The 69,588-nt window shown below is 54.0% G+C and overlaps 1 protein-coding gene and 1 long non-coding RNA gene across 3 annotated transcripts in view; one reads left to right on the top strand and one right to left on the bottom strand.

The window, feature by feature from the left end:
* LOC126509436 (uncharacterized) overlaps positions 1-1,308 on the bottom strand; it is a 16,418-nt gene extending 15,110 nt beyond the window's left edge. For both annotated transcript variants that reach the window (XR_007594150.1, XR_007594149.1), the window contains exon 1: positions 482-1,308. This is a non-coding gene — a long non-coding RNA (uncharacterized lncRNA). The remainder of the gene's footprint in view (positions 1-481) is intronic.
* Positions 1,309-13,757: 12,449 nt separating this feature from the next.
* Positions 13,758-59,943, top strand: Notch1 (notch receptor 1). Its single transcript, XM_050155069.1, has 34 exons — positions 13,758-14,066; positions 15,629-15,707; positions 32,119-32,381; positions 32,928-33,266; positions 35,854-35,976; positions 36,571-36,804; positions 37,378-37,533; positions 37,651-37,836; positions 38,128-38,241; positions 38,979-39,092; positions 39,374-39,607; positions 39,691-39,801; positions 40,320-40,512; positions 40,968-41,113; positions 41,309-41,422; positions 43,205-43,324; positions 43,627-43,779; positions 44,422-44,650; positions 45,174-45,375; positions 46,157-46,310; positions 46,444-46,628; positions 47,052-47,184; positions 47,391-47,648; positions 47,732-47,844; positions 48,689-49,260; positions 49,460-49,861; positions 50,917-51,065; positions 51,948-52,164; positions 52,377-52,464; positions 52,555-52,720; positions 53,843-54,138; positions 55,390-55,537; positions 55,629-55,726; positions 56,871-59,943. Exons 1-34 carry the CDS (start codon positions 14,006-14,008, stop codon positions 58,314-58,316), a joined length of 7,596 nt encoding a protein of 2,531 aa, XP_050011026.1. The 5' UTR covers positions 13,758-14,005; the 3' UTR covers positions 58,317-59,943.
* The last annotated feature ends 9,645 nt before the right edge of the window (positions 59,944-69,588 follow it).

Here is a 69,588-nt window from a genome sequence, read left to right as displayed (position 1 = left end):
AGGCTACCTTTGTGACAGGATAGTTCAACCCCCACCTGGGTCATGGCCTACAGGTTGAGAACCACTGCTCTGAGCTGTGCCAAGGTAGCTGCTGGTTTGTCTCTGTCTTTGTCTCTGTGATGACTCAGTTCCACCACTCTTTTTTTTTTTTTTGAAGACAGGGTCTCACTATGCAGCGCTGGCTGTCCTGGAACTGACTAAGTATACCTGCAGGCCTTGAACTCACAGAGATCCTCCTGCCTCTGCCTCCTATGTGACACTATGCCTGGCTTAATTTTCCCCATTCTTAAAACAAGCCTCACAGGGTGATAATAATGTATCATGAAAAAATAAGAAGCTGCTTTCCTCAATCCAGGGTCTGAAGCCCACCAGTGAATGTAAGCGAAAGTTAATCATGTCTAGCCATGAAAACATCCTAGCCACAAAAACAACAACCCAACTCAGACCCATAATGTGGGGCCAGAACAGGCACTGAACCTACCTCTGGGACAGGCTGCTTGAAATGAAGAATTCCTCCTCTGCCCACCTTGGCTAGGAGAAAGGAGGTGGAAATGGGTGAGCTATCTTGGAGTTGCTCAAGATAGCCATCCAGGCCTGCCAAGCCCTGCTGCCTCTAGCCCAGGCAGTGGTCCCTGGTGTAGTAGTCCCCAGGCTGTGTCTGTGGTTCCTTCAGGCCGCTGGTCTTCAGGTGTTCAGGGCCTTGTCCTCACCTTCCTCATTCCTAGTCTGATTTCCACAGCTATGGGGATACCACCCCACTCCTGGCCACCCCCACCCCACCTTTGGAATCTGCTTGCCTCTACTCTCAGGAACTGTCAGGCTGGCACCTAGACATTTGTATGCCACGTTTCTCAGCTAATACACAGGGAACAGTAGAGTCGGACAAGGAGGGCTAGAGGACTGGGGGATATGTGGGAGCAGTTCAGGGTGTCCCCCCTGCCCCCATCTCCACCGGCTTCCTCCCCCTGAAGCACATCTGCCTCTGCATTCCCCAGGAACTGGGACAAGTCCTAGGGATGTCTCTGCCCAAGGGATGAGGATTGGCTGGTCCAGGTGGTACAGCTCTGCCCTCTGCCCTGCCGCCCACTCACCCCAGCCCACTCAGTGACCCAGAGACAGACCCGGAATTCAGCCAGAGCAGACGGGCTGCAGCTTCCCACCCGAATAGCTGGTGGGTGGTGGCCTCCCTCCTGTGCGTTCAGGCGCAAGCTGGAATGCAGCCTCCATCGCTCTCCTTGGCTGGAGCAACACACAGAGCTCAACTTTCTGCCTGCCTCCATCCTGCCTCTTCTCATCCAAGCCCATGACTGTGAGCGTTTCCCACGCCGTCGGACTTTCCGTGGTTCCCCGGGCGTCACTGGTTACTGTCAGCAGTCCACTGCTTAGCTGGCTGGCGCCGCCCCGCTCCACACATTTGGTCCCCTTCCAGGTCTGGGGTTATAAATAACACCTCCAGGGGTCTCCGCAGCAGCCAGCTTTCTGGCTCCCACGATGCTTCCTGAGGAAGAACTCCCAGAGGTGGAACCCACAGGTCATGGTGTTTGGGCTTCTAATGCCTCTCGCTACCCACGGTCGCTGGAGTGGATCTGGGAACCAGCTGGGTGGAAAACGAAAACTGCCAGGCCCTAGCTGCAGCAGGGACCTCAGCTGCTCAGGACCGACATTCTCCTCCGGCCTTGTACTGTCAGCTTGCACAATTCTGAGGAGTTCTCACGCTATCAGACCCATATGACAGGCTCATATTTTTTTGGTGGACAATTTGAGTCTTCAGGGTCTGAAAATATCCCAGGCAGGGCTTTTTGTTTGTTTAGTGGGGCTGCTGAAAATGTAACTTAGGGCCTTGGTCTTACTAGGCAAGCGCTCTACCGCTGGGCCCCAGCCCTGACCCTCCTGGAGCTATTTTCATCCAGAACAAGCTCTAATCAGAGACAGACAGACATCTACCACCAACCTCAGGGTAACCTTGGTGACCTTCTGCTACTGTGTGGGCCTCAGTTTCCCCACACAACTCTAGTGGAGGGGTGCAGGCTGGGGCAGGCTTGACTAGAGTCCCAGCACATGCTGAAAGATTCATACTGGAGCAGAATCTCCAGTATGTGTGTACTGAGAGGCCAGGCCCCGGAGCCTCAGGGTGCTTGCCAGGGACCCTGGTTTTGTCTGTGTTATTGAGCTGGCCCTGCTCTGCAGCCCAGGCTGTGGACTCCTGAGACAACCACAGCAGAGCTGTGGTGATGGCCTGACAGATGGCACAGCCAGGTAGCGGACAGATCACAGGGAAGTCACTGTTTCCTGCCGACTTCACAGCTCTGTGACGCCTCTGGCCTGCTCCTTCCTTTCTCTCAGGACCTCCAGCCTCTGTGGGGTTTCCTGTTTACTGTGTCTCAGAGGCCAGCCTGGATCTGAATGGTCAGGGCTAGTTGTCGGAGTCCATGATCATCTCACTCCCGGGTCACAGCGCTGCCGGGCATAGGGCTGGCAGAGGTAGGCTCGTCTCTCATCTACTCTACCCTGGACCCTGGCTTAGAGGCCCAGTCCTCTTCAACAACCCAGCCCAGCTTGGCTGCCCCTTCTGTAGGAAGCTATTCCCAAGATTGAGGGAGCTAAGGAGCCATGGGCACTTCCCACCCAAGCCTACATCCTAGCTACCTGTGCAGGTCTCTAAGTAGTGTGACTCCCAGGCTGGTGCTCAGAGCCAGGACCTTAAGCAGGGCCTCGACAGGAAACTGTGAGATCCCCACAATGACACATGCCTCAGACTGTTGGCTCAGTTGCAGGTGTTAAGGAATCAGGGGCTAGGAAGGGGAGGGGACTATCTCCTACCTGTCCCAGGACCGCTCAATACCAAACTAGCAAACTGCAGGTGAGTAGGTGGGGGGCGGGGAGAGGCCACCCAGAGGTCAGGAAAAGGGTTCGGTGAACTAGGAAGGACAAACTGCAATGCCAGCCTTCCTCTGTTAATGACCACCTGTCCAGCTCACATTCAGGCAATGTTTCCCAAGCAGGCATGGTCAGATAACACGACTGAAGTAATCTGAACTTTTCGTAAGGATAACCTCGATTTTTGGATTCTTTTCCCTCTATCTCTCAAGAGCTAGAAGTGCAGGCATGTGCTACCACAGCCTGTTTATAGTTTATACAGCGCTGGGGACGGGGGCCTTTGCACTATGTAGGCAAGCAAGCTCTCCACCCTCTACCCCCTGAGACCCAGCCTATTTGTGTGTTTCCTTCCTTTCTTCCTTCCTTCCTTCTTTTTTTTTTTTCAAGTCAGGGTTTCTCTGTGTAACATCCCTGGCTGTCCTGGAACTAACTCTGTAGACCAGGCTGGCCTCAAACTCACAGAGCTCCACGTGCCTCTGTCTCCCGAGTGCTGAGATTAAAGGCATGCACTACCACCGCCAGGCTTGTTTTGTTTTTCAAGATATGGTTTCTCTGTTTAATGGCCCTGACTGTCCTAGAACTCATTCTGTAGACCAGGCTGGCCTCGAACTCCATCTGCCTCTGTCTCTGCCTCTGAATGCTGGAGCTAAGTGTGTGCTCCACCATGCCAGGCAAACAAATGTATTGTGATTTATATTCTTAACGCACCCATGGGAGAGTGCAGGAGAAAGAAAGGATGTACCCTATTTCCATGGGCGTTTATCGAGTGTCCATAAAGTCTGTCTCCTGGAAGAACAGGCCTGGAACTCAGGCTTCTGTCACTGAGGTGGGGGACAATCTCCAACACTTCCTTTTCCTCTCAGGTTTGCCCTTCTTAACTGAGCCTGGCTCCTGGGAAAAGTCTTCCTTACCACAGCCAAAGGAAACAAGACACTCCTGAAAATAGTGACCCCTCCCTGAGATGGACCAGGACGAGGGGCTGGCAGTTAGAGACCCAAAGGACTTCCCCAGGACTGGCTTGCTGTGTACCCTAGGCAAGTGTGACTGCATTCGCAGAAGCAGGGCATCCTGGAACTCACTGTCCTTAGAATAGCATGACGCTACAGATCGTTAACCTTACAGCCAGTGTGGCGGAACCCCAGGTCACGCTCATTCCCTGCTGGTCACTGTCCACATCTGGATCGGATCCCATCATCTGCCTCCCAGCCTCCATCGAAACAATCCAACTGGGTCTTCCTATTGCCATACTCTGCTCACCTCTCCCCTCATCTGTCACAGGGCCCTGGGACTGTCCCTCTGCTCTGAGCTCTGAACTGATGCTGTCTAAAAGTCTCAGCTAAGCAGGGACAGGTGGTAGAAAGTCACCCCAGGGCAGGCTCTCCCCACGCTCCAGAGGAAGCTTTCTTCTTCTGAGAGCAAACAAAACCTGCAGTCTGGCTGTGGGGCCCCCAGCACCTCTGACCCTATGGTGAGGACTGGAGTCCTCCCAAGCGCCTGTGTGTGCGGAAACACCTGTTGGCCCTAGAACGCTGGCAGCAGACACAACTCGGCACATGGGAGAGCACTGGGTGGCCGTTTCCCTAAGGAGCCACCAACCACAGCCACAACTATAGCTGGTTGGATTGAGGAAGTGGGCAAGGGGCGGGTGGGTAAATGTCTTTAACCGGAGAGGGGGATGCCACTTGGCCAGGTGTTAAGGGGGTGCATGGCCCTGAGGCAGGCATTATGGCAGACCCCGGGACTGGCCTCCGTAGCCTGGCAAGGAAGGGAGTGGACACAATGTTCTTGTGACAGACTTAGGGCCATGCCCCTTCCCACATACACTGACTCGTCAGTGGCTCCGAAAAACAGGCTCTGCGGCCATCCTGGTCCTCATGCTGGCCAGCCTGACCCACTCCTGGACATAGTCTGGATAGAGAGACAGAGAAGGGAGGCATTGTAGGCCCCCCATCTCAGATGTCCACTAAAAATACTGACCGCAGATGTATCAGGGCAGTACACAGAGAGTCCAGTTATCCCACTTACCCCACGGTGCCCAAAGCAGGTCCATTCCATGACGGGGAGCCCGAGGCACAAAGCAGGACTGCGTCTGCTTGCTAGACCCAAGTCTGAGGGCCCGTAGCCAGGACTTGCTTCTAAACCTGAAGCCAGCTCCCCAATTCTTTAGTAAGCACTGGGCTTGTGAAGTGGAGGGAGAACTCAGACTGAATCCTTCTGCCTGTGGTTTTATAAGGGGCTGGGGTTCAAACCCTAAAGCTTCACACATGCTAGGCAAACACTCTACTGAGTTACTTCTCTAGCTCAGAGGTATTTCTTGGGAACAAATCAGCTTTTTGCTCAAAAGTTAATGTAAATTCAAGTTTGTTTTTTGTTTGTTTGGTTTGCTGGGGTTTTTGTTTTGTTTTTTATTGTTTTGTTGTTGGTTTTTTGTTTTGTTTTGCTTTGAGATAGGGAGATAGGGTTTCTCTATGTAACAGCTCTGGCTGTCCTGGAACTCACTCTGTAAACCAGGCTGGCCTTGAACTCAGAGATTTGCTTGCTGCCTCTTGCCTCCTAAGTGCTGGGACACTAGTGTAAATCAGTTTTTTAAAACCCATTATTTTTAATCCCAGCACTCTGGAGGCAGAGGCAGGTGGATCTCTGTGAGTTCGAGGCCAGCCTGGTCTACAAGAGCTAGTTTCAGGACAGGCTCCAAAGCCACAGAGAAACCCTGTCTCGAAAAACCAAACCAAACCAAAACAAAACCATTATTTATGTTTAATTTTTGTTCATATGTTTACCTGCACATGTATGTGTGTGTGTGTGTGTGTGTATGCGCACCATGCTTATAGCATCTATGGAAGCCAATAGAAGATGTAATATCCCATGGAACTGTTGTGAGCCTCCACAGAGGTGCTGGGACCTGAACCTGGGTTCTCTGCAAGAGCAGGAAGTATTCTCAAGTGCTGAGTCAGTTTTGAAAATGTGGGTGCAGAGTCATAGGAGTGGGAACTACTGGGGTGTCAGCTGGGCTTCGTAGAGATGATCTACAGCCCCAAGATCCTGGTCCTGTCCGTATTTTCTGTAGACAAGCTCCCTTGGGAGTCCTCTCTCTGTTTCTAGGATATCTAGCTACCCCAGGAGGTCAAGCAGAGACATTTGTACACACACACACACACACACACACACACACACACACACACACACACGCAACCAGTTAACACAAACTTGTTCCCCCCCATCACCTAAACTGTCTTTGTCTTACAGAGAGGAGAGGTAGAAATGGAGGCCTAAAGGGCCTGGGCCCTTCCTTCTCTGGTTTAGTTCCCACCTTCAAAGCCACCTCAGTATATTTGTGACCTAAACCATTCCTGTCTTGCTGTCTTGTTTCCTTGGGTAAAGTTGGTCAGAGCAAGACAACAACAGTTAAAGATGCAGTCTGCCATTTAGTTCCTTCTGTATCATCAGAAAACCACGGGGCCCAGGGCCCAAGTGCTCTTGCCTTTGGAAAGCCAGGTGTGCTGCCCTGGTGGGTGGGTAACAGACACTAAGACATTACCTAAAGTGAGGCTTCCAGGCCTCAGGTACAGAAGACATAGGTGCCTAGCATCTTTAGGAAGGGCCAGCTCCCTTCCATTGACCCATACTCCTGCCAGCCTTAGACAAAGCTGAGACAGTCAAGAGCTACCCTTGTCAGCATGAAAATGTATCCGCTTCCAGGATAGCAAGTTACCAGGACCTTTGTGGCCTAAAACCATGGAAATGTATGATTTCTCGATTCTGGAGACTATGATATCATTCATTCATTCATCACTCATTTCTTCACTGAGGCAGGGTTCCTTATAGCCGAGCCTGGTCTCCATTTTTCTGTAAAATCAAAGATGAGACTCAACTATTGATTCTCTTGCCTCCATCCCAAGTGCTGGGATTATGGTTGAGCCAATAGCCTTGATGCAGGTGTGGCAGAGCCTCGCCGCCTACAGGGTGCTCCCTGCAGGCTTCGGTGTCCCTCTCCCTTCAGTGTGTATCTTCATTGCTGCTCTCCCTCCTCTCCTACAGTGCCAGCCTCACCAGAGGACGATGCTGATATGTTAAGGACCTTATTTTAATTGATTACATCCACAAATCTTCGAAATAGAGCTACACAGATTCCAGGGGAGCCTAGCAACCTATCTTGGAGGGACATGCTTCCACTCCTAACACTCCATGAGCTACAACAAGGGACAATGCAGGAACTGGGTTCCGGTGGGAAGAACCAAAGCAGAACTAGGGAGGGTGGCCTCGTAAGGTCAAACCGTATGGCCCAGTCTGGCTTGGCTCTAGTTCCTCAAGCACTCATTGCTTTCAGTCCCTTCAAACCTGGAGGTCCATCCCACAGATGCTCAGATGGGTCCAAGACAGCAGAGACTGTTTGCACCCCTTTCCCACACCTTCTTGGTTCTTCACTCGCACATCACTTCTTTAGGGTCTCATACCCCAAATGGTGCCTGGTACTCTACCCCTCCCACCCCCACTCCGACCTGCTGGCCTGTCTGTGGCTCCCATACCTTGTTCTGGTTCCCTAGGCTCTGGGGTTCCCCACAGCGATACAAAATCCAGCAAGCTCTCTCTCTCAGTCCCCTCCCAACCCCCACAAGTTCTTGCAGCTTCACTGGCTCCCACGCTCTGGAGGTGGAATGTAGGGGGTCTCTGTACAGACAGCATTTGCTTTGCATCACTGTTCCCCAGAAGGGGCTCTAGGACTGGCTGTTCTAAGTTTGCGGCAGATGTTGCCGCGACTGAACTCAGGACCCCCAGCTTTGAGGGATGGAGGTCAGATGCTCCCAGGAGTGTGGACTCTGAGGACCAGAGGATTCGATCAGGTCAGACTCTGCAGCAGGCCACCTTCCCGTTGTCCCCAAGTGTCACCCTAGCTTAGGGGAACTTACCAGCCAGCTCGATGTCATCAAGGAATGACTCAAGGACCCCTCCCCCCCCAACACACCGTCCTTTACTAGAAAGGTCCTGGGCTGTCACACACTCCCTTCCCGCCCCCTCATTCTGCTGATGGGAAGCAGCATTCTTTTCATGGGTGAGAACAGAAGAGTGGAAAGACCAATAAATTCTAAGAGGCCCCTGAGACTGCCAGTCCATAGGGAACGCTCAGAAGCGCTGTCAGCACCCAGCTTGGCACAACGGGCGCATGGCACGTGCTCACCAGCCTTAAGTCCTGGCCCCACATGCATAGCCCTGATACCCTGGTTCCCAGGGTTTCCATGTCCCCTGGAAGGACTTGCCTGTCACTGGGAGCCCCTGGGAATACGAGTCCTACTGCAGTCTCTTGGCTCTGCCCCCTCCACCCCGGCGATAATTCCTCTGATTTATATGTGGCAAAGACCTCAGAGCCTCAGCGGTGAACACCGGGAGATGCTGAGAAAGTTCTCCATCCAGCTCCAGGCCACAAGGACGGGTCTGTCTCTACCGATTTTCAGTATTCCACCAGTGAGATAGATGTTCCCGGTGATAAGCAGCTTAAGCTCTTGAGCCCCCTTCCTGGGTCCTGTCCCAGAAGCACCAAGCGTGCTTGCACATTTGACTGGCATCGCCACAGAGGTGCCTGTTTTTATTTAAATGGCCCTGAGCAAGGCTGACTAAACTAACATTCCCACGCCAACCCTCAGCAGTGCCTCTGGTTTGGGGTAATTTTTTTTTTTTCCCTCAGCTGTCAAGGCAAAAATATAGAAGAATTCTGGTATTACTTAAAGATTTGTTGAGTTTTTTTTTTTACCCCTTCTCTCTGGAGACCCAAAAATAGCTCACAGATGTGCTGTACCTGCTATTGTTGGAGCTCTTGTTACTTTACCACCAGAACTCCCAGCCTTCCCTGTAACCCAAACCGTGATTCCCAGGTCCATTTTCTGTTAAAGATGGGGCTGTGGGGGAAGCGAGCCTAGAGGACGGAAGTTCTAAACATGTCTAAATGTGTCTGCAGCAAATTCCAGGAAATGCAGGCCAGTGAGAAGCCAACTTGTGTGTGGGAGGGGGTCTCTAGGATCGTAGCCAGGGCAAGAGTGGGCAGGGAATTGGTTCAGGACCTCACGGATTTCTGCTGGGGCAGGAGACTTGAGTCGGAAATTCACCCGGTCCCAGAAAAACTAAAGTGGACTCTTTTTCTTTTATTATTATTTTTTTTTGAAAAAGCAACTTTCCTGCTATTTTTATCACCAAAAAGGAAGAGAGGAAAGAAGAGGAAGGAAGAAGAGTGAAAGAAAGGGAAGGAAAAAGGAGGGAAAAGAGAAGAAGGAGTTGGCTTTTGCAGTGACTCAGGCTCTAGGCTGAGCTGGTACAGAGCCCGAAGGGTGGAGCTTCACAGTTTCGTCCCCTGGGGCCTTTTCTTTTTGGAGAAAGTTCTGAGCTGGAGTGGGCAAGGGGCCAGGCAGGGTGGAGGCCCCCCTCCTCCCAGCACTGCAGGGGTTCTTGGGCCCCGGGATCCTGAGACTCTAAAGATGTGTGGGCAGACCCTGAGGCCTGGCCGGGCTCCACAACCCTACACAGGATAATCAGGGTAGTATGGTGACAGCTTCCTGTGGGCCCAGCCCCTGCCCAGAGGTACAGTTTCTGGGTTCAGCCTCCCAATCCTGCTGGGATTCCCCCTCCATTAAGCTCCCCTGATTTGAGCAAGCAAATGTCCCAGTGTACCCTAACCCACATGACGCCACAGCCAGGCACTGTTTCCCTGGGGATCTTAGGAAGTAACAGAAGTGACTACTGATCACCAAGGGATCCCATTCTAGGCTTTGTGAACAGCTGAGGGAAACTCAGGGCCTGGGTAAACTTCAGTGAGACACTCCTCAGACTATGCCCACGCCCACCCAACCGCCTCCACCACCCGCTAAATTTCAGGAGTCTATAGGCTGTTCTCTGAACAATTTGGGAACTCCTGGGGACAGGCAAATGGCCTCCATCAGAGGGTAAAGTACAGGTCATCAGGCCTAAGGCTACCTCTGCGATGACAGTGGTAAACCAGCTCGGTAGGCCAGGCCTGCAGTCTGAGTGCACCTCATGTGGGCCTTGGCAGCTCACCTGCTGGGGAGCTACTAGGTACCTGTCTCAGGGACTTGCCCGGGCAGCACACTCTTAGGTCTCCCCACAGTAGTGAAGCAGCAGGACCTGCCTTTGGGGTGCTTTTCCTTCTTCTTAGGCTTTTAGGGCAGCAGGAAGCCATAGGCAGGCTCCCAGGTGCACACAGGAGCCATTGACCTTGTAGATGGGCTCAGGGAGGTACTGGCCCCTTGCCGAAGGTCTGGTCAGTATATCGGTGGTTCTTCAGGATGCCAGACGCACCAAGAGACCGCCGAATCGTCTCTGCTGGCCTCTGTACTCTCCTTTCAGCCTCCCTTAGGGATGGGTCAATTATCAAATGTTTCTGAGCATTTGGTTCTGGGACTTAGCAGGGCTGGGCCCTTCCTCGGAGAGCCAAGCAGAAGACAAGGTATCACAAAGGCTTAGCTGGCAAAGGTAGGGACGGAAGACCCAGAACCTGGAGGGCATCTTCCAAGACAGGGGGCTTAGACTGTGCTTTCCCACTGGTAGCGCAGAGATAACCAATGCCAGTCACAAGGGAGCCAGCCCGGGCCTGCCCATCTGGAACAACAGTTCAGGCCACTGAAAGCATATGGAGAGATGTTCAAGCTTCTAGAAAATGTTCAAAGCCGTGTTTAAGTGCAAAACATAGACAGGAATCTACAGATCACTAAGCAGGGGGAAACCAGAAACCGAGGCCTAGAGGCCTGAGAGACCTACAGTGAGCAGGTCAGTTAGTAGCTCTGATTCAGAATCCAGGGATCTAGTTCAGAGGCTGATAGATATGGCGGGGCCGCAGCCTGGCTGTGGTGGATGCAGAGGTAGCAAGAAGCACCCTCTGGGCTGGGTGCTTCTTGGATCTCTAAGCCCAAGTAATGTAAACAGATGGATTCCAAGGACGGTGATCTGGAATATTCTCATAGCTGCCTGTTCTGCTGGCACTCCACTCGGGACAGGACACTCACCACCACAGACCACCTTTAAGCTCAGCCCTTCCTTCCCCCCCTCCCCATCCTGTCTCCTTTGTCACTTCAACCAGGCTACATCATGAAAACAACATACCGCATGCCCTGAGCTGGCTAGACCTGGAATTATTCCCCTAGGGACATCTCTGAGCCTCTCCTGAGAACTAGAGAGCCTCATTCTGCTGGCACCCACACTGCCAGGTCCTGCAGGGTTCAAGTGCCAAGGTGAGACCCTGCAGGAGGGAAAGGCACCTGAAACCCAGGCTTGATAGGTCTAATCCTGGTGCTCCTGGGCCTCTGCTGCCCATCATACCCTCATGAAGACCTGGTCTCTCCAGGACAACCAGGCCATGCTGGTGTGTATTCTGAAGCAGGTGGTTACAATGTTTCTGGCCTCCAAGCCGCCCAGCACCTGAGGCTACATTACAATGTTCCAAGTCTAGAGTCACACAGCACCTGAGGCCCAACTGTGTGTTGACCAGCTGTGCTTTAGAAGGGTCTAGAGTCTGGCATGGGAACCTTTCTGGTTTACCTACAGACACCCTGCTCCAAGAAATGCTGGCAGTCTTTAGGATGCCCTGCGGTTCTGACACTGCTCAGACAGGCATTCTGAGGAAAGAAGGGGGACAGAGCCAATGCAGGCTTAAGTGGCCTCTCTGGACTGATAGTGTGAGGTGGATCCCAAGAGAAGAGGTGGCTGCTAGCCACTTTGCCTCTCCACTCCTCACTCCAGGCTCTAGCCTTACCTGACTGGGAAAATTACCCTGGCTCCCATTATAAGCTGGGACAGGGAGCTAAAAGTGACTTCCCACCGGGGTGGCCTTCCTCTTCCTTACTTCCATTTGGTTTCTGGGATCTCTCTCTCCTGACTGGCCAGGCTTTGGTTTTCTTACTCTAAACCCCTTTCCTGGTAGATGGGGAAGAGGAGGTCCAGTATCTCCAGCCTCCTGTGTGAAACAGCTTCACACCCACTTGCTAAGGGCTCAGCCCCAGCCCTGCCCCCACCCGGCCTTTTACTCTGGTCCAGCTGTTTTGAGTGTTCTGTAGCTAAGGATATGCATCTCTCCTGCCTGTGTGCTTGGCCTCCATCTATAAAGAGAGCCGGCGAGTGCCTGGTGTCTGCTGGTCTGATGTGCAGCCATGTACTCATTGCTGGACAAAGACAGTAAAAGAGACACAGGCACCCATGGACGGACAGGAGGGCAGGTAAGGAGATGCTGCCCGACCAGTGCACTCCTCCCCAGACTCCAGAAGGCTGAGACTTTCTTTGTATCCAAGCCAGGCTGGGTGGCCCCTGCAGCAAGGCTGGGATATAGTTGCCACACAGCAGCAGCAGCCAGAGGCCTTCAGGGCCCATCTCAGAAGAGGCACTTGCAGAGGCTTGAGTCTGTGAACTCTGCAGTTAGCCAGCCCTTCCTTCTATGGAAACTGCTCTCTGGGGCCGCAGATCTGTTGTATAAATATTTCTGCAGCATTGGGCGCCTTTTCTCCTGGGTACTGACCCCATGCTGCTACCCCCCACTCCCCCAGGCTTGAGGCCAGCTTTTGAGAGGAGCAGGGGAGGGGGCTGAACAAGCTGTCTGCATTGGCCCTTTAGAATGCCCTCTACAAACAGGTGTGTCAAGGGAGATGGGTGGGGCTGCAGGAGAAATGAGCCCACTTCTGTCTCCCTAGGCAAGGGCTGCCTTCCAAATTCTGGACTCCCAAATTCCTTTGGTTTTCCTGACTCAGGATTCTCCTGGTAGCTTCCAGTCAGCATTTAAGGCCCTTTTAGGCATCCCCCTGCTCTGGGAGCAAACCTTCTAGGACAATATAACCTGGGGCTGTATCCTGTGTTGCACTCACCATCCTGTTTTGGGATGGGAGGTGTTGTCCGGTCCAGATTTCACTGAACTTTGATTGCATAGGGACAAGGAAAGCATCTTGGATGCCCAGAGTTAGCCAGTTTGACACAAGATGTCCAAGTCCAGCACCGAGGTGGAGAGATAACTGATCAAAGAGAACCACGTAAGAATCGCTGCGCGGGTACAGTCATTGTACTGGGGTTCTGCACTTTCCGGGGCCACCATAGTTGGGCAGAGCCAGGAACCAAAGAGTGACCGTGGAACGTCTAGATGCGGGTTCCTTCTGAGGAGCGAGAGCACAATTTGTTCAGCAAGGCACTGGCCATTTGGGGGAGTTCCCTTGGCGAGCCCCGAGCTCCCTTCTACAAAGGCTGCGGGCGCGAAGTCTCTATCCTTTAAGGTCAAGCGTTCCGGAAGTCACGGCTAGGGGTGCCTGACCTCAGACGTCCAGTTGCCTAAAGCTGAGACCAAACGGCTCCCAGGAGTGGGGCCCCAGACGCACCCAACGCCGTCAGGGCGCGACTTCTAAACTCCCGCTCCGGGAGTCCCCCAAACTTGACTTCAGTCGCTCCTGCCCACGGCCCCAGACCTAGCTCTGGGACAGACCTGGTTCCCGGGGCAGTTTCGCCTTTTCCTACTCGGCCAGAATCTTCTCGGCTATTGAAATGCAAATCCTGGCCAAATGTCCCCCGAGGGAGGCGACACACGAAGCCTGATCCTTCCGCAGCCCAGCTCAAACTTTTGGTCTTTGTAAACTTTCGAACAAGAAGTAGTCCCTAACCGCCGGTTCCCTGCACCCCTCCACGCTTCCTTGTCTTGCAGACCATAGGGTCCTAGACCGGGACGTTCTCCCTCGCCCTAGAAGGCGCTGAGCCCACCAGGGCGCAGGGAGGGACAGGGCCAACGAAGGGTTTCGGAGTGCTCAGGAACCGGGGGCGGAGCGCGGTGGGATGGGGCGGGGCAGGGGCGGGTCCCCTCGGGGGCGGAGCGCACGCCAGTCCTGAACCTCACTAGTGCCTCGGCCGCGGGAGGGAGCGCAGGGGCGTGGGGCGCAGGGCGCGGGCGCTGAGCGCGGGTGCGAGCGCTGTGAAGGAACGAGCCGGGGTGCCTAGTAGGGCTGGGGAGACCCTGAGAACCCAGCGCCGCCCACCCTCCAGGAAAGAGAGGGCATCAGTGGGTGGACGCCCGCGGGACCTCTGGTGGTGCGCGTGTACGTCCGATCCCCGCCGGCCACCGCAAGAGGCCGCCGCTTTGGCAGCGGGCAGCCGGCGAGCAGGCATGCCGCGGCTTCTGGCGCCCTTGCTCTGCCTAACACTGCTGCCCGCGCTCGCCGCAAGAGGTAGGCGCCTGCGAGCCCGCAACTTTGCGCACCCTTCGGAAACTTCGGCTGCGCTGTGCGCGCGCCGTGGGTGGACTGGAGTGAGAGCACCAGCTGCCAGAGTTGGTAGCCGGAGCTGGCGGATGGACATGGGGACCTGGCGTCCTCGCATGTGGGGGGGGTCCTTCTCTTCAGCCCCCCTTCCGGGTGGACTCGCTTTACCCAGAGCTCCCTAAGTCGTTGGAAGCTCAGTGTGGGGCTCTGGGGCTTCGGGGCCGGGGCCCGGGAGACTCAACCCTGGCTCGCTCTTGGGCAGCCGCGCCTGGGGCTCGCCGCGGGGGCGGACAGGCTGCCTGCGCCTGCTACTTTTCGATTTGAATCGAATCGGTTTTGGTTTCCTGTTGCTTCTTGGGACCATTATTTTCTTGTTTCTTCGCCTCTGGCCCGTGCTGGGGCGGATGTTGGGGCTCTGTGCTCGCCTTGCTTAGCGCTGGGTGGGGGAGTTGTGCCCTGGATTCCCAGTCCCGGGTTTTGGGACCGCTGTCCCCTAGCGGGACTCAAACTTTCGAAGAGAGGCAATGTACTGGCGGCTTGCTGCCTAGGGTGGGGAGTGGGACAGACTCACTTTGGAAATTTGGGACCCCTGCGCGGGCAAAGACTGGAACCGGGGGCGGGGGCGCTTATTTGCCTGCTGGCATCACCGAACGGGGACTTCTGAGGAGTCTTGTAGTGACCAACTACATCCGTCTCCCAGTAATTGGAGGGGAAAACTACCTGCCCTTTTCTTAAAAGTGGGGTTTTATGTATCACTTCAGCTCGGCCCCCACATCGGGGCTTAATTTCTGGCGCTTCTTAAGATTATGGTGGGAGAGACTTGATTGAGATTCCCCCCTTCCCGAGAATAGGGTGGAATTCCTTCCAAGTGCGGGCTCTAAGACCCCCTCCTTGGATGCGGTGGGGGCTGCCCCTGGAGATGCCTGCGAACAGGTATTGGGTGTCGAAGGAGGCGGGGCAGGTCTCCGGGTGCGGCCCCGCTGCCCCAGGAGGCGGCCCTGGCGCGACAATGGGCCGCTCTGATTCCCGGGCCGGCGCTTTGTTGGAGGGCGGGGTGGCGGGCTCCGCAGCTGTCGCTTTTTCCCACGGTCGGGGGAGCTGAGTGTGGCCGCCCCCTCCCTCCTACTGCCCCCTTGTATTTTGTGTTTGAACCGAGGCAAGGATGGAGGCTGGTCGGGGGCTTTGCAGGACTTTTTAATCCACACCCACTTTTGGCTGGGTGTGTAAGAAGTTTGGGAGAATGTCCCAAGTCACTCAGTTCTTTCTATTGCTTTCCACTTCGACCCACTGTGACTGGGGCTGTACACCTGCCACCTAGCCAGCTTATCCTTTTTCCATTTATTTCTGACTAAGACCCTGTGAGCCGAACCCGGATCCCGAAGGGTTGCCCCAAGTCCCCACCCCCACCTCCCGACTTCCAATAACTCTAGCGCACAGCTCCATGGCAGTAGTCTCCTTCCACTATCAGGACCACGAGGAGTCGGCTGCCCAAATCCCAGACTGACCTCTCTCTTCTGACCCTTCCCCAGGCTTGAGATGCTCCCAGCCAAGTGGGACCTGCCTGAATGGAGGGAGGTGCGAAGTGGCCAACGGCACCGAAGCCTGTGTGTGAGTACCGCCCCTGAGGGGACCTGTTGCTTTTGTCAGAGCAGAGCCCCTTCCTTCTGGGGACGGAACACTGGGCCATTGTCTTCGGAAGACAGCCCAGAGGCTGAGTGCAGTCACGTGCTGACTTTTATTGGACAAAGTCTGGCAATTACTTAATCACCAGCAATTATGCCGCGTGTGGAGCTACTCTGGCCCCTGGAGGTTGGCACACTCCTTCATGGGCCCCCTCAGGCTCCTGGGAATCTATGGTACCCTAATTTTTATTTAAAATGCTTGAGAAACAGTTATTTTTGATGGGCAGTCTGGATCACTTACTGAGGCTGAGCCCCCGCCCCCTGTCACCTGGGAGCCCTCTTCTAGGCAGGAGAACACTAGGTAGGAAATTACCCTTTTTTTTTTTTCTAGTTTTTGCTTTCTTGAGACAGGGTCTCACTAAGTAGCTCTGGCTGTCCTGGAACTCATAATGTAGAGACCTTTAATTCAGAGATCTGCCTGCCTCTTCCTCCCAAGTGCGGGCCACCACGAGCCAGTGGAAAATGCCTATTTTAAGACAAGACTCACCCACCCCTCCTTGCTTCTTGGGTTCAAGGTGAGGTTGGGAGAAGCTGGAATGGTCCTTGTTGGCACTGCTGCCTGGGTGGTGGGTGTGGGTAAGTGCTGGAGTCTGGTTTCTGTCCTGGCAGCTGCAGCCCTACCTCCCCACTCTATGCCAGAGCTCCGCAGCCTCAGGTCCTCAGCTGTGAAATGGGCGTGACTGGGGGTGGGGTGGGAAGGTTTGTTCCCAGCCGGGAAATCTTCTGGACCAGCCAGCCAGGGTAAGTCTCCACTGGGGCTAGGGCCAGTGCCCTTCAACTTGAGCTTCTCCCTGATGAGACCAGCGAGGTGCTGGAGGCCCAGGCCTCCCCTGGAGGCTGCAGACAGAAACGGCTCCAGCCTGCGTGGCGCGCCCTCATTCCATCTGCTGAAGGGCCCATCCCCTTGACAACGGGTGCTTCTGCCTACAGTACCCAGCCTGTGGGCTGCAGCCCCACCTCCCTGGCCGGCCCGCCCTGTACTGAAGCCAATTAAGCAGGTCTGTGCGCAGTTTATTGGACAAAGCCGATTGTGCCTCTGTCCGACACTAATGAATGCACACTACTTTTTTTTTTTGCTTTTTGGGGGGGGGCCCTTTCTCCCCCTGCAGAAGCCTCACGGACGCTTGATGCCCTAAATCTTATTTCCTTCCATTCAGAGGCCGACAGCTGGGATTCAGTAGAAGGGCAGCGGCTATTGTTGGGAGGCGATTAATGCTGTGTGATTAATTATGCGTGGCTTCCCAGAATGCACAACCCCCTTCCCTGCCACCATGCTCCTTGCTCTGCCTGCCTGCCTGCCTCACTGGCAGGGCAGGGCTGAAAGGCTTCTTATGCTTACTTCTTACTTCAGACAGAGGAAAGTGGGGGTAGTTTCATGGGCACAGCCTGGCCTGCTACATGCCAGTCATTTGTGCCGCGCTATCTGGTGGAGTTGTGCGTGGGGTCCCGTCTGCTTGCTGCAATCCCAATAGCTTGTATCTTGTTATCTGTGTGAAGACTTTTCAAGCTGAAGGCAAACGGGAGCTGTGCTTTCTCTCCCACCTCCCAAACGTGGGGAAGCTGCTTGCAAGTCCCTTGTAGTACAAGCCAGGCCACCGAAAGGATCATTAGTGCCAGGCCTTCTGTCTTGCGCTGGATCTTAAGGTCCTTCCTCCTTGGCGGAAAACTGGCCTCAGTTTGGCTCAGAGTTCCACGGAGTTCTGTCCACAGAGGCCCCATTGTACTCACTTTGTAAGTCCAATGAGATGAGATAGATGTACTTGCTCACTTCTGGGCAACAGAGCGGGAGGCCAAGGCTACAGCTAGGCCCGGCTTGTGATGCACAGGTCTGGACACACTGTGTGGTTTAGGGGACTTTGCAGTCAATCCACGGAGGGGCCCAGCTCACGGTCTGGGCTTGGGTGCTTGAGGACACCTCCCCTCCCCTATTCCTTGGTGGCTTTTACCTTCCCACTCCTGTCCACTTCTTCAGATGGCCTCAGGAGGCCTACTCAAGAGTTGACCACAGCACTCACAGAGGGTCCACCTCTCCTGGCTGAGGAAAGGAAGCCTCCTCTTTTCCTCAAGGGCAAACTTGGAGCCTGTAGGCCTCTGTCACACCTAGTCATGACCTCGAGTGGTTTTTGACATCTGGTGCTGCCTACTCCAAGGAAGGCCTGATAATGGAACCGTAGGATGGTGAATTAGTACCTTGTAAATTACTTCTTCTACCCAACAGAGAAATTTCCCCAGAAACTTCTGGACAGGGAGTTTCAGGACTTAGGTCTGGAAAGTGAATCCTTTTGGTACCAAGGGCCTTCTGGAAAGGTCCAGTACCCCTGAGGTCTAGCTAGCCAGTGATCATATGGGAAAGGCCTGGGGTTACATCCTGTAGACTGAGCACAGTCTGGGTAGCTGCTGTGTGCTGTGGGGTATCAGAGACCCTTTGGGGAAGTTTGGGACTCACTGTGGCTTCCTTGTAGATCCAATGTATGCTGAGGAGGAAGGCTGAACAAGAGCTATCATTTGAAGCGGGGTGAGGAGGAGGTACCTATATACTTGGGTAAACATGAATTCACTGATCAAAAAGGGGGTGTAGACTCTGAGCTGAGGGAGCGCAAGAATAGTGTTAGGGAGACTAAGAGACCCCCCCCCGTCACTGGGGGCAAAGTCCAGTGTGATGAGGGCATCTTCTAAATGCATTTAGAAACCTGATGAACTAGCCAGAGAAGCTTGAGCTGATGGATGATAATCTTGGGGTGCCCTACAGTTGAGAAATGACTTCAGCCACACCATCTTTAAATCGGGGCAGATGCCGGGTTGATGCATCTGTGGTACCTCAGGACTGAGTAGGAGCTGTGAGTGGTGGACACTGTAGAATGTCGAGGTCCTTCACATGCTGTCCTGGTGAGCTCATGGGGCTGCTTTCAAGGGCCTCGTTCTTCTATAGTAAGTCGGTTAATGAATGAATTCGCCATCCCAAAGTACTGTTTGGTGGGCCTGTTTCTATTTGGTTCTGAGGATTCTAACCTGGGACGTAGCTACAGTTGTCAGCTCCTTTGGTTCCCTTTTTTTGGACTTTCTCTGTCTGTGCTATCACAGCAGGCATATGTATCGAGGTCAGAGGACAACTTTTACGAGTCAGCGTGAGGTCTGGGGATCGAACTCAGGCAGTCAGGCTTGTATAGTAACTGTCTTTTCCCTCTGCGCCATCTTGCTGGTCCTTCAGACACCTTAAAGCAACTCCTGTTTTCTGAGCTCTACTTCAGGTATAGCCCAGAACTGACCGGGACCACTTGTGATTAAGAGAGTCATCCAGCATGGGTGTGACATATAGTAGGTGGGCCTGCCCCATCGTGGCCTGCCAGGACTCTCAGTGGGTCGGTCAGACCAGCCATGCTTGACCCTGAGTGTCTCAGCTGATGCCGTGTTATGGTCACATCCCCGGCCCATCACTTCCCGCCTGTTTGGCAAGGAAACGGGTGAGGCAGGAAGTGATTGGTGGGCTGAGGAGGGACCCAGCATAATGTCATGTGTCTTCCGTCATCTGGCCTTGCTAGGGTTCCATTGAGTCACTTGCCATCTCTGTTTGGTCCCATCCTCCCCAGGAGGAGAGCCGAGGCTGTCTCAGGCCTGCCTGTCTGTGCGGTGTCTTGTTTGGCCTTCAAGGACAGGAGGTTAGAAAAACAGCCTCCCAGCCTCACTTGTCATGGAACCTGTGGGGAGCCGTCCAGGTACCACCTGAGTAGAGGCGGGGTGTTCCGTGAAGGAAAGTGTCTCTGTGGGCAGCCCTGCCTCTGGCCAGCAGCCAACAGTTTTTCCACTGAAGGAATAATAATAATGCTAAAAAGGAGAGAGACCGAGAGCAAGCTGTGACCTCAGCAGGAAGAGGGTGGGGTAGGGCAGACAGGAGAGTCCTCTTTCAAGGAGCTGAGCCTGGTGCAGATAGGCAGGGCCGGCAGCTGCAGTCCCCAGAAACTGGGTGGTAGAGGGGTTTCCGCAGGGTTTCATGGCCAGTGTCAAAGATGGAAACTTCACAGGGGAAGAAGATGGCTCTGGTCCTCATCCCTGCCCCCTGTGGTGGGGTAGTGCACTGGCGTTCAGAAGACCCAGATGGCAGTGGCAGCCTGGGCTGAGGGGTTGGCCCCTATCGTGTGCGGAGGGACATGCTTATGTCTCAGCTATAAATAGTGAGAGGATGTGGCTTCGCAGGCGAGTGGAGTCCACGCTGCTTTCCTGAAAAACGTGAAGGTAGCAGCCCTTGCAAAGCTGGGGCTGCTGTGATCAGCCCCGGAAACTTGGTGGCAGTGAGCCGGGTTTTCCTTGAAGGCCTGGCCCACCCTGTGTGTTTCATCTCTAGTTTATAGGTGGGAAAAACTGAAGCTAAGGGTGAAGATGGTGGGGGGTGGAGGACCCAAGGCCAGCTTGCATCAGCTTTCACCTTCATGTGCAGGCTTATCCAGAACTTTCCAGGCCTTTCCCAGAGGCCGAGGGGAATCATCACCAGCTTTAATGAGCGGCTGGCTTCAGGGCATCATTGTGACTACGTCAGGACGTGTCTGATCCCCCTTGTTTCCCAGGCAGGGCACACCCTGGCACCTGCCTACTGGAAGACACAGACCAGCTGGCTGTGGTAAACTGTATTCAAGTCTCAGTTTACCCCCCGTGCATGGGAGGGCCCCATAACCTCTTTTCTGCTGTATCTAGGCTGGGCTCAGGGATAACCTACAGGTGTAAGAATGGCTGTTGCAGGTAGCATTACCTAGGACTGAAAAGTAGCCGTGTGGCAGGGCCAGTTCTGCAAGCTGGGGCGTATTTTGGCCTCGGGCTGGGGACACCCCTACTGGAGAAGAGAGCGATTGTCAGGGTGGGAGGGCAGGGGATGTCTTTCTTGTGGCCTCACCCTGCCCTCTCTTGCTGACCCGGAGCCCGGGGTTCTGAGGACCGATTTGGGAGATGGGGCTTTGGGGTGGCAGATTTACACGCTTTGTAAAATACTCCATTTGAGCCATGGAAAGTACACAGAACAGCATGCTTAGTAGAGGCGTGGGTTGCACAACTGGCACACCTATCCAGTTCCAGGCTTGTAATCACCCAGAGGCAGCCGCTTGCCAGCTCCCCTCTCCTCCCTGGCATCCACTGAGCTGCCCTCTGACCCTGAGCCTTTGCTGGTCCATTTCCTGTGAATGAAGTTACCCTGTCTGTGACCACTGAGTGCTGCTTTCTGAACATGGAAGATGTCAGGGTCTCTCTGTGCCACTGTGGGTGCCAGCTCTGCCCTCCTCTTATGATAGATTCAGCTTCTAGTACCGTCAGGATGAGCCCTGTTCTGAGTCCTGACGAGTCCTGCAGGGACCAGAATGTACGTCTCTGGGCCTGTGTTGCCACCTGGGGCTGTAGGGGAGTGGGGCCTAGCATGCTCACATGTGAGTCTGATAATGGCCTACAGTACCCAAGGCCCCACATTTCCCAGTGTGCATGGCAGACTCTCAGCCACCTCATCTTGCTTTCCCACGGCCATCTAGCCGCTTGGCCTCTTACAACCTGAAGGGAGACCTGGTGAGGTCAGTGTGCCCAGTGTAGGCCAATCAAGGCAGTGGATTTTTGCTGAGCGCTTAGTATGCGCTGGACCCTAGGATTTAGGGCAGGCAAGGCACCCTACTTAGACACCCAGCTATGAGGAAATGGGAAACCAGGGTAGGTGGGCTGCTGGGGTCAAACTTTGTCTTCAAAGGGTAAAGCTTGGAGAATACCTTGTCTGAGTGTGCTAGGCCTTCCCTAGCTTTGGGTGAGGCCCACTGCAGGGTGGCATCTATGGTAGCCTTAGCCAGCGGGGGCAGTGTGCAGTGTGTTGGGGACTGCAGGGAGGGAAGCTCTGGCCCTGCCTCCCGTTGGCCTATGCTGTGGTTTCCCCTCCATGGACTGGGACCTTTGAGAGGACCTGCCAGTCACTCACAAGCACTTTCTGTTCCCTAGGAGGGGAACCAAGCTCTGTAAGAGGAAAGAGCTCGGTGCTTACCTTAGACGTAGAGACTACCCCTCAGTTGCCCCTGCAGCTCAGAGAGGTGTAATATCTCCTGCAGGACTGTCTCCCTAGCAAGCACAGGTGGGGGTTTGGCCATCCAGACCTCTAAGTGTCGCCAGTGCAGGGGAGAGGAGTGATTGAATGGACTTGGAATTTGAGGGCTGCTTTCTCAGTGTCCCTGAGACCTACAGGATTCTAGAAGTAGAAGCCTCTTCCCCCAGGACCTCACATCCGGACCGCGCCTTTCTGTTACATCTCTTCCCTCCAGCAGCTCCTGGGGCAGAAGTGCTCTGGATAGGTGGCCCTCCTGTAATGTACACTCTAGAGTTAATTAGCTAGACTAATTCTTTTCTTCCTGCCCCCCCCCCCTTTTTAAAGCAGTTTCTTTATTTGGTACCCACCAGGTGAGTTTCATCCACTCCTGAGGCACAGGTAGGGAATGACTGTCACCCATTGTGGAACGAGGCCAAATGCTGGTTGCAGCCTTGCCCTAGCAGGCAGATAAGAAGGGTTGTCATTGGACTTGTGTTGGCTTATCCTACCACCTGGCTGGGTGTCCCTGGTGCGACTGAAGTGCTTAAAGTGCTTGTCCTTCTGAGCTAAGTAAATGAGCCCCTTGTCATCTGTCGACACTGCTAATTTGCTGAACAAATTCTACCACAGGTAATGCCAGAGGCCAGTCTGCCCCCAAGCCCTAGCACAGGCCTGAGGAGGCAGAGCCCCCCCCCCAAGCGCTGTCAATCTTGTGCGAGCAGCCCTGCCCCGTGCAACTAGCCGAGGACTTGAGAGGTGGCCACATCTACCACCAAGAGTCCTTAGGCCTGAGCAGGGGGACAAAGAGCTGTCTTCCCAAGATGATACCCAGGCACCGAGGCCGTAGTTTGGCTCTGGGCCTCCTGCCTTAACACCACATGTGGGTCACCCTGTATGAATCACAGCCCAGCCACAGGGAGGCCAGGGAGCCGCAGGCAGCATGGAGGCCACTGGCTTTCCTAGAGAAACATCTGTGTTTAATCAAGTTCAGGAAGAAAGCTGGGCGGCAGCCCGCTCCCTGGAGCAGGTTTTCCCACGGCCCAGAATCACGCGTGTGTGACCCTGTGTGTGTGTGTGTGTGTGTGTGTTTGTTTGTGCGCGCGTGTTTGTGTGTGCGCGCTCATGTGCAGGAGGGTACGTGGGGATGGGAGGAGACAGAGTTGACAGCGGCTTTCTTTCCTTCACCGTGCTCCACCTCCATTTTTTGTGGAGGGTCTCTCACTGAATCTGCAGCTCATCAGTTCAGCCAGCCAGACCGTCACTCATCTGCAGGGGTCCTTCTCCTATCTCCTCTCCTTGGAAGGCTGGGGCGACACTACAGGAACATGCCATCACACCCACATTTATACCTGGGTTCTGGGGATTTGAACTTAGGTCCTTGTGCTTGCACAGCAGGTGCTTTGCCTACCGATTCAATGTTTTGTGTGTTTGTGTATGTGTTCATATATGTATTGTGTGTGTGTTTGGCATGTGTGTGAGGGTCAGAGGTCAACACTGTGTGTCTTCTATTGCACCCCATCTTATTTTTGAGCTCACTGATTCAGCTAGACTGGCTAGCTGACAAGTCCCAAGGCTCCTCCTGCCTCCTCCTCCCCAGTGCTGGTGCACCACCATTCTTGGCTGATACGGGTGCTGAGAATTGACCTTAAGTTGTCATGCTTGCTCAGCAAACACTTTCTGGACGGAGCCAGTGCCCCAGTGTCTCTCAGGTAGAGCTCTTGGTGTGCAGTGTCCCCTTATTGTAGACCGTGTATCCATAGGCCAGATCCCAGAGAGACCCCAGGGGAAGCAGCTCACACTCAGGGCTCCCAGGGCCGTTGCTCTGCTTAAGGAGAAATGTGGGTGGTAGACTCTGGAAAGATCACCCAGGCCTGAACAGCAGCAGCTTGGGCCTCGGGCTTGGGGATCTGCCTCCTACCATTTCCTCTCAGTTTTGGTTCTTAGTGAGCGGAAACAGCACAGTTACTGGAAATGAGAGGTTTGAGTGAAAGCGGGGCTTCCAGGGTTTGTGCTTTGCCCTGAGGTGGCTGGGGTAGGGGTAGGCGCTGCCTGTGTGCCTGACCCGCTGCTGCGCCATGGACCTCTGTTTCTTTTCTGGGTCTGGTGGAACATGACTTCTAGGGGTCCCGTGATGTGGGGCTTTCCTCCCTTCCTTCCTCTTCTCAGGGTCAGATGAGGATGACTTCAACTCTGTCTCAGAGCCTGACAGTCTAGACCAGGTGGGGCTGTCAGCAGGGACTATGATATGACAGGTCAGGCCGTGGCTGTATTCTGTCTTCATGGTCCAGAGACTGGCCCAGTCTGTGGTGTTGGCAACTGAGTTAAGCTAGGCGGTCTAGTCAGATGGACTGGGGCAGGCCTGGGCCAGGTGGGTAGCCCTAGGTTGCTAAGACCTGGCTCACAGTTTTCAGAAACCACGGTTCAGGCTGGAGACCCCCCCGCCCCGCGCCCACATACTCTGGACTTGGCCTCTAAGCCAGTGTGTACCCTTCTAGCATCCTGTTCCGTTAGTATGTGTCTGGTCAAAGCTCAGAATGAGGATGTTTCCTTCACAGTGGGTCCTGCAGCTACATTCTCACACTTCCTTTTCATCAGACAGGACCATCTCCTTGGGGTGAGTGGAAGATCCCATGGGGCTTCTGATGCTAAAGGTGCTGGCTGGCCTTGCTGCTGTGTATTGGACGTTGTTGTCTTTGCAGTCTCTGGGGTCTCACTTTGAGATCCCCGTGTGTTGTCATGAGGCTACAGAAAGTGCCAGGTTGACCTTGGACTGCTCTGACTTAATGGAGCATGTTCTTTTTGTTTTGTTCAACCCCGACTAAGGCTTTGAGGGTGCACAGGATGTCAGTAAACTGATGTTTGAGAATAGGCCAGGCAGGCTGGTGTGATGGCTCAGCCATTAAAGGCTAGGCTCACAACCAATATATAAGAGAAAAGACCGGGCATGGGGTATCAGTGTCCACAGGAATTGAGGGTCCAGAACCTGCAGGCCCAAAGCTTGCCCTAGCCCAGCTGAACTGGGATACCTTAGATCCCATACAGAGTCCTCCCAGAGCGTCCGCTCTTCCCTGGACCCCTTCTAGAGCAGAGTACACGCAAGTGGCTCTCTCTGTCTTCTAGAGTTTACTGTGTCCTGAGGCGGAATGAGAGTTTCTCATGGAGGGCGGGTACACTGTGAGACTTTCTGTGATCAGGATTGGTATTAGGCCTAGCCGTCCGCTGGGGCGTGGGGACCTCCCTGGGAGGGGAGCTCTTTCTTGTTGGAAAACTTTTGGCTGGGGTGGGAGCTGCTGCGTTTTGAAGGGTGGGGGTGACCTCTGGGGACCCCACCAAAGCTGCAGTCTGCACTTCAGCCAGTCATCGGAAGGGTTCACTCAAGCAGGTTTCCTGGGAGCTCCGGGAAGAATGCAGCCGAGGCCTGTCTCTCTTTGTCTGCCCAGCAGCCAGTGGCTCTGCCCCAGTGGGTAGCTGGACATGGGTTTCACTGCCATGTCTTTAGTGCCCACGGTTGGGAAGGATGGCCACGGGGATGGCATGAGACGACCCTTCTACAGGGAGGGTCTTGAGGGGTTTGGGGAAGCTAAGAGTTTTGAGGTTTCCCTTGCAGTGGCAAGTACCTCTCAGTTCCTGGGTGTCTCCCTAAGAGCCCTGCCCCCTTCCTACCAGTTTTGTTGCAGCCAGACTCCACCTCCTTTCTTTCTGGGAGATCAGGTGATCAAGCCACAATCTAGACTGAGGGATGAGGCAGCTTGGGGCATGGGGCACCTCTGCCTCTTTCCCTAGAAGCCTCTGCTACTCTGCTCTGCCTGTGACTTTTCTCTGAGCCAAGGCTGGTCTGCCATGGGTGACAGGAATTAAGCACTATAGAACTGTGCATGTGTGTGCAGAGCCTGCTGGGCCTTTGTCTTCCCATCTGTAAAATGGACCTAGCTACCTCTAGGATTGGAGTAAGGGTCTAGTGAGGTGAAGCTTCTACGTTCCAAGGACCAGTTTAGCCAAGAGGGAGTATGTCCTCTCTTTTGGACCTGGGGAGGAAAACAGGGTAGCCACTGAGCAGCCCCCTTCACCATCTTTATATTAACTTAGGGAAGCAGAGATGGGCAGGGGCATAGAGTTCAGTGTGGGGTATCTGGCTTTGCCTTACTCTGGACGAAGCTCTTCTCTCTTTGCTTAACCTGAGCAGGTACAGGGTTGAGCTCCATCCTGTACAGACCAGAGAGGCCTGTAGTTGTTGCCTGCGGCTCTCCCTGGCCTTTCTTGATACTGCTGCACACACAGTACTTGTCCCTGTGAGTCCCCAGGACCACTCAGAATGGGTGGCAGGCATTGTGGAGTGCCAAAGGAAGACAGATTCCTGGCCTTTGCCTGAAACTTGAGGCTCTCTGTGTTTTGGGAAGATGAAGCAGGAAACTGTCCTCAGTGGAAGCAGGAGCTTAAGCAGGTGTTTTTCACACCCTAGCAGTGACCTCTGCTTCCTGGTAACCCCAGTTTGCCGGGTGATGCTTTCACCAATGGTAGAAGGGGCAGGTTGGGTGGAGTCTCCCACCCTTGCTCCCATGGGTCTCCACTTCCCACAGATCAACTCCAGGAAATTATTTGATTGCCCCTCCCCCAGGAGGCTTTTGGTCCCCTCAAAGGGGCCTTCACAGGCAGCAGCCAGGGGCATTGTTTTCCCTATAGTGGGAAAGGTGGCTTCCCTGGAGGGCAGGTTCCAACCTCAACTGTCTCCCACACAAAGGGCTTCCCTGCGCCAGGCCAGGAAGCGAGTGCTTTTCCTGAGCTTCCTTTTCCAGCATATTTTAAACCACCCAAGGATGCAACTGGGGGGAAAGATTTGAAGACAAAAGCGCTGAGCATGCTGGGAGTGGCTCTCTGAGCTGGAAAGCCTGGGTCCTGGCCTCAGTCCTGGCTGGCACCTGTAGCCACCTGCAGACACGCCACACCTGCCCCAGCCCTGAACCACTTTCCCCTTCTGTCCAGGCAGCTTGGGCAATAGCTGATGTTTGGGGCAGTAGAGTCCACCTACCCAAGGCCCTTACTGTTCTCTCACCTTTCTGCTGCTCTGGCCACCAGTGGGTGACAGGGCCTCGGGGCCAGGGAGGAGACCACAGTTCAGTTATTCCCGCCTGCCACCCTTGCCAGGACAGGTGCGGCCACAGGTGCGGGCTATAAGTAGCAGTGTTGCTGCTCCCATTAGGGGCAAGGCTATCAGTACCCTGGGCTACGTGGGTGCCCACATGCTTGTGCACCTCATCCAGCCAGGGTGGTGGAGGAAACTTGGTTGTGGGTATGAAGGCAAGAGACCGTGAGGTTGAAGGGGGCTGTTCCCACCCTTGTGTTCTAAATGATTTTCAGATAAGTGTTTGGATTCAGGCAGGTTTGGTAGGAAGCTGGAGTCTTGTGTGTTCTTTGCACTGAGGGTTTTGGGGAAGCGAAGGGATAGGGCTGTGGTTTGTAGGGGTCTCCTGTCTTTTGGACAAGGGAGAGTACCCGAGAGTCAGCAGGTCACTGAGCCACTGCTCAGCCTTCTGCAAGGCACTGGGATTTGGGGGGACTTGGATTGGCCTGTGCTTAGGGAAGAGCTGAGGTCCCAGAACCTCTCTCCTGCTCCCAGAAGCCTTTGCCAAGCATGGGGCTGGGATTGTTGACCCTATGAAAACCCTACAGGGTGGGCTGTTTGAGTAAGAGGTGGTCCTGATTTGGACCCACTGTGGGAAGGTCAGCAGGCAGGCAGCCATCCTCACTGTGTTTCAGCTGAACAGACCAAAGTCAGGCTCGGGGAGGGATCTACATTTCTACACGGAACCCTCCCTGAGGTACAAGAGCATGGCCACCACTTGTTGAGGTGCTTGCAGAACAAGGGTCTCGGCTATATTTGGGTAGCTCTAGACACAGGCAAAAAAGACTAAAGTGAAGACAGGGGCTCCCTCCACCACTACCACCCGGTGCCAGACACTCTCAGTGGTGTGAGCAACCAAGGTATGCAGTAATTCACTGGGTGGGGAGGCCACCCTCTGGTTGGGGAGGTGTACGTTCTGGGCTCAGGGCTTCAGATGCCTCCCTGCAGGCTCCTGGCCTCAGAGAAGAGTAAGCAAGGATCTTGGTGCTCAGATAGGGACCTATGGTGCCTTCCAGTCCTCAGATGGGTATGCTTACTTGGACAATGAAATGTACCCCCCCCCCAAGGGACAGGACTGCACCTTTGTGAATCCAACCAGCCCGAGAGTCCCTCAGCATCTTGGGTCTGCTGGTGCCTGCTGCAAGGGTCCACCTTCAACAACCACCCTGCCCCACGCCTACACCCACACCCACGCACACACACAGAGCTCTTCTGTGAAACTGAGGCTACACTTCAGTGTAGCAGATAAAGCAGAGCTGGAAGGGTCCCACAAGCCCCACCCCCTACTGGAAGTGCTTTCTCTCACCCAAAGGTTTCTCTGGCCGCTAGGTTCTTGGAAGCCCGTGAAGGGGCCCCCAGCATTGAGACCCCCACTCAGCCATCTGAGCTCTAATAGATCCTCTACTTCTTTCCCCAGCCTGCTTGACCATAAACCCATCAAGAGCAAGAGCTAAGAAACTCCTACCACAGTCCCTCTGCCCCCTCCTCATTTTGGGGTGGAGGAGCCTTCATCTGTCCCCTGGGGGCGGCAGATGGCCGCGTAGTTTGGAAAGGAAAACAGCACAATTTAGAATTAGTCCCGGGTGAGAGGCCACAGCAACATCTGCCTCCGGATGCTTTGGGGAGTCGCATTTCTATGGAGCAGCAGCGCGGCCAGGGAGGTGGGAGGCAGCGCAGTGGAAATACTGAAGCCGCCAACAAAGCTGCAGGCAGCAGTTGGGGGGATGACAGGCACAGGGGCCACTTGTACTCCTCTGCATCTGCGGAAGCCCGCCCCCTTCCTGGGCCCCAGCCTGCCTGCCACTCACCTGCAGCCAGCCGCGGTGGCACAGGTCACACCTCAGGCCTTGGAGTGTGCTGCCTAGAAGAGGTGAGGTGGAGAAGTAGGTGCCCTGAGGAGACCTCAAGAAGGAAGTAAGGAGAGGGTGCACCTGCTGTGGCCAGGTTCCCGCTGCGGGGAGCCTTGCGTGCCAAAGCATTGCAGAGCACAGGCAGCTCTTCTCTTGCTGACAGATCAGGCTCCTGCCCTGAGGAAGTCCTACCTTTCAGTCCTGGGAGGGTCCTTCTGCTACATGGATAGGAGGTGACTCTGGGGAAGCAGAGGGGACATCCTGGGTCACTCAGGGAGGCTCTGGTCTGGTGCTAGGGACTCCCCAGTGAGTGAGGCCACTGTCGGGTACAGCCTCCCATGCAGGGCTCAGGTGCCTCTTTGTTGCTCACATCCTCCTGTCAGCGCTGAGGACCAAATGGCCAGTGATGCTGGGGACTGTGGCCTGGCTGCAACCCAGCTATGGCCATGGCTGCAAGGCCCCTTTTACCATCTCAGGGGCATCTGGGTGCTGTGAGGAGAGAATGTGACTAGGTGGTAGAGAGTGAGACAGGAAGGGCACAGACAGAGGAGACGTGCCTTTGGCCTGTCCCCTTTCCTTCCCCAGCTGACCCTGAGCTAGACCCTGCCATCTGGTGCCAGGCATCTGAGGGACAGTCCCATCCAGGTACTTGCTGGTCTTCCAGCTGTAGTATGTTGGTGGTGGATGGTGGCCTCACCCTGGTAGGCCCAGCCAGGCAACATGCCTGCACTTTGGTGTCCCCAAGCCCAGGGTGGCTTATCGGGTGGACAATGGGCCTTCTCAGCCATCGCATTCCCCCACGGAGGAGCTTCCCTGGCTACCAACTTCCCAGCTCCTGCCCCACCCGCTGGGGTTGGCATCTGGCCGCGCCCAGCAGGAGCAGCTGTCCCCTCCACAGACGCACCTGCTCCCTGCTGCCCTTTGTCCATGCTGCCGGCGCCTGATTTATTGGCCATATTTTCCCCCTTGCTGGTCCAGCAGAACCCGCCGTGCTGACAAGTGTACATCCCGTTTAGGCGGGTTTCCCCCAGTCCTGCCATGGTGGTTCCTTTTCAGGGTGCTATAGGGAATACAGCCCATGGCTGGGGGCGGGGGAAGAGGGGTGTGAGCAGGTCTGGAGCCTTTGGCTACGTTCAGTGTCTTTACCTTAAGAAACCTAACCGGGGTTGCTTAAGGGCTGTAGACCCAGAATGGCATTGGGCTTACCCCATTTTCTCACCCAGGGAAATCTTCCCGCCTCTTGAAGCCTTGGTCTCACTGGCCAAGAGCTCCCCCCTCTTCCCTAGTCTGCAGGGATGGGTGGACGGCAGCTCCATGGCTTTGAAGATGAAGCTCCCTCTGTCCCTCAACACCCCCTCCCCCTCAGCTTCACCAGTGGATGGGAAAGAAAAAAACCTTTTCTCCAAGTGGGCTGAGGCCAACTCTGCCCGACAAAGGGGCATTGATCCAGAGAGGAGGGCTGCTTCTAGGGGCCAGCCTCATCCTGCAGATCCCAGGCTCCCAGGGGCCTCTCCAGCTGACTGGTAACTGGATCCATGAGTAGCCAAGGCAATGCCTGCCTCCTTTCCTCCCCAAGTGTGCTTCTGTCAGAGACTAGGTGCCGCAGAGAAGCAGGTGTGGATCTCAGCGGCTGGGCACACTGGTGGGAGGTACCCTCCAGGGCTACCCCATGCAGGAGGAGCCAGATGCCCCCCCCAACACTTACACCAAACACACACTTCCCAATTTGTGCGGGAACTCTTGCAAAGGCTTGAGTTAACTCCCCGGGGGAGGAGGGTGATTTGTTTTCTTTAAGCCAGTTGGTTTGAGACTTTTGGCTTCTGGCAACAGATGGTCGCCGGAGTGGCCATTTTGTGTCCTCCTTACCCAAGCCATGGACACAGATGAAAGGCTTCAGAGCAGACAGATGCCTCCCAGTATTCTGTGGAGATACCTGACCCCAGGCCCCACGCTGCCTCCAGCAGCTCTTAGTGGGAAGGTCTCTCCTGGGGCCAACTCTCACACAGAGGTTTGGTTATAAATAGCCGTTCAGAAGCAAGTGGAGATTAACAGGCTGGCACTGGAAGTGGGGATTGGGGCAGGTTACGGCCTCAGCTTTGGGTGCTTGGGGATCAAGGGGCAGTCTCTATGCCGGTGGGCAACCTCTGGAAAGCAGGGTGCCTGTTGGCAGGGGCTGTGTCCACCCAGAACCTGGCTGTGACCCTGCCTTGGGGCTGCTTTGTCAGCCAGCACGTTCTGCCTCACAGCCTTTACCTCTGGGAAGAGCTTGGCCTGGCTGCTCCCAGAGCCTTCTCTGGGAGTGTGGGACCTGAAGGCGGGGCAGGAGTGGGGTCGGGGAATTTATGGCCCAGGCTCTGGGAGCAAGGCAGGCAGGTGGCTAAGGAGGCTCCTGTGGCTGGGGCGGTGGTGGACCTTGAGCTTGTCCCTTCAGGGAACCAGTGAGTCTAGGCATGAAGACAGGAAGCCCCCACTTGTACGGAGATGGGGCAGGCTCTCAGCCTACCAAAGTGCTGAGGAGAGCTATCCTTCGCTGCATTGTGTCCTCAGAGACTGGTGGTGGTGTTGCTGCTGCTGCTGGATGCGTGGCACAGAGAACTTGTGTCTGGAAATTTAATTTGTCCCCCTGAGGGAGTGTCATTGCTGCCAGGGGTATGCTATGAGGAACCTGTGTCTGGGAGCTGAGCTGTAGAGAGTGGGCACTAGCCTGCATCCTGGCATAGCCCCCCTGGCTATGGGGCAGGAACTGAATAGGAAGAAAGCACATACACTCTCCAGTCTGCTCCGCTTCCCGCGTTTACTGTGCTATTGATGTTTGAAAGTCTAAGGAACCGTGAACTCTTTTATTACCCAGATGATGCATATTCATGACAGAAGCTGGGAGAGAAAAAGCAGATCAGCCTCCCAAATGAGAGTTTCACGGAGTGCCCCCACCCCCACCCCCAGGGGCTCTACTGGGCCTGCAGGGGCCCCTTCTCCATGGCTCAACTCTATACTTACAAGTAGAGACCCATGGGTTTGAAATCTGACTGGTTTGAAATTCAAGATGGTCTTGTCTCTCCAGCCTGGCCCCAATTAACAGTTGCTATTATTTCTTTTTATTGAGGTTAAGTTCAATGACTATGTGAAAGTAGCCACTTTAAAGTGAGTGCCTCCGAGGTACTGGTGTGTGCTCCAGAGGTTTCATCACCTCGGAAACCTCTGCCCACTGAGCAGCTACTGCTCCTCGCTTCTAGGGCCTGATTCCAGTTGCACCTGCTACCCAGGGTGAGAAGAGCTGTGGCCAACAGAAAAGAAGGCAGGGGTGCTAACTGCCCTGTGTGTCTGTCAACAGCTGCAGCGGGGCCTTTGTGGGCCAACGATGCCAGGACCCCAATCCGTGCCTGAGCACACCCTGCAAGAATGCCGGGACATGCCATGTTGTGGACCATGGTGGCACTGTGGATTATGCCTGCAGCTGTCCCCTGGGTTTCTCTGGGCCCCTCTGCCTGACTCCTCTGGACAATGCCTGCCTAGCCAACCCCTGCCGCAATGGGGGCACCTGTGACCTGCTCACTCTCACAGAATACAAGTGCCGCTGCCCCCCAGGATGGTCAGGTAAGGGTTATGAGAAGGCTGTGAACCTCATGGCTGGGACCCTTAGAGTAGCCCAGGCTACCCTACTATATATATTGACTTGAGATAATCTAGTATGCCAAACTTTCTCCGAGATAAGCAGGGATCTACTATCCTGAAAACTCTTGGGGCTCCTCAGGAACTCTGGTCCTTTCCAGCCCCTAACTATCTGATATTTGGCCGCCAGAGCCCCAAACCCTCTGTTTCTGTGAGCAGAGGGGGAGTCCTCATGCAGCGCTGTCTCACCCTCTCCATGCTGGGATGCTTTCAGCTGCCATTGGCTAGATATGTGGGGTCCAGGAGACAGCTAGTACAAATTAGGGGCTACCCATTCCTACTCCTGTCTCTGTCCTTGGGTGGTCACTTGGTCTCTTGTAATCCCCAAGCCTCTGTGTATAGAAAGATGTCTACATTTTGCATCAGGTACTAAGAAACAACCCTAGTTGGCGCCTCCATGATGTCCAAATTTGCCGTGGAATCATAAGGGAGGCCCTGGCTACAGCTGACCCTCTTGCTTCCCCGCTTTAGGAAAGTCATGTCAGCAAGCCGACCCGTGTGCCTCCAACCCTTGTGCCAATGGTGGCCAGTGCCTACCCTTTGAGTCTTCATACATCTGTGGCTGCCCTCCTGGCTTCCATGGCCCCACCTGCAGGCAAGATGTTAACGAGTGCAGCCAGAACCCCGGGCTGTGTCGCCACGGAGGCACCTGCCACAATGAGTTCGGCTCCTACCGCTGTGCCTGCCGTGCCACCCATACGGGTCCCCACTGTGAACTGCCCTACGTGCCCTGCAGCCCCTCACCCTGCCAGAATGGGGGCACCTGCCGCCCTACAGGAGACACCACCCACGAGTGTGCCTGCCTGCCAGGTAGGTCCCATCCCGATATACTGGCCTCTAGCCTTGATGTCCACACCCAGGCGTCTTCTGCTGTCAAGCCAGAGGGGTACAGAAAAGGGATCATACCTTTTGTGGGGGAGAGCACAGAGGAAGTTTAGAGAAGGCCGGCCACAGAGAGCCTGGCGACCAGGGCATGGTTCTCGGGATCAGGTGCCCGTGAAGGAAGCCTCAGGTGTAGTGTAAGAGCATGTTAAGATAGAGGTATCAAAGCCAGGTGGCACTCTCAATGGCACTACACACTTCAGGCCCCATCAGTCCATTTCCATCTGGGCCATCTGCTGAGATCCATCAGCTGGGTGCGTGAGCCCCAAGCCTTCTTTCTGCTAAGGGTGCCTTCCCCTGGTATTTCCTTCATCCTGGAACTCCCCTGATTCTAGCTGCCTAGCACCTTGTCTATACCCTGAGCCTCTTAGGGCTGGGGCCAACCTGCCTGTAAAGCCAGCTCGTGAGCTGCCGGGCATCTGCGTGTGAATCTGTATGTCGGAGGATCAACCTGTCATGGGCAGTCCCTGGGGTTTCCCCTGTCTCAGGGGATGGAAGTTGGTTAGTAGGGCCTTGAGGACCTGAGGGGCGGAGAATTGCTCATTACTTCCTCGGCAATGTTCGTCCCTCTGGGCCTGTTGTTTCTGCAGGGGTGGGGCCTTTCTGCTAAAGATGGTAACTCAAAGGTTTGAGACCTCCTCTCATACCAGGAGGTTGAGATTGGGCTCAGGAAATAGGAATAGGTTTGGTTGCTGGAGGTAACCTCAGGCCACCCCACCCCCTTTGCAACCCTGGGGCCACGCTACCCCCTGAAAAAGGGAAGTTCCCTTCTGCTCCGAGCTTGCAGAGCCAGCCTCAAGAGTCTGCGTGCAGACTCTGGCTTGTGCATTTCCTGAAAGTCGTTGGGCAAGCTTGGAGGTAACAGACAGCTGCCTACACATTCTGTGGCCAGCTAGGCTTTCTGGAGGGCTGGGACAGAATCTTCATGCTCAGTAGGCCGCAGAGCTCTGGGTTCAGATCCTCCTTGGTGGCCACATCAGACCTCAGGTGTTAGAACAGTGTTGAGAGGCCAGGTCTGTCATGGGGGCTGGAAGAAAACGACTTTATCCAAGGAGTTTGTGCGTGGCGCTGGCACTGATCCACCTTAAGCAGGGTGGGGTGGGTCAACTCAGGGTGTTGGGAGGTGGGCAGGAGGGAAGGAAGGGCTGGGTGGGGTCTCCTTACCCTGACTGGTGGGTCTTAGAGGTTGATGTGTTAGTGGCTGGGTCACCCCTAAAAGCAGGACACCCTGAAAAGCGTGGAGACTTTCTGAGTAAGAAGAGGTGAGAATTGTTTGCCCAAATTGCTAAAGGAACTCAGTCAGGGCTTAGTTATACCCACCCTTTGGGCTCTCAAGTAGCCTTGTACCAGGTCCCCTGAGGGGCACATGACCTAAGGAGATCTAGGGCACTAAGGTCCAGACTGAACTCAGCCCTGGGAGCTCTGACTAGGGATTAAAGTGACTCTGGCTCCTGTGTACCTTGCTGGGTCCCACCAGGCTCCCTTGTGCTCTTATAGGCCCTGTTTCCCTAGAGGATGCTGTATAGAGGAGGCTCCAGCTAGGCTGCATGTTGGACTTAAGCTCTCTTGTCCTCTTCCCCCAGTGAGATCATTCTGCACTGCTCAGGGCGCCTCCAGGCTCAGTTCTAGCCTGGAAACGTGGCTTGCCTTACAATAAAGCCCTGCACAGGCAGGGAGTCAGGGTGTTTGGTCTCGCTGACCCCCTAGGTGGGCGCTAGACTCCCGGTTGGCTCTTCCCCCTCCCAGACAAGCATTTGTTCTTCACTTTGGCTTTTCCCAGTCTCCAGCTTTTTGCTGTGGTGCAAGGTGGTGGGGTGGAGGGGGAATCTTTGAGGAGGAGCCAAACAGGTGGGTTCTCCAAGGGCAAGAGGGGTTCAAAGGCATCCTCGGAGAGGGTGTTAATTAGTAACCGGCTGCAGGTTTGGCTGTTGCCAGACTCGCCTTTCTGGGTTGATCATTGAACCGGCGGGAGTTGAGGAGATTAATAGCTAACTGGCTGCTCAGGAGGCCCTCATGAAGGCCACGCTGCAGGCCACACCTTGGGGCCCAGCCCCAGGCTAGATGAGCTGCTGTAGCCTGTAGAGGAGAGACAGGTGCCCTCGCTGTGCTCTAGGGAAAATAGCTCACAGGTCCTGATTCGGCAGGCCTGCCTGGGTTCCATGCCCAGGCCCTAGTGTCAACTCCAGCAGTTTTAAGTATTCGTGCCTACCCCACTGATAGAGAACCCCAATGTGCAGTTTCCAGAAACACTGTTAGTAGTTTTATAGCAGAACCCTCTGGAACACTATGTTTCTGCATCCCTGTCTGTTTAGCCAGCTCTTTACACAGTGACTGTCTAGAAGGGAGCTGTCACCTGTCACCTGGACATGGGAGCAGGGAGGCCATGAAGGGATAGATAGATGTCTTGCCCTGAGCAGTACACTGGGCCCAGCTAGAAACTGAAGACACTGGAGCCCAGCGTGGCTTCTCACCCGACCCCTAAGGTCAGGTTGACCTGCTGGCCTCTGTCCCACAGGCTTTGCAGGCCAGAACTGTGAAGAAAACGTGGATGACTGTCCGGGAAACAACTGCAAGAATGGGGGTGCATGCGTGGATGGCGTGAATACCTATAATTGCCGCTGCCCACCGGAGTGGACAGGTGTGTACGTGGGACGTCTGTGGGACAGCCTTCTACTCATCTAACTGCACACAGTGGAGTGGTAGGGAGGTCTGAGCTCTGTTCCATGCTCGGGAAGCCCAGGCTGAGAGACCCAGGATGACAGCTCCTGGACCTCCACTTAGAGTCAGCACAGCTCAGCATCAGCTGGTTCTTGTGGGCTGTTAGCACACATCCAAAATCAGGTCCCCAGCACTGAGCCAGACAGAGGTCTAGCATTCTGGGCAAGCTACCCAAGGATGAACACAAAGCTGTCCTCAGGAATAAATTAATGATAAACTAGGACTGATGGTCCTTTGGGCTGGAGAATGGGGTGCATACTGGCTGCATAAGTCAGCTAGGAAGACTTCCTGGAGAGAGTGGCTTACAGTCCCACAGCCTAGGGCAGGGAGCTCAACACGTAGCATCTAATGAGGTTGATGGTCCTGTGGTCCTCCCAGGTCAGTCTGCACTGAGGATGCTCAGCACGTAGCATCCCCTGAGGCTGATGGTCCTGTTGTCCTCCCAGGTCAGTCTGCACAGAGGATGCTCAGCACGTAGCATCCCCTGAGGCTGATGGTCCTGTGGTCCTCCCAGGTCAGTACTGCACAGAGGATGTGGATGAGTGTCAGCTGATGCCCAATGCCTGCCAGAATGGTGGAACCTGCCACAATACACACGGCGGCTACAACTGCGTGTGTGTCAATGGCTGGACCGGGGAAGACTGCAGCGAGAACATCGATGACTGTGCCAGTGCTGCCTGTTTCCAGGGTGCCACCTGCCACGACCGCGTGGCCTCCTTCTATTGCGAGTGTCCACATGGGCGCACGGGTGAGTGAGCGTGGAGTCTCCGAGGAGAAGGCAAGCTTGGTTGGCTTGTCAACCTTGGCTGCACACACCTGGGGCACTGCGAATGAGGTGGCAGGGACCAGCTTCACTCCGACATAGCTACAGGGCTGGGCACGTGGCTCAGCTGGTAGAGTGCTTGCCTGGCATGCACAAGGCCCTGGATTCAACTCTCAGTGCCACTTCAGCTGTGTGGGTGGTGGTGGCATATGCCTATCTGTCTAACACTCAGGAAACAGTGGATCGGAAGTTCAAGGTCTTCTTTAGCTATATAACAAACTTGAGTCCATCCTGGAATACGAGAGACCCTGTCTCAGAAAAGCACAACCAACCAAAAGACAAGACAAAACAAAACAAAAAAAGCAGATAAAGCTGTGGCTCTCATGACCAGGTGGACCGTGACAAGATACTTTCAGTGATCCAAGCATTATGGGATATTATGGGTTGCTTGAATGAGTCACAGAGATTCATTTCAGTGTGTTGGGTGAGGATGAGCCAGCTGCAACAGCTAGTCAGTAGGGAAAAGCAATGAGCACTCATCACGGCTGCTCTGTCTAGGTCTGCTGTGCCACCTCAATGATGCATGCATCAGCAACCCCTGCAACGAGGGATCCAACTGTGACACCAACCCTGTCAATGGCAAGGCCATCTGCACTTGCCCCTCCGGGTACACGGGGCCAGCCTGCAGCCAGGACGTGGATGAATGTGCTCTGGGTAGGTGCAGGTGACCTGTCCTGGAGATCCACCAGTTTGATGACGTGGGCTGGGGCATTGAAGATGATCTGGAGGCCGGAAAGCCGGATCAACCTTCATCTGTGCCTCCCCCACCAGGTGCCAACCCCTGTGAGCATGCGGGCAAGTGCATCAACACTCTGGGTTCCTTTGAGTGCCAGTGTCTACAGGGCTACACGGGGCCCCGCTGTGAGATCGATGTCAATGAGTGCATCTCTAACCCGTGTCAGAATGATGCCACCTGCCTGGACCAGATTGGGGAGTTCCAGTGTATATGTATGCCAGGTATGTTTCTGCTGCCTCCCGCCCTGGGGGCTGCCAAGAGCAGGGAGCCGGAGACTGAGTCAGGGCTGGATAGCTTCGAGTAAGACTTCTGTCAGGGTTGGCGGGCAGCACATGGGGAACTGAGGCTAGGTGAACAGGACAAAGCAGAGCAAATACAGACCCGAACCCCAGTGGGCTGGCATACTAGGACTGTATGAGGGAGGGTCACTTCTGTCTCATATCTTCAGTTGGCGGAGGGCTCTAGTAGGGCCTACTGAAGCCATCCTCAGTGTCACCTTCTCCCGTCCACAGGTTATGAGGGTGTGTACTGTGAGATCAACACGGACGAGTGTGCCAGCAGCCCCTGCCTGCACAATGGCCACTGCATGGACAAGATCAACGAGTTCCTGTGTCAGTGCCCCAAAGGTGAGGCCACCTGCTTACCACAGGACCTGCGTCCTCTTGATCTCCTCCCAGACCACTTTGAGGGAGGACTTTGCCTTGTGAGTTGACCAGGATGTTTTCAGGTCTTCCTCAAAGGTGAAGGCAGTAGGCAATTGAGCCCATGCTGAGATGTAGGGAGCCTGGCACCTGAAAAGCTTTACTGAAGGAGGGAAGGATGATGAACCGCAGTGCCTCTGAGATAGGAGGGCCCACCTGCCTGGCTCTCCCCATCTCCGCTTCTTGACGGTCATGGGGAGTAAGGCCATAGCATGGGGGATCTAACCTAATAGGGATGGGAAGGACTTGGAGGAACTGAGATGGAGGGTGTCTTGCCTACCCCAGGACTGGACAAGGCCTTGGGCCTTCTGAGATGTAAATCAGCCATCCTAGACATGGTTGAGCCAGGGGAGCCCCATTCACAGCCTAGCGCAACTGTAACCATAGCAACCAGAGGCGGTTTGGGGGGAAAAGGACCCTCTGTTGGGCCAGGGAGGCAGCCACCGAGCCGTGCTGAACAGGGACCTCTGATCAGAGGGGCAGGGTGTAAGGGGCAGGATACAAAAGGCAGGTAGAAGCCTTCAGGTCATCTGTACCTAGAGCCAAAGCACCCTCTGGGGAGCCCATGTAGGCAGGCATTCAGCTAACGCTAAGGTTTGTGGGTAGCAACCAAGGAGCTAAGATATGGTCAGATGTAACCATCTCCTCTTCCCTGACCACAGGCTTCAGCGGGCACTTGTGCCAGTATGATGTGGATGAGTGTGCCAGCACACCTTGCAAGAATGGTGCCAAGTGTCTGGATGGGCCCAACACCTACACCTGCGTGTGCACAGAAGGTATAAGAGGCAGTGTGGGATCTCTGGGGCTAGATGGTAGGAAGAGGACAGGAGACTGGGGAGGCCTTAGTCTGGGGTCATCTGATCTGAGGATCAGGAACTTTGCTCAGTTTTGACTCGAGGCAGGAGTAATAAGAAGGATATCCCAGGGTATATACATCCATCAGTGACCTGACAGTGACCCCGGGATGGCTCAGTGGTTTTCCAATGTATGTCCAGCTAAGTGTTGAGGGAGTTACTGGCCCTGAAGCTCACCTGTGCTCACCCTTCTTGTGATCTAGGTTACACGGGGACCCACTGCGAGGTGGACATCGATGAATGTGACCCTGACCCCTGTCACTATGGTTCCTGCAAGGATGGTGTGGCCACCTTTACCTGCCTCTGCCAGCCAGGCTACACGGGCCATCACTGTGAGACCAACATTAATGAGTGCCACAGCCAGCCATGCCGCCACGGGGGCACCTGCCAAGACCGTGACAACTCCTACCTCTGCTTATGCCTCAAGGGAACCACAGGTGACTGGCCAGAGCTGGCAGTGGGTAGAAAAGGGCGGGGCTAAGCTTGGAAGCTAGCTGACCCATGTGTCACATGACCCTAGGACCCAACTGCGAGATCAACTTAGATGACTGTGCCAGCAACCCCTGCGACTCAGGCACCTGTCTGGACAAGATTGATGGCTACGAGTGCGCCTGCGAGCCAGGCTACACAGGTGAATGGCTGAAGTCAGAGGTCAAGGTCAACCGTAGAGTTAGATGAGTCAGGTCTGGGAGGATCTCTGGAGTTAGCAGGAAATGGATGACACAAACTGGGTGCCCACGACCCTGGGGGGACAGCAGAAGAGAATGGGTCTCAAGACTATAGAAAAGCTGGTCTGAAGAATGGCTCGGTTGATGAGATGTTGGTCTACCAGGCATGCAGCCCTGGGTCCAGTCCTACAACCACATAAACCAGACACAGTGGCGTATGTTTGTAACCCTAGCACTCTGACATCGAAAGCGAGAAGAGGAGAAGTTCAGGTCATTCTCAGCTACCTAATGGGTCTGTAGCTAGGCTGGAATACACGAGACCCCGAAGCTACTGGCGCTACAGTCATGTGGCTCATTGCTACATAAAGCAGTTTTCCATAGCTCAGAATTTCACAGATGAGCATGGGGAAACTGAGGCCCAGAAAGGGAGGGGTGGGCTCCGGGTGGCAGGCCTGGTATCTGAGTCCCTCCCCACCCACAGGGAGCATGTGCAATGTCAACATTGACGAGTGTGCAGGCAGCCCCTGCCACAATGGGGGTACCTGTGAGGATGGCATCGCTGGCTTCACCTGCCGCTGCCCCGAAGGCTACCACGACCCCACTTGTCTGTCCGAGGTCAACGAGTGCAACAGTAACCCCTGCATCCACGGGGTTTGCCGGGATGGCCTCAATGGGTACGGCAGGGCTGGCATGGGAGGTATTAGCTCGAAGCCTGGGGCAGACATAGGCTGGGTGGATGTGTGCTCCAATGGTCTTGAGGTCAGCCCCCCGGCATCTTCCCAGTATCCCTGCTCTGGGTCCTCATTGGCCAGCATCAGCTGAAGATACAGCCACAAGTACCCTAAACACACTGTGGCAGCTGAAGCAGTCTTCTGACACTTATGATAAGGACAGCAGCCCTTTGTCCGGTGCAGGGTGGAGGGGACGTGGATAGGTGAATGGACTATTAAAGTCTTTATTGAAACTAATAAAGTTTTACACAGAAGGTCAGTACTTTGTCACATTCACATTGTCCCAGTCTGGAGCCCTTTCATGGTTTTGGGCAAAGTGGTTATCTCCAGCTCACCTTAAGAGTGTCCCAGTAGATGATGGGCTCTGAGCCCGGGCTGCAGCTCAGTCTTCTGTGTAGGTACAAGTGTGACTGTGCCCCTGGGTGGAGTGGAACAAACTGTGACATCAACAACAACGAGTGTGAGTCGAACCCTTGTGTCAATGGTGGCACCTGCAAAGATATGACCAGTGGCTACGTGTGCACCTGCCGAGAAGGCTTCAGTGGTGAGTGCGGTGGGTGGCACGGCCCAGTGGGGTCCCCTGGGTGACCTGGGGCTGGCAATACAGCCCATAGTATCCTCTTCTTGGTTCACCTGATATACAAGAGCTGCTGATATCTTAGGCTGGGCCTCTGACTCTCTTGAGTAAATGCATAGGGGAGAGGCGCAGGCCCACCCACTCTTGTTCCTCTTCTTACAGGCCCTAACTGCCAGACCAACATCAACGAGTGTGCCTCCAACCCCTGCCTGAACCAGGGGACCTGCATTGATGATGTCGCCGGGTACAAGTGCAACTGCCCTCTACCCTATACAGGTACAAGCAGCCAAGGGGTGTAATGGGCTCTGGTGGTAGCTAGTGGGGCTGAAAGTTTGGGATCACCAGGCATTTTAGAAGGTTCTGCTTCTTGCTGAGAGCCTTAGATCCTGCAGCGCTTGGGCCTGGGTCTAGGGATACGGTCTCTATAGAGGATGCCTGGAAGGACTCAGATACCAGGGTGTGTATGTCTGGGTGTTTATCTGGCAGGCTCGGAGTGAGATGTGCGCTGGACTCCTCCGGGGAAAGCCCAGGGGGCCAGTAGACAGTGCATGGATTAGTGTCCACCCTGTGCTTCTGAGGGGCCTGGCTGCTTTCCTCTGCCGGCTGGGCCTGAGATGCCTTTGATGGCAGCTTCTTTGTGTGAGGGGACAAGGAGCTCTCTGTTCAGATGAACAGAAGCAGCTCCTGCCATGGGCACTGCCTGAGGAATGGCGAGAAGTGGACCCCCTGCAGGAGAGATGAACAAAGCAACGAACATGAAAGCCATGGCCACATTGCCCCCCAACCTCTCAGCTCCTGATACTGCTGCCACTGGGTACTGGTGGCTTCATGCTGCTGGTCTCTGGACATCCCAAGTGGGTCTCTGAAGGTGGAGGGGAGGGTCCCTCTTATGATGCCTGGCAGCTGGTGACCAGGATGCTGGTTTTTTTTTTTTTTTTTTTTTTTTTTGACAAAAGTTAAAGGGCCTGGATTTTGTCTTCTGTGTTGGTCAGTGAGGAAACTGTCAGCAGCTGGGCGAACCCCGTGTTCCTCTAGGTCTTGTTGCTATCGGGGCTGGCGGGAGGAGTCAAGCCATGCTGACCTGCTTCCTGCTGGCCTGCTTCCTGCTTCCCTTTGCACAATTGTCGGAAACTCTGTCAAAGTTCCTGTCTGCCCAGGTCACCGTGGAAACCGATAGAGATAGGGGCCCTGGAGACTCACACCAGCAGGCTAGGGACACGGTGGGAGACAAGGAAGATAAGGCTTCCTTGCTCAGCTGTGGAGCCAACCATAGCCATAAACAGGAAAGCTAGCCTGGATTACAAGGAGAGTGGGTGCACATGGCTCCCCCAGGCGGTTATCGGATTCACTGCCCTGGCATGAGGCTACACCCTTTGCTCCCCAACAAGTAGGATGTGCTTGGAGTAGCCACAATGCCTTCTGGGACCTAAATCCTCAGGATTGGCTTCAGGCAGGGCTTTTCCTGGAATGGGAACAGGCCAGGGTTCACTAGGCTTAACCACCTGTTGTAGGATGTTTTGAGGTTTTCTGGTTGGGCAAGGCCCAGGCTTCATCTTGGAGAGTTTGAGAGTCAAGAGGTGGCTTCAGGGGCTAGGTAGGCAGCTCATGGAGGAAGAGTGCTGGCTGTGGAAACTTGAGACCCGAGTTACATGAAGACAGGGTGTGACTAAATGCCCATTACCCCAACGTTTGGGAGCAGAGACTGATGTATCCTCGGAGCTCACTGGCTGGCCAGCCTAGCTGAACTGACAATCTTCCAGTTCATTGAGACTTGGTCTCCAAGGAGTAAAGTGCAGAATTGAGAGAAGACATCTGATGTCCGCCTCTGTCTGCATACACACTCACACCCCACATGCACATACCATACACTTAAAAAGAAAGTGGCTTCAGAAAGAGACTTGTTTCTGCTGTGTCTCTAACTTCCTGTCTGTGATTATCACTCCTCCCAGGATCAGATTCTGGCTGGCCAATCATACAGGGTCCCTATATCACCCCCCCCCCCATGAGAGATGCTATGGGTCATGCCCACTGGGTTCAACTATGTATCTTTCTCCTTAGGAGCCACATGTGAAGTGGTACTGGCCCCGTGTGCCGCCAGCCCCTGCAAAAACAGTGGGGTGTGTAAGGAGTCTGAGGACTATGAGAGTTTTTCCTGTGTCTGTCCCACAGGCTGGCAGGGTAAGGCTTGCCTGGTTCCACCAGACTGGGGCAGTGGTGGCGGGTGGGAAGTCAAGAGCCCCGGCCAGCTCTAGGTCAGGAGGGAGTAGGCGCCAGTCTCCAGGGATGAGCCCATAGGTACTGAGCCACCTGCTCTGGGAAGCTCCAAAAGCAGGAGGTGACCTTGGGTGGCCCTTCCCATCTTGACTCTGTAGCTTTCTTTTCCCCAGAGGTCAGGAAGTGGCATTGCAGGTAGAAAGACCAGCTAGGGCAGAGGCTCAGAGGGCAGGGGCAGGGTAGCCAACTGGATCTTGTCCTAACAGGTCAGACCTGTGAGATTGACATCAATGAGTGTGTGAAGAGTCCGTGTCGCCACGGGGCCTCCTGCCAGAACACCAATGGCAGTTACCGCTGCCTCTGCCAGGCTGGCTACACAGGTCGCAACTGTGAGAGTGACATCGATGACTGCCGGCCCAGTAAGTGGTACCCAGCTCTGTCCACCTGGCGTTTCAGCGTCTGTCCCTTAGGCACGCATGGCAGTGAGCTGCCGAATCTGAGATGGGACATTAGTCCCGGTATCCAGTGACAGCCAGTGATGTGAGCTTCAGGGCTGTGGGTAGCTGTGCCCTCAGACCAAGAGGTGGCTGTTGAGCACCACTGCGTGCTCCACATGGGCCAAGCAATGCGGCTCCAAAAGGCTTTGCAGCTAGATTGCCCAACCCAATTGAATGACATGGAACAGAGGCGTCAGGCGCTTCGCGCTGATAGCATGGGCCTAACTGTATTTAACCTTGACACTTGGCCCTTGTCAGGACCCACTGAGTTGTGCAGGGCTCTGGGGTTGCCCCCATCCTGAGTCAAAGCTAAGACTTAGAGACATTGAGAGTCTGCCTGGCACCATCAGGGCGTGTGTAGGATGAGTTTCCCCGTGACTGCTCTGCGAAGCTGGTAAATTCTTGTCTCTCCACTGTCTTGGGTCTGGGGGAAGGGAGGTATGTGGAGCAGAGCCCAGACTCAGAGCTGGGATCAGCCTGGACTGAGTGGCCCCACTGACTGGTATTCCCAGAGGCTTGCTGCGAGCCCTGGCCACCCTAAGGCTCATCCTTTTGTCCCTTCAGACCCATGTCACAATGGGGGTTCCTGCACCGATGGCATCAACATGGCCTTCTGCGACTGCCTGCCTGGCTTCCAGGGTGCCTTCTGTGAGGAGGATATCAACGAATGTGCCAGCAATCCCTGCCGAAATGGTGCCAACTGCACCGACTGCGTGGACAGTTACACGTGCACCTGCCCTGCGGGCTTCAACGGCATCCACTGCGAGAATAACACACCTGATTGCACCGAGAGGTGGGTTCCACCAGCCTGGGCTGAGGCAGGGAGAGGAGTGGGTGGTGGGGGGCACACAGGGACTCACAGCATGGCACCTCAAGCAAGTGTCTTGCCCAGACCCAGTGGGCATTCAGCCCTAATTGAGTTGAGTCCAGCATTGTTCATTATACTGCGGTGTCCCTCCTAAAAGGGCCATTGTGACCTCCAGTGACTTAGAACAAGGAAGTTTATCCAGAGGAATTGGTGAGCCAGCCTCCTACTACACAGGAGCTCTATAATCCATCTTATTTCCCCCTTTGCCCTGATTGCCAGGAAGCTTAATGTTAAATGTCAATCTCACGCCTGGTTTGCAATGTGTTTCCTATATATTCTGATTTTTGCCCTTGATTTTATTTTTCTTTTTAACCGTCACATACCTGTGTGCTGTAAAATCTCGGGTCGTGACGCGAGTGTTGTAGCCAGGCTAACATGGTGTTGACTTCTCCAGGCAAGGACCTTAGCACACTCCCTCACTCTCCTCTGCTCCTGTCTACCTCTGCAGCTCCTGCTTCAATGGTGGCACCTGTGTGGATGGCATCAACTCCTTCACCTGTCTGTGCCCACCCGGCTTCACAGGCAGCTACTGCCAGTATGATGTCAATGAGTGTGACTCACGGCCCTGTCTGCACGGTGGCACCTGCCAAGACAGCTATGGTACCTATAAGTGCACCTGCCCGCAGGGCTACACTGGCCTCAACTGCCAGGTGAGCCGAGGTTGCAGAGTATGACCCTGAGGGCCTAGGACTCTCCACTGCCCTGTGCCCAGCCCTTGGCCATGCTGCCTTCAGAGGGCCAGGGACACAGGAACAGAGAGGGCTCCCAGGTGTCATCATGGGTTTATGGGGCCAGAGTGGACCCACATTCTCTGGGAAAATGCCAAGATGGGTGTTTCTAAGGGAGACAGTGGGTGGGGATACCAGGCTCTTGCTTCTATGGAATGCATTATATGGCCATTTATGTAAAGCAGCCTGGGGGCATGCTCCCTTCTGGTGGAGGATGTCCAAGGGAAGGCAGTAGACGCCCTGACTTTGCAGAGGGCCTTGAAGGAGAGCAAGGGAGACATGGTGTTCCATGTGTGCCCAGAGTGCTCCCAGAGCAGGTGTCTGTGAGCCTGGTGCCTGGGAGTTCTTAGGTGACGTTCTCTCTGAACTGGTGTGAGAGGAGGTGAGGGAGGGACAGAATGTCCCTCTCTAGTGGGTCTCACCTGTGGGTCACAACCCCCACAGGGGTTGCATTTTAGATCTCCTGCATATCGGATATTTACATTACAGTCTGCGACAGCAGCAAGATCACAGTGGTGAAGGAACAATGAAATTATTTTATGGTTGGGGTCACCACAACATGAGGAACTGTACTAAAGAGCCCCAACCTTAGGAAGGCTGAGAACCACTGCACTACTCAGAGCTGGCTAGGATCAGGGGAGGAGGGAGTCCCTGGCAGTCAGGTTTGGTGGGGGAAAAGGCTGACGACCGTCTGTGTCCTCAGAACCTTGTGCGTTGGTGCGACTCGGCTCCCTGCAAGAACGGTGGCAAGTGCTGGCAGACCAACACGCAGTACCACTGTGAGTGCCGTAGCGGCTGGACTGGCTTCAATTGTGATGTGCTCAGCGTGTCCTGCGAGGTGGCTGCACAGAAGCGAGGTAATTGGCCCAGCCCGTCTGTCCTTGCCCTGGCTCGGCCCAGGCCAGGCCTACCAGGTCAGGAGGACGTGGGCAGTAATTGTCCTGGAAGTCGCGGCCCAAATCCCAGCTCCTTTTCGTCTGGTCCCCACAGGCATCGACGTCACCCTCCTGTGCCAGCACGGAGGCCTCTGTGTAGATGAAGAAGACAAGCATTACTGCCACTGCCAGGCGGGCTACACTGGCAGCTACTGTGAGGATGAGGTGGACGAGTGCTCACCTAACCCGTGCCAGAATGGAGCCACCTGCACTGACTACCTGGGTGGCTTTTCCTGCAAGGTATGTGCCGTCTTGAAGTGGGGGGCGGCACGGGGCAGGGGTCATTGGCATGAGTGTTGCCGCAGGAGGGCTTTGGAGGGAGCTGGGACCTGGTGTATCATGGCCGACTGAGCCCAGTGTTTTGTTAGAGCAAGGGGTCACACACCTGGGCAGGATCCATTCACATTGCAGATGTGCTAGAGGAGGGGGTGCAAGCAGTGGCCCAGGGTGCTCTTCCTAGAGAGCTTTATGCTACCCAATTCCTGCTCCAAGACCTCACCCCTGTGGGACCAGGTGTTGTCCCCTCCCCACCTTGGACAGTGACTTTAATTTACCGAGGTCCTAGCTAGGGTCTGCTAGGTAGAGCCCCCATTCAGGCTGCCAGTGTAGGCCCGAGTGTGTAACCTGACTCCATCCAAGCTGTGGCCTGTGCCATTTCTACAGTGTGTGGCTGGCTATCACGGAGCTAACTGTTCTGAGGAGATCAACGAGTGTCTGTCCCAGCCCTGCCAAAACGGGGGGACCTGCATCGATCTGACCAACACCTACAAGTGCTCCTGCCCCAGGGGCACACAAGGTAAGAGTGGGGACCTGGGTAGGGTGACGAGGATCCAGCCAGAGCTCATTCCATCTTGCCTTGTGGGACCAATCTTAGTAGGAAGATGGACTTCACTGGCGCTGTACCGCTTTCTTTGGGTCCCGGTTCCTAACTGCGGTGCTGGACCACATAGGAGAGAGTACAGCCAGTACCGTCCCCTGATAATGTCCCTGGTCACTCTGCAGGTGTACACTGTGAGATCAATGTTGATGACTGCCACCCCCACCTTGACCCTGCCACTCGAAGCCCCAAGTGCTTCAACAATGGCACCTGTGTGGACCAGGTGGGTGGCTATAGCTGCACCTGCCCACCAGGCTTCGTCGGGGATCGGTGTGAGGGTGATGTCAACGAGTGTCTCTCCAACCCCTGTGACCCACGTGGCACCCAGGACTGCGTGCAGCGGGTTAACGACTTTCACTGCGAGTGCCGGGCTGGCCACACTGGTGCGTGCCTTGGGCAGGTGGGCTGAATGGGGGGACGGGCAGTGGCAGCGGGGCAGCTCCTTACTTACTGTCTTCTCACCCAGGACGCCGCTGTGAGTCAGTCATCAATGGCTGCAGGGGCAAACCGTGCAAGAATGGGGGTGTCTGTGCCGTGGCCTCCAACACCGCCCGCGGATTCATCTGCAGGTGCCCTGCGGTAGGTGTCCCCGGCCCTGTGCAGCTGCTAGGGTGCCAAGTCTGAGGGTGCCAGAACCCCTGAATCTTACATTGGATGGACCTGTCCCACACCCACCTTCTCCCAGAGTAGTTTAGCCTTAAGGTGTCCAGCCAAGGCTAGGGACCAAGAACCATGCTCCCTTATGCCCACTCTCCCCAGCTCATTCATAAAACTTGAGTGGGCATAAGACATACATGCCGGTGATTCTAGTCCTCTGGGGCTGAGGCTGAAAGATTACCCTGCATTCAAGGCTACCTTAGGCTACAGAGCAAGACCCTGTTTAAAGAAGTTTATTTCCTGCTATGCTGGATTGGGCATCTAGGTCCTCACACATGCTGGGCGAATGTTCCGGCACTGGGTCCCAGCCCAGCCTCTTGTTTTTAAATAGATGTTCATTTTAAAGCACTTTTAGGTTTGCATTGAGAACTTATCAGGAGGGCCAGGTCCCCACCCTGCCTGCCATCTGGTGACCACCTTGCATGGAAGGTGTTGCAGGTCACACTCAGAGCCGGCACTGGTGTGCAGTGTTTGATCTGGGTGTTAACCCCTCAGGGATTCACACATACAGTGGACCAGTGTCAGCCTGGTTTTTCATGGCTCTAAAAACTCCTAGGGTTCTACCCACTCAGCTATCGTTCTGTTTCAAAGCCCTTGGCAATCCTGACCTTCCTGTGGCGAGGGTGTTTCAAGGGTCTTGTTACTGGGGAAAGGCCACAGACACTTTTCATAGGTCATGGGATGTGACTAGGCCTAGGCTGGGATGCATGGTGTCCCTGAATCCTCACACCCTGATCCAATGCTCCATCCTCTCTCTCCACCACAGGGTTTTGAGGGTGCCACGTGTGAGAATGATGCCCGCACCTGTGGCAGTCTGCGCTGCCTCAACGGCGGTACATGTATCTCAGGCCCCCGTAGTCCCACCTGCCTCTGCTTGGGCTCTTTCACTGGTCCTGAGTGCCAGTTTCCGGCCAGCAGCCCCTGTGTGGGTAGCAACCCCTGCTACAATCAGGGCACCTGTGAGCCTACATCCGAGAGCCCTTTCTACCGCTGCCTGTGCCCTGCCAAATTCAATGGGCTGCTGTGCCACATCCTGGACTACAGCTTCACGGGCGGTGCTGGGCGAGACATTCCCCCGCCACCGATTGAGGAGGACTGTGAGCTGCCCGAGTGCCAGGTGGACGCAGGCAACAAGGTCTGCAACCTCCAGTGCAACAACCATGCATGTGGCTGGGATGGTGGTGACTGCTCCCTCAACTTCAACGACCCTTGGAAGAACTGCACACAGTCCCTGCAGTGCTGGAAGTATTTCAGTGACGGCCACTGTGACAGCCAGTGCAACTCACCTGGCTGCCTCTTTGATGGCTTCGACTGCCAGCAAACCGAGGGGCAGTGCAAGTAAGTAATGCTGGGTTGCTTCAGAATCCCAGGGCTCAGCAGATAGCTGGGGGAGGAAGGACCAAATACCGGGAACCTGAGGACAATGTCTACCTCTGCCCTTAGGGGATACCAAGCACGTTTCCCAGGTCTGGGCTGGTCAGGGTGGGTGTGAGACCGACAGACTGGGATAAGACTGAGTGTGTCCCGTATCCCTCAGCCCCCTGTATGACCAGTATTGCAAGGACCACTTCAGTGACGGCCATTGCGACCAGGGCTGCAACAGCGCCGAGTGTGAGTGGGACGGCCTGGACTGCGCAGAACACGTGCCCGAGCGGCTGGCAGCCGGCACGTTGGTGTTGGTGGTGCTGCTTCCCCCTGAGCAGCTACGCAACAACTCCTTCCACTTCCTGCGGGAACTCAGCCACGTCTTGCACACCAACGTGGTCTTCAAGCGTGACGCGCAAGGCCAGCAGATGATCTTCCCCTACTATGGCCGCGAGGAGGAGCTGCGCAAGCACCCTATCAAGCGCTCCGCTGTGGGTTGGACCACCGCTTCGCTGCTTCCCGGCACCAGTGGGGGCCGCCAGCGCAGGGAGCTGGACCCCATGGACATCCGTGGGTGAGTGAGCACCAGATCCAGCCGCCATGGGCTATTTCCCACGTCCCGGGACCCTGTTGCCAGCTCAGTCCTGGAGGTGAACTCTGGGGAGATAGTATTCACCCTGACTTATGGTCAAAAGGGATCTGCAGTGCTGAGGTCACCCCTCTTCAGGCACCTGGCAGGCTTTACTCTTTGCCAAGCTTGAGGTTGTGAGACCCCACTATGTACCAGGTGATTAATCGGGACCAACCTGATTAAAGCCTCCAGGGTGTTCCCTGGAGCTAAGTCATTCTAGACCAAGCCTGCACCTCAGTCTCTACAGCCCCCTTACCTGCACTGCAGAAGAGGCAGGGTGGGGGGAGGGGAATGCAGAGGGTGTTGTTGCTGAGCCTTGACAGCTGAGGACCTGAGGGTGGCAGTGACGAGGCACAAATAAGGGCATCTTATGGATGCTTCACGAAGCCACCTGGGGATGGGCAGAGGAGCACCAGCCAGGCCAAGTTATGCCGCCCCCATACCCTGCACTTGAGGGTCCCAGAATGGCACCTTGGTGTCTCCTGACCCCAGTGGTTCTTAGTCCTGATTTCCTTGGCATGGAACTGCAGTAGAGGTCAGAAATGTATTGCCACCTGGAGGCTGTGTTAGAATCCTGTGTTTGAGGGGCCAGAGCCTGAAAGTGGGTAACCCGGCTGGCATGAGAGTCTCACCTCTCTGGCATCCGATCCTGCTGTTTCCTCAAGCCACTCCCTGGGGGAGTTCTGAGGAATAACCCACAATTGCATCCCTGCACTTCTGTGGGGCACCACGTACTGCTTTCAAGAGGGCCATGGGTGCCTGAGGACATTCTCTTCTCTGAGTTGAAGCAAAGGGGTGCTGTGGTACCTAAGGGGCAAGGCTAAAAAGACATGTTGGGCAGTGGGATGAGCCCCTGCTAAGTGCTGAAAACGGGGCTGCAGAGAGACCATCCAGTTGCAGGGCTGTTGTTGTCAGACATGCTCTCTGGGTCAGGGTGATAGGTGTGCAGGCAGCATGCTAGGCTCTGTCTGATCTCAACCCGATGTGTGTGTTCCCAGCTCCATTGTCTACCTGGAGATCGACAACCGGCAATGTTTCCAGTCATTCTCGCAGTGCTTCCAGAGTGCCACCGATGTGGCCGCCTTCCTGGGCGCGCTGGCTTCACTGGGCAACCTCAATATCCCCTACAAGATCGAGGCCGTAAAGAGTGAGTGGTCATGGTTGGAAGGAAGGCTTGGTAGTTAAGGACGCTGGCTAAGAACTGGCAGAGAACCCCGGTTCAAATCTCACAATCCACATGGTATCTTATAACTCTCTGTCACTCCAGTCCCAGGGGATCTGACACCTTCTGACCTTCGCAGGCACCAGGCATGCTCAGGGTTCACAGACAAACATGCAGGCAAAACATACACACATTAAAAAAAAAAATTTAAGTGAGCGTCCCACTCCCCAGCCCTGCTTCTTCAGGGATGGGTTGCTGGAGTCTGTCTGAGAGGGGCACAGCCTGTCTCTCACTTCTTGTGCCCACTGCCCTCCAGAACTCAGGGAGTGCTTTTCTGGAATTTTCCTGATGGCCTTTCCTCCCTGTGGATGGTAACAGCCATGGATAAAGCTTAGTTGTACACATATACCAGAAAGTGTGGGGGAGCTTTTTTTGTCTCCCCATTCTTTACCCCTGATTTTTCTTTGTTGGGCATTATTTCAAAATCATTACAGTTTTTTTTTTTTTTGAGAGAGAGAGAGAATTGATCGGTGTCATGTGAAGTGTTGAAGTTTGTATCTTGAAAATCCCCCTAAATCCTTTGTCTTAACAGCTCAATGCGAGCGCAGCGATTTGAAGTTCGCTAATCCTCCTCCTCGAAAGGGGAGAAGTGAGCACTGTCTCCAGACAGATCGGCTGGTGCAGGAGAGAATTTAGCGATAGTTTGCAATTCTGATTAATCACGTAGAAAATGACCTTATTTTGGGGGGTGGGATGGAGGAGAGTGGGTGAGGAGGAACTGGCCGTGGAGCCAGTCCACCGCCCCCCGCCGGCCCACAGCATCACCACGCCTGACGTGGGGTGCTTGCCTGCCGCCCCTGCCCGCAGGTGAGACGGTGGAGCCTCCGGTGCCCCCGCAGCTGCACCTCATGTACGTGGCAGCCGCCGCCTTCGTGCTCCTGTTCTTTGTGGGCTGTGGGGTACTGCTGTCCCGCAAGCGCCGGCGGCAGCATGGCCAGCTCTGGTTCCCCGAGGGCTTCAAAGTGTCAGAGGCCAGCAAGAAGAAGCGAAGAGAGCCCCTCGGCGAGGACTCGGTCGGCCTCAAGTGAGTGGACACTGCTCCCACTGTGTGTGGGGGGGGGGTGAGTGAGTAGCAGGGTGGGTGGGTGGGGGGGGTGATTACCTCCTGCAAGCCCATGGGCCCATTGCTTCCTGTCCTCACTCTGAGCCCACCTGCATGTAGAGGATGTCCATAGGAACTGTGGCTACAGGGCACTCCCTGGAGCCCCTGCTCAGTCTCCTCACCCCCTTACGCAGGCCCCTGAAGAATGCCTCAGATGGTGCCCTGATGGACGACAATCAGAACGAGTGGGGTGACGAAGATCTGGAGACCAAGAAGTTCCGGGTAAGTCCAGCAGGCTCCGAGGCTTCCCTGGGTGGCACTTCCCACCTGGTTCCCGAGTGATGAGGCTCTGCTTACTCTGTCCAAATTCAGTTTGAGGAGCCAGTGGTTCTTCCTGACCTGGATGATCAGACTGACCACCGGCAGTGGACCCAGCAGCACCTGGATGCCGCCGACTTACGCATGTCTGCCATGGCCCCAACACCGCCTCAGGGTGAGGTGGACGCTGACTGCATGGATGTTAATGTCCGAGGACCAGGTAAGGCCGCTGGAGACTCACACACACACACACACACACACACACACACACACACACACACACTAGCGTAGACTTAGAGGCCAGCACACACACACACTAGCATAGACTTAGAGGCCAGTAGGACTTGAGAAGGGTTGACTCGTTGAATAGCTCTGCCTAGCAGCACCACTGCCCCCACAGTATACTTTTTCATGAAATGCTGCTTTGCAATACATCCAAGTGTTGATTTTTTTTTTCCTTTGTTTTTTGAAGTTGGGCCCCAAACATGATTCTTCTGTCTCAGCTTCTAGTGTGCTGGGTTTATAGGTGTGGCCCCCATGACTGGCTAAAGTGTTGACTTTTTAAATTATATGAATATATGTATGTAAAATATATGTGTGTATATATATTATTTTATGTGCATGGTTCTGCTTATACATACATGTCTGTGTACCATGTGCATGCCTAGTGTCTGTGGAAGCCAGAAGAGGCTATTTGATCCCCTGGAACTAGAATTGTAGATTGTTGTGAGCGGCTGTATGGGTGCTGGGTATTGAACCCAGGTCTTCTGGAAGAGCAGACAGTGCTCTGTTGAGCTACCTCTCCAGCCCTTATTTTATTATATTTTAAAGCATTTATTCAAGCACGAGGGGCACACATGTACCATAGTGCCCATGTGGGGGTCAGAGGACAGCTTGCATGAGTTGGTTCTCCCTTTCTGCTGTGTGGGTCCCGGGGATCAAGCTCAGGTTTTCTGGAATGGCAGCAAAGGCCTTTACCCACTGAGCCATCTCATTTGCCCAATAGTGACTTTTTAAGTACATTTTTCTTGTCTTTTTCCTGGATGGATCTTCAATGAAGGGTATCCTCTTTGAAGGGCAGGTCAGGAGGTTAAACTGGAGGGGTCTTCATCACCCCATACTACAGATTGGTAGCTATACTAGGGCTCTATCCTGCAGAAACTCAAGGTAACTTCAATAGCCCCCAGTAGCCACTGTGTGCTGAGAGGCGTGTGTCTGTCCCCACAACTGTCCCTTGAATTGAAGGCTGTAGCAGGGCTGCCATGGCCATGGCTGGGTACTGACCCTCCCTGAGGCTGATACCACCACTTCCATGCCCACCCCGTCTCTCTCCTCTCTGCAGATGGCTTCACACCCCTCATGATCGCCTCCTGCAGTGGAGGGGGCCTTGAGACAGGCAATAGTGAGGAAGAGGAAGATGCACCTGCTGTCATCTCCGACTTCATCTACCAGGGCGCCAGCTTGCACAACCAGACGGACCGCACAGGGGAGACCGCCCTGCACCTGGCTGCCAGATACTCTCGTTCAGATGCTGCCAAGCGCTTGCTGGAGGCCAGCGCAGATGCCAACATCCAGGACAACATGGGGCGCACCCCACTGCATGCAGCTGTTTCTGCAGATGCTCAGGGTGTCTTCCAGGTAGGCAGCCCTGCATCCCTGGGGACAGTGGACCTGATCTGGGGCGGTGGTCTGGCTGGCATAGGCTCTGCAAGCCCTAATTCTAAGTGTGACTTGGCAAGAACAGCTGGCATTTCAACACTGAAAGTGCACATTGAAGAAAGTCCAGGTTACAAAGGGCATCAAGCCCCACCTGTGTTCTCTGGGCGAGCTGGCTGAAGGTGGTTCTGAGAAACCTACAGAGTGCAGCATGGCTTCCGTACCCTCAGTAAGACCCTTCTGTCTACAGGCTATGGCCTGACTTGAGGTCCCTGGACCAATGCTATAGCCTTGCAGCCTAGTCCCACCCCGTTCATCTGTGGCTGCAGGCATAGCCCATGGCGGCAGGAAGAGAGTTTTAGAGGCTGCTGGTCCTGGCCTTTGCCTGGAAGCCTGAAGCCAGCCAGGGTAGATTTAGAGATTGAGTTGCCTGGGTCTCCAGGGACCATCCCTAGTAAATACTCCTGCATGCTGCCAGCTGTTGACCCCGGCTACCAGGTCCCATCCTCTAGGCTGCCCTGGAGCAGGCTCCAATGGGGCATAGACCTGACGTCTAAAAGCTTGTCATTTCATCATGTCTTAACTCGAGCTACATACTGTCAGTCTACAGAGGAGATTTAACCAGACAGGGCAGTGCACACCTGTTATCCCAGCACTCTAGAATCTGAGAGGATTGTGAGCGCAAGGCTAGCCTGATCATTAAAGAAAGAAAGACCCTGTTTCAAAATAGCAAAGAGAGGCTGACATCAGCCACAGGGTAAGATGAGCCCAGGGCAGGCCCACATGGCCTGCTTTGCCTGCACAGATCTGTGTATGACCTGCAGGAATCTAGGCAGTGTTGAGAGTCCTTACTCAGGTCACTATCCCACTCCTCCCACTTGTGACTCAAGCAGGGCAGCTTAGCAGCTCCAAGTATGGCTGTGGGCTGTGTGTAGGCACCCTGGTTCCCCTTCCTTCTGGCCCCCATACCAGGCAGAGGCTTTATTCCTTTAACCTGGAGACGTTTCTGGTAGCCATGACCATAAGATGAGGCCATATGTGGTCATAGTGGGTCATCTCTGTCACCAGGGGTTGGGGTAGGAACCCTAGCCCCTCCTGCACATTGACTGTAGCTCCATAACATCCCATCTTCCTCGGGGGTTCATCTGAGTCATGGGAACAGCTGGGCATTGGTTCCTGGAGATACCAGCTTGTGTTTGGATCAGTCTGCCTGAATCCATCCCTACCTTCCAGATCCTGCTCCGGAACCGAGCCACAGACCTGGATGCCCGCATGCATGATGGCACGACCCCACTGATCCTGGCTGCACGCCTGGCCGTGGAGGGCATGCTGGAGGACCTCATTAACTCACATGCAGACGTCAATGCTGTGGACGACCTAGGTAGGCCCAAGCTACAGCTACGGCGGACGTCAACCACTCCACGGTCTGGTCAGCCCTAACCCAATCTCCTCTTTTCTTGTTTCCTTTCCAGGCAAGTCAGCCCTGCACTGGGCAGCGGCAGTAAACAACGTGGATGCTGCAGTTGTCCTCCTGAAGAACGGAGCCAACAAAGACATGCAAAACAACAAGGTGAGCAAAGGGGCTGCCTTAACCTCAGGGGCAGGATAGAGACTCCAGTGTACCCATATGGGGAACCACTTAGGATTCTTCTGGCACCTCCCAAGTGTTGAGGCTGGGGGCTGGGACCACAGCAGGTAAAGTAACCCACCCTTGCCGAGGAGATGGGGTGAGGCAGCAGCCGATGTCCTATGTCACTGTTACTTGAACCTTACCTTCTGTTCCCCTCTGTCCTTGGGGGGTATGGTGACCCTAGGGGTTCAGGATTGACCAAAGGGCTTGGGTGGGGTGGCTCTGTATGGCCCACCACTACCATCCTCCCTCCATTGGGATTAAGGAAATCCTAGGCTGCATCTCCCCATCTTGTCTTCCCGATGTCTCTGTCATTTGTTGAGGGCTAGTTACTGCTTCAGGACTGTTTAGTTGCTCAGAAGTGCCAAGTCCATGCCTCCCTCACCACCAGCTCCACTGCAGGGCAGGAAATGCAGCAGGCAGCAGGCACCAGGGGCTATCCCCGGTGTGGGGTGGGCCAGTGATTATCAGGAGAATCAGAGCCTGGTAGATGCCTCTCTAGGTTCCTAGGCCTTTCACACCCCTCGCAGAAGTATGGTTATGTCTGCTGGGCAGAGCAGACCTGGAAGGAACTGAGATGCCACAGCCACTGGCAGCCCTTTGGACAGGTGTCCATTGATTTTCCTGAGTCCCCAAATTGCAGTATTTTGCACCTGCATTTTGAGGAGCGTAAAAGGCATGAGGTTTAGTAGGTTTTTGGCAGTCTGACCCCACACAGAGGAAGCCCTCTGGATTTAGCATGGAGGGTCCCACAGGCCTTCTCTGGTATGAAGTGATATATCTAGATTTTCTAAAAAAAAAAAGGGGGGCTCAGGTCCAGCCAGGTGTGGTGGCACACGCCTGTAATCCTAGCACTAGGAAGTTGAGGCAAGATGATTTTGAGTTGCAGGCCATCTTGGGTAACATAAGGAGGCCCCACTATAACCCTCCTCTTTCCTAGCCTGGTAGTCTAGGCCCACTGTGAAAAGAGGAAGAGGAACCCCTGCTTCCCTAGCTCCTCCTCCCAGGCCATCCATCATGAATGACTCAGCAGGTCCTATCCCAGGCCCAGCTCCCTCATAGGCCTCCTGTCCATGTCCTGCAGGAGGAGACTCCTCTGTTCCTGGCTGCCCGTGAGGGCAGCTACGAGACCGCCAAAGTGCTGCTGGACCACTTCGCCAACCGGGACATCACAGATCACATGGACCGACTGCCCCGGGACATTGCTCAGGAGCGCATGCACCATGATATCGTGCGGCTGCTGGATGAGTACAACCTGGTGCGCAGTCCGCAGCTGCACGGCACGGCCCTGGGTGGCACGCCCACACTGTCTCCCACACTCTGCTCACCCAATGGCTACCTGGGCAACCTCAAGTCTGCCACCCAAGGCAAAAAGGCCCGCAAGCCCAGCACCAAAGGGCTGGCCTGTGGCAGCAAGGAAGCTAAGGACCTCAAAGCACGGAGGAAGAAGTCCCAGGATGGCAAGGGCTGCCTGTTGGACAGCTCAAGCATGCTGTCGCCTGTGGACTCCCTCGAGTCGCCTCACGGCTACTTGTCAGACGTGGCCTCTCCACCTCTCCTCCCCTCCCCGTTCCAGCAGTCTCCATCCATGCCTCTCAGCCACCTGCCTGGTATGCCTGACACCCACCTGGGCATCAGCCACTTGAATGTGGCGGCCAAACCTGAGATGGCAGCGCTGGCAGGAAGCAGCCGGCTGGCCTTTGAGCCACCGCCCCCACGCCTCTCCCACCTGCCTGTAGCCTCCAGTGCCAGCACAGTGCTGAGTACCAATGGCACAGGGGCTATGAATTTCACCGTGGGTACACCTGCAAGCTTGAATAGCCAGTGCGAGTGGCTGCCCCGGCTGCAGAACGGCATGGTGCCCAGCCAGTACAACCCACTGCGATCAGGTGTGGCATCGGGCACGCTGAGCACACAGGCAGCTGGCCTCCAGCATGGCATGATGGCCCCGCTACACAGCAGCCTTTCCACCAATACTTTGTCCCCGATGATCTACCAGGGCTTGCCCAATACAAGGCTGGCTACTCAGCCCCATCTGGTGCAGACCCAGCAGGTGCAGCCACAGAACTTACAAATCCAGCCTCAGAACCTGCAGCCGCCATCACAGCCACACCTCAGTGTGAGCTCAGCAGCCAATGGGCACCTGGGCCGGAGCTTCCTGGGTGGGGAGCACAGCCAGGCGGATGTACAGCCCCTGGGCCCCAGCAGTTTGCCTGTGCACACCATCCTGCCCCAGGAGAGCCAGGCCCTGCCCACATCACTGCCATCCTCGATGGTCCCGCCCATAACCACCACCCAGTTCCTGACCCCTCCTTCCCAGCATAGCTACTCATCCTCACCTGTGGACAACACCCCCAGCCACCAGCTGCAGGTGCCAGAGCACCCCTTCCTCACCCCATCCCCTGAGTCCCCTGACCAGTGGTCCAGCTCCTCCCCGCATTCCAACATCTCTGATTGGTCTGAGGGCATCTCCAGCCCGCCCACCAGCATGCCGTCCCAGATCACCCACATTCCAGAGGCGTTTAAGTAAACAGTGATGCGGGATGCAGGACCCCAGCTTCCGTTCCCAAGCCCTGTTGGGAGTCGTTTCCAGTGCTCCAGGATGCAGGGGCGACCAAAGGAGCTTTTTTAAAAAAATGTTTTTATACAAAATAAGAGGACAAGAATTTCCATTTTTTTTAGTATTTATTTATGTACTTTTATTTTCCACAGAAACACTGCCTTTTTATTTATATGTATTGTTTTCTATGGCACTAGGGAAAGACCTATCTGTTCCAAGAAAATAAACTAGTTCTCAGAGCCTTGATTTTCCTGGTCAGGGTGAAGTTCCCTGTGTGTTTGTAAAATATGAACAAGGACTCATAATTTGTAAATGCTGTTTATTTATTGATTGCTTCTTTCCAAAATCAAAAGAGAAACCATGACAGAAGGGAAGCTGGAACCTGCCATGGTCAGAAATCCCCGTCTACCCAAGATGCCTGCCAACCTCCAACCACTGCCCCCTCCTCCCGGTCTGACCTGGGATTTGTAGATGTGTTTAGAGCACACCTTGGGCTCAGAGATTAGTTTTGTACCTAAAACAGGAAACAAGTAAAATGATGTGGTTTATACATTTTTCTAAAACCACCAGTGTGGGTTTAAAGAGATGTCTTGGCATGTGCAGAGTGTGCTACCCAGTACCAGTCATGAGTCTTCAGGCTTCCGTGTTCCACAGTAGTGTTTATGGGCCTTGGGAGTACTTCCCTCCCCCCTCGCCCTGCCCCACTGTCCCCTTCCTGACATCTTGAGCCAGTGAGCCATGCAGGATGTGGTGCCTCCTGGGGCCATGTGGAGTAACCCCACCCTCTGGAGAAAGATACTGCCGGACATTTTCCTGTGGGGCCCCAGCATCATCCAAACTCAACTGAGGATGGACTGTCCCTGCGTGGGCCTGGGCTCCCGAGACCTGACTGCTGAAGGGCTCCAATGTGCATTGTGGATTCGCCAGAGTGGCCTGCACTGAGGAGGCCTCAAGGAAATCTGGGCTTTGATCCCCTAACTGCCTGGGTGGGGACTCTTGCCTTGAGTGTGCTGGAATGTAGGTGGTGCCTGCTTCTGCCAAGTCCCTCCTGGTTCAGGGCGGTGCTCACAACAGATTCTTGCAGTATCAAGTATAAGCCTGTGGCAGAATAAGTACCTGTAAATACATGTTTAAAGGTGGATTTTGTTTAAAAAATCTAAAGGAACAAGTCTGTCCTGTGTCAAGCTGATGAGGAATGTCAGAACGTGGCTCACTGTGACCCAGGCCTCGTGACCTGCAGCTGCCGAACCAGTAGCTCCTAAGAGCACAACTCAGGATGGCCCATCTGCCGTCCACCAAGCCCTCTCCCAGACACTGTGTGCTGGAGGCTTGCTCAGGGGCAGGTGCCCACCTCCTCAGGGCAGCTCCTCCTGGCTTCTGGGGGGGTCATTGTCTGGGCCATTCCTAGTAGGTATGACCAGACACATCCTAAGATGTTGATTCTTACCATGTTTTATAAAATAAAGTGTAGTTTACAGAAAAAGGAAACTTTTTTAAAAAAAAAGTTATCTACATGTAAAACTGTAGGTAATGAAAATGATGTATTTTTTCATCTTTTTTGTTAACTAATTTGCAATAAAAAATGTTGTTGATGGTTGTCCAGATTTTGCTAAACTTCCCGTGTTGTTTGGCTCACTCTGTGGGGTGGGTGGCAGAGCAAGGGCCACTCGACATTGAGACAACTGAAATCTGAATCCTCTCCTACACAGTAATAACAGCAAGGTTGATCATAGGGACATGCCATTCCTAGAAGCTGGACAGCACAGGACAGCAAGCTGGGAAGACAGCTGCCAGAGGAGTTGATGCAGTCCCCTTAGGGGGACATGGATTTGATGTCAGCTCCATCCCCATCAGAGGAGGCAACCTTGTATGACTATTCTCTGAGCCCAATAACCACTAGCTTCTTCAAGTTCAGCTGTGCCCTCTTGCAAACGGTCATCCCCGCTGAACCTGTTGACTGCTTATATCCCCCCAATGGGATGCACAGAACCTTCTCCTGGTGATCCAGCCAATCTATACTGCCTGTTGTATGCATTCCTGCCCTAATTGTGCCTGACCTCAAGGAGGGACTAGAATATTAGTCTAGGAAGACAAGTGGGAGGTGTCTCCATCTATGCGGCTGTGGGAAGGCCTTAGCCCTGCTGGATACTTTCCAATGTGGATTTTCTTTTTTAATCAGGGAGAAGCAGCCACACTCAGAAAGTAACCCTTCACCTATGTTCTTTACGTCAGCCCATTAAATCCACTGGTGTCCTAGAGTCAACTTTAATGGAATCGTGCCCTGGACTGTCATTAGGACCTTAGGAGGAGGGGTAGGTGTTGTCTCCCCCTGGGAAGGAATTTTAGCAACACTCATCTAGCCAGAGAACCCCTGCAGCAGGCAGAAAGGAACATGGGGAGGAGCCTTGGGGCAAGCACCAGACCTAAGAAGGAGGACGGAGAACTGCAGAAACTACAGAGTAGGGTAGCAGGTGACAGGGCAAGGTGGGTCTGGAAAGTTCCATGATTCTAAGACATTGAGTGCTAGCCACAAAGGCATCCTAGGCCTGAGAAGAAGTCAGCACAGTGCAGGTGTGGATCATCTCTCTTCCTGCCAGGTCCTCTCCACCTGACCCACACCTCGGAGCACCACAGGAGTCTCTAACCAAAGTGACAAGGGGGAGTGTGGCTCCCTCTCAGAGTCTGGCCATCTGAGGACAAGAGTGAATCCATCAAGTCCAGATGTCCTGTCCTGGGCCCAGGGTTGTACATTGTGGTAGCAGAGGTTCCAGAAAGTGTGTTCACACCCCAGAATTATGGTAAGATGTCTGATTCTTGCCCTCAAGGGAATGTCTGAGCCTAAATTCTGCCCAGAGAACTCCTACCACCGCTAAACTTCCATCCTGAAATGGAAATGACGAGGGAAAGGGCCTAGCAGGCCCATGTGCCTGTGTTCTCTGTAGCACCACCCACAATGGCATCAGATGATGGCCATGGCCTATTCACATTGAGAAGACTGACCTCTGGGCACACATTTGGGCTGGGTTTGGAGTGATGGCATTTGCATTCGCAGGAGCCTTACCTGTGTGAACAAATCTCTAGCCAGTGAGAAGAAGCCACACTACCAAAGAGCAAGGGAGTGGGGACGCTCTGCCTGTCGTGGCAGAGCTTGAGTCCTCTCCTGTCCTCAGATTCCCTCTGAAAGATTGCCTTTCCTTCCTAGATCTTTATAATTTGGGCCATTAATATCCTGGGTCTCCAGCAATCCAGGTGCAGCTCTGGGGACTTGTCAACCCCACAACTGTGTGCACCCTGTAGCCCATTTTTTTTTATACACCCTGATAAACATTCAGAGGAATAATTTTTAGCGGTTGAAAGGAACAAAGCTCTAAGACCCTACTAAAATGTAGGTGAGTTGTGGGAGGACATCGGGCTCAGTGAAAGAAGCCTCACAAGTGACCATTTTTATGAAATGTCCCCAGTAATTAAAGCCACAGAGGCAGAAAACAGAGTGGCCATCCCTGGGGTTGGGGAAATGGGTATGACTGTCTGGTGGCTACAAGTTTGACTTGGTATGATGGATACCAGCACTGTCTAAGAGGCGGGAGGCTGCGAGGCATGGTGACGGTCCCAGACCCGTCAATGCTAGAATCCCACAATCTGTGAAAAGAAAGACAGCATCACGTGAACTTTTAGTTTGTCCCTATGGATGCAATGACAGGTTCTCTTTTATTTTGTGACAGGATCTTGCTGGGTATCCCAGATTAGCCTCCTGCCTCTGTCTCCCAAGTGTCGGGATTCCAGGCGTGCACCACCGCACTCAACTCAGCCTAGTACTTTTAAGGAACGTCTCTCTGTCTCTGATGTCATTGGAAGCAAATAAGAAATGTAAAACAATACTTTTTAAGGACTAGGAATGTAGCCCACTACTAGAAAATTTGTTTACTATGCACAGATTCCATCTCCAGGACCAAAGAAAGTAATCAATAAATTGACTTGGGAGATAACCGTCAATAAAGTNCACACACACACACACACACACACACACACACACACACAATTTAAGGACTAATTGGGGCACTCAGAAACTATATAGCCCAGAGAGGAAAGGGAGTCTTCCAGCCTTGGTCTTCCTTGTTTAGGAGGAATACAGGACAGTGTCCTGCCATCTCCCAGCAGAAATATCCCAGGACCAAAAGCCAAGCAGACAGAAGTGTGGGGATGAGCTCTGTGACACAGACACACAGAGGGGTGGCCATATACACGGGAGCAGAGGCAACCTCAGGCTGAGAGTAGGCTTGAAACAATCTGCCCTGTGGCACCTCATCTAAGACATCTGCCTCCCCGATAAAGTGAATCCCTCTGAGAGCCAACCAGTGTGTGGAGCTGTTACACAGCATCTCAGGGAGATGATCCAAGAGTCCAAGGCCCAGGTCGGCTCTTGGATGCCAAAATCTTCCAGGGACATAGGCTAGTGGGTCCCCTAAGAACTATCCTTTTCCCAGTAAGAGATGCCGCCCCTCCCCAGGGATCTGTCATCTTACACTGTTCTTGTTTGCTTTTACTTCAGAAGAATAGTTATTACACAGAGACCACAAGAGGGGAGTGGGTGGTCAATAAGTAGAGCAGCCTCAGACGGGGCTCACTATGTCACTCTGGCAGGCCTGGAACTTGTGATCCTCCTGCCTCAGCCTCCCGACTGTAGGCATGTTCCACCAGACTTCACTCTGTAAGGCCCACTTTTCAACATTCAAAGTATGTAAGTAGAGCCATACAAGCATAGTAAACCCAGTGCTCAAGGGGCTGAGACAGGAGGATTGACACAAGTTCAAGGCTAGCCTGAGTCATATAAACAGCTAGACCCTGTTTCAAAACTAACGAACAATTAGTTATAAATAATCCAGAACATCTGGGTGCATGCCTTTAATTCTAGCTCTCAGGAAGCAAAGGATCTCTGTGAGTCTGAGGCCAGCCTGGTCCATAGAGCATGTTCCAGAACAGCCAGGGCTACACTGAAAAATCTTGTCTCAAAAAAACAAAAAGAAACACACACACACACACACACACACACACACACACACCTGCAAGAACTAACCCCTTCTTCCTCCCCTCCCCGAAATGTCCTTCCTTTTCCTGTGTAGTGCTGGGGTATGTGAGGTTCCATCCTTTTGAAGAAGAAGGGCTTCCTTGGCCTCTCAGGGTGATTCAGAGAAGCCCATGCCAACAGAAATGTTACCGAAACTACATAGGTCATTTAAAATCCTTCACAACCCTTCAAAAAAAAAGTACAAAGGAGCAGGTGAATTTATTTTGATAATACATCTTGGCTGGACAGTGGTGGCAAATGTCTTTAATCTTAGCAATCAGGAAGAAAGGACAGGCGGACCTCTGTGAGTTCGAAGCCAGGCTGGTCTACAGAGTGAGTTCCAGGATAGCCAGGGCTACTAAGAGAAACCCTGTCTCGAAAGACCAGTACATACATATATACATTTTGGTTTAACCAATAAAACCACAGTTACCACTTAACCAACAGTCCACATAAAGTACTAAAAAGTCTGAATTCACATTCTTTTTATCATTATTTATATTTATTTATTTGTGTGTGTGTGTGTGTGTGTATACTCACACATGGCATACACGTAGAGGTCAGAGGACAACTAGTATGAACCAGTTCTCTCCCACTACCAGTTGAACTTAGTCCAGCTTGGGAACAGGCACCCCACTGAACCATCTCACTGGTATTATGATTATTTGCACTGTGCCTGAACCCAGGGTTGGTTGGCCACACTGAAGGTGCTCAGAGGCCACATGTGGCTCAAACTGTCATCCTAGACAGGAAGATTTAGACTTCAAAACCTCTGCCACCATCAGAGATAAACAATCCATGGAGCCAGATGTGGTTTTGGGAGCACTTGGGAGATGAAGATAGGCTTAGGAATTCAAGGCCAGACCCTGTCTATAAATAAAAAAGGAAATAAGTAAGAGAGGTGAGGAGGAGAGACTGCCACACTGGTGTTCTGTCCCTTGTTTCAGAGGGGCACCAACTGCAGCTCTGCTTTGCTCTGTCCAGTACAAAGAGGGATCTAAGGGTATCTGTGCACAGACCCAGCCAAAGCAGCAGGGCTCCACCTGCAGCCTAAACCAGTGGAGTGCTGGCATCCTCATGCAGCTCCAGGAACCAACCAGCCACGAGTCTTGCCTTATCCTGAGCCTTACCAACAAGGAAGCTCCATGGGGAGATGATTTTTACCATGTGACTCCAGACCAATCCTCAGCTGCACACGAGGGCCTCTGGTAAAGGTCCCAGCAGAAGTTCTTGGCATAGCATAAGATACATTTCTCTGCAAAGGTATTTTGATACAATACTTGAACAGTGCTAGTTAGTATGGTACCAAAAAATGCTATCTTGAGAAACTCAGAGTGAGGAGTTAGGGGAAAATGGGGCTCTTTACTACAGGATCCCCAAGCCTGAATGGGCTATGTGTACTGTGGATCTCTAAAGAGGGATGTGAGGGAGCTGGAGAGATGGCTCGGTAGTTAAAAGCAACGGTTACTCTTTCAGAAGAACTAGGTTCGATTCCCAGTACCACAAGGAAGCTCACAACTGTCTGTAACTTTATTTCCAGGGGATCCAAGACCTTTATGCAAGCAAAACACCAAAGCACATAAAATAAATAATAAAAAAGAGAAGTCGTGGAACCTTCCCAAAGAACTTTATCTTGTAGATCGATGACAGGGTTACTATCTACACATGTACCTTCTTAAAGATAGGGTGGTTCTATACTCTGCATATGCACCTTAAAGATGCTGTGGCTCTACCCTCTGTGCCTGAACTTTAAGATGCTGTGGCTCTACCCTCTGGACCTGAACTTTAAAGATGCCATGGCTCGCCGGGCAGTGGTGGCGCACGCCTTTAATCCCAGCACTTGGGAGGCAGAGGCAAGCGGATCTCTGTGAGTTCGAGACCAGCCTGGTCTACAAGAGCTAGTTCCAGGACAGGCTCTAAAGCTACAGAGAAACCCTGTCTCAAAAAACAAAAACAAAAACAAAAAAAGATGCCATGGCTCTACCCTGGTTTCCGACCACTCTCCTGGTTGGTGTTTTTATGTTCTACCTGGCAGCTTTAGGATAAAAGATCCCTAGAGTGTGCTTCTATGTAAGGTGCTGGCCTCTGAGGCCTGTGTGTGGATGGTTTGGCCATAAACATAGAACCGGTGCTCTGTCTGGAGCATGGCCACTGTGCCCTCACCTTGGATTTTAGGAGCATCCCTGAGCAGTCAAACCCAGCATATATAGTCGCTGGTCATCATCCTCACGGTGAGATGGTGACACTGGGCTTCCAGAGGCCAGGCATGTGTGCTGCTGGGCTTTTATGTGCACAGGCCACCCAGGGTGTAGCACAAAGTACATGATTTGATGCCTTCACATAACTTTGACCTCATGGTTGTTTTTGTATCCCACTGCTTGTGAGGTTCAATCTCTATAGCACCATGTAATTTCTATGACTCTATATTTAACACTGTATTGTGTTTCTGATGAGAGTCCTCTGCGGGGGGAGACGGGCAGTAAACATGACTTCTACTGGAGTTGGGATTAAGAAACAAGCCTGACCTAAGCTACTTCTTTACTCGCCACCAACCCAGTCTTCTTAATCTGGGAAAGGGAAGGGGAGAAAAAGGTCACAGACCTTAGCTACAGCAGACTAGGTAGAAGGGATGATACAGAACAAGGTCCTTTCCCTTATCTTAACAGCACTGCTTCTGGCTGCTGTAAGGTTGAGAGTTGAGTCTCTGGCCTCAGCTCTTAGAAATCCATCATCTTCTATGACACCACTGTGCTCAACTCAGCTCAATGCAGCACCTGCTGTCTTCAGCAAGCCCACACCCTCAGGGGATCCAGAAATAGAGACTTCCCTCAGAGAGGGCTGCTGTGCGGGGGGTGGGGGGGTGAGGGGGGGTTTGCAGGGTGTGCAACACCTGCACCTAACTAAAGTGAGGAAGGCTGGAAGGAGCCCTCAATAGCTGGTCAAATTTGTAGGTGGTTTTCTGCCGCCCTCTGCTGGCAGGGTTCCACTACTGCTCCTCTGGCCAGCAGGATGTCCTCCAGATGGTATTTGTGCCCATCCCAAGATACTATTATTCATGCTGCAAACAAGGGAACTGAAGTTCAAAGAGGCGTGCGGTTCATTCAAGTTTATTCACTAGAGCCAGGGCCAAGTGACTCGCAGATCCATGGTCATCTCCCGTAGAAAGAATGTAAGCAATCCATCTAGCCAAGTTGCCCATCACAATCACTCCAAAAGCAGAATGGATGCTCAGAGAGAAAGAGGGGTTTGGCAGGCCACTTTTCCAGGATCCCTGGCCAAAGTCAGTTTGGCACCCGGCACCCTTTGTCCTTTCCCTGCCCACACTCCCGGGGAGTTCACCCATGCAATGCAAATCACCATCCATGTTTCAGATTCACGCACTGTGTTATGTCATGTTGTTGTGGGGACTACAGAAGAAGTTGCAGCCAAATCTCTGTACAAAGGTCTCATCTAAGGTGGGTTCTACATTTGATGCAGAAAGCACACCATTTGCCTGAGATGCCCAAGCTGCCTCTGGGGCAGGCCAAACTGAGCTGAAAAGCCCCCTGGACCTGCCTTGTTTGATAATATCCCATGGCAAATAGCCCTTGATGAGCCTACAGGGCCACATCCCAGGATCCCTTTCCTTGCCATACAGAAGGCTTACCCAGACTGTCCCTTCAACCCTAAGAGCTCCTGCCCCTGCTTTGACCAGTGCCTCACACAGCTCCATGTCTGCAGCTCTCTAGCATCCACATCTGAGGGCCAGCCTATCTGTCCAATCCCAGTCTGCCATGTCTGGAGTACAGCAGGGGCCCAGCATCACCTTTGCGTGTGTGCTGTGTGCTGGAAAGAGGACCCCTATTCTTCTCAGGGACCCCACACAGCTGAGAGATCTTCCTGCTCTATTTGTGGTCCTGGGTTAGTGTGATGTCAACATCTGCCTTGTGCTTTCTACTTCATCCCTGTTACTGGCTCTGTAATTTAAGGCTGCCCGAGACATAGCACAGGCCAAGCCTATCGCGAGACTCTGGAGACATGAACGTGCACCCATAAGCCCAACCAGGAAGCTACCAGCAGTGCAGTTAACATGAACCATACCTGGAAGGAACCAGGGAGTGGCCTACTGTGGATTCTGAGTCCTTGTTACCTACGGAGATGGTTCCAGAAGTCCAGGACAGGCTGTGATAACCACCTGTTTTCACAGGTGAGGAAATACAACTGTCTAATACCCTTGACTCTCTGGCTTCTAGAATCTTTTTTTAAAAACTATTCTTCTTTTAATATTTTTCTAAGACTTATTTATTTTAATGTATGAGTACTGTGTCTGCATGTACACCTGCAGGTCAGAAGAGGGCATCAGATCTCATTACAGATGCTTGTGATCCACCATATGATTGCAGGGTGAGGGGCGGGGGAGATAGGATGAACTCAAGACCTCTGGAAGAGCAGCCAGTAACTGCTAAGCCATTTCTCCAGCCCCCATGGCTTCTAGAATCTTTCAGTACAGTTGGACATAACAGCTACCCAACAATTGCTCAAGCCATTTTATCTATGTTCTACCAGATAGGTGGGCACCCAAAGTGTACCTGTTCCTACAGCGAAGACAGACTGCGGGCCCCATTCTCAGCAACCCAGAATAGGAATGCAGTGGCTAGGGTTTCTTTGGTTGGCACCTTCTGTCCACAGGTCCGCCCTCATTCACGTGCCCAGTGAGTACCCAAAGTGCCTAAGACACTATGGATGGAAAGTAGGGCTGCCGAGGCACAACTGTCTGGGTATGGAGCCTCATTTACGAGCAGCCCTGTACTATGGGCACGTGAAAAAGTGAAGCTGGCCTGAAGCTCCTTTCATGCTGCCCACCATTGCCCACAGGGGCCAGGCCTTAACCTTCAAGAAAGGATCTCTCCTCACATTGGGTGCATGGTAGCCGTGGTAGCCCAGATGGCACAATGGTAGCAGCCTATACATTATAGGGCCTGGAAGCAAATGGCATACAGCTGTCTCTGCTTCCCCATTACCCTCAGCCATGTTTCCTTTTCCTCCAGGAAGCCCTTCCGGTCAGCTCTTTCTACCCGTGGCCCTCATCTGGTTTCGGCTAGGACTTTTCAGGGAGCCCTGGATCCCAAATAGTGACCCTTTCTCCTCTCCAGGTTCTGTGTCCATGCTAAGGGTCAGTCAGGGGCTGAGCACAGTGCCACATGGAGCAGGCACAGACTACCAAGCACATCTGATGCTGGAGCTACATCCAGCAGGTGCGTAGGACAGAGGCTGGAGGACAGGAGCTACCCTCTCTTCACCTCTTCCTCTAGCACGCCTAAGAGGCCTGCCCCAGCTCCTCACTGTCAGATAAGAGCCAGCAATGCATGGCCTTCTCAAGGAGTCTATAAGCTCTAGACTAGGGATGGCAAGTACACACCATTTAGGCCAGCACTGTCCAGGGGGGATGCACTCCCCTGGACTTTTATATTTCCTAGTTACATGAAAGAAAAAATCATAATTTTTAATAGGGGTTTATTCAATTCAACATACTTGAACACTGCTGTTTTAACATGCAATAAACACTCAGCAATGAATCACTGTGAATTCTTACTTATCTGTCTAGCGTCTCTTATGTTTAGAGCCCAGCCCAGAGTGAACCAGCTACATGTAATCACCCAGAGGCCACCACACCAGACAGTACAGCTACTGGGAGAGGCTGACTGGGTGGAGATACAGCGACTACAACATCACCAATTGTTGTCATAGGGACAGAAGGGCAGGGAAATTCTGACATGGCCTCCATGCATAAAAATCCTGTGTGCTCTGTGGTGCAACACAGGCTATAACAATTCATGTCGGATGCTGTCTTCATGGGACTGCAGGGAGCTGGAGACACTGGGCCAAACTTCAAATTAGATGAAGAGTCCCCAGGCAAAGGTATCCATGGTGACGGTGGGAGCACCCCTAGGCACAGGAGTCACCACATGCCCTGCCTGCCCCAGGTAGTCCCAGTTTGGGCCTGTTGCACCAGCATCATATACATTAGAAGTAGTCTATTTACCAGGCGGTGGTGGCGCACGCCTTTAATCCCAGTACTTGGGAGGCAGAGGCAGGCGGATCTCTGTGAGTTCGAGGCCAGCCTGGTCTATAAGAGCTAGTTCCAGGACAGGCTCCAAAGCCACGGAGAAACCCTGTCACGAACCCCCCCCCCAAAAA

This window comes from Alexandromys fortis, unplaced genomic scaffold (assembly GCF_014885135.2).
Source record: "Alexandromys fortis isolate MF-2015 unplaced genomic scaffold, M_Fortis_MF-2015_v1.1 scaffold_72, whole genome shotgun sequence".
NCBI lineage: Eukaryota > Metazoa > Chordata > Mammalia > Rodentia > Cricetidae > Alexandromys > Alexandromys fortis.
The sequence above is the reverse complement of the archived record's forward strand: the minus strand, read 5'-3'. Positions and strand labels throughout refer to the sequence as shown.

What these genes read in the sequence shown, in the direction of transcription:
- Notch1 (XM_050155069.1), top strand. Translation starts at nt 14,006, where the DNA reads ATGCCGCGGCTTCTGGCGCCCTTGCTCTGCCTAACACTGCTGCCCGCG. An exon ending in GTGTCCACATGGGCGCACGG is followed by an intron (nt 36,805 to 37,377) that starts GTGAGTGAGCGT and finishes TGCTCTGTCTAG; the next exon opens with GTCTGCTGTGCCACCTCAAT. An exon ending in ATGCCTCAAGGGAACCACAG is followed by an intron (nt 39,608 to 39,690) that starts GTGACTGGCCAG and finishes ACATGACCCTAG; the next exon opens with GACCCAACTGCGAGATCAAC.